The sequence below is a fragment of the Prinia subflava genome, chromosome 23 (genome assembly GCF_021018805.1).
Source record: "Prinia subflava isolate CZ2003 ecotype Zambia chromosome 23, Cam_Psub_1.2, whole genome shotgun sequence".
Lineage (NCBI taxonomy): Eukaryota > Metazoa > Chordata > Aves > Passeriformes > Cisticolidae > Prinia > Prinia subflava.
In genome coordinates, this window is record NC_086269.1 from 6384034 (window position 1) to 6455156 (window position 71123).

The window sequence follows — 71123 nt, forward strand, 5'->3', positions numbered from 1 at the left end:
TAAATGTGCATGGAACACCCAGCTGCTCCCAGGGCTCACTCCTCACTGTAGGTTTCACTGATACCATCTCCCTGTGCCAAGCCAGACCTGAGCACTCACCTTCCCAGAGTCTTTTAGGAGTTTTGTTTCCTGGTGTTGCTGGACAGAAATGAATAATTCCTCTTATCCCTTGATACTAGGATGAATTCATGCTATTCCTTGTTTGGGGAACAAGGTGTCTCCTTTTCACTGCCTGTTGTGGCTACTGGTACCAGTTCCCATTTCCAGGTCTCATTTCTGTGCTGGCTCAGAGTCCCATGAGAGGCAGGGCTGGACAATCTGGTGAAGCTTCCTTTGCTACCCAGCCTCTCTTTGCATTGCTGTGTCTGACTAGAGACAGGGAAAGCAGCCACAATTTGCCAAGGAAATGCAGTGAGAAGGATTTCCACAGAGTTGAGCACAATGAACATGAGTCAGAGCACTCAGGATTTACAGAGAAGTCTCTTAATCCTGGCCATAAAGGTGCATTACCCTGCAGCACAAGGGTGGTGCTGAGTGTGCCAAGCTTTTCTCTGAAGACTTCTGCTTGCACATAAAAGAAAGCAAATGTCCTGGGTAGGGTAATGACTGCAGGAGGAGGGAATTTCAGAGGAATGGGGATAGCAAGACAGGAGTTGGCAGCACTGCAGTGGTGGGAGCCCCTCAGGCACAGCAGAAGCTGCAAGAGCCCTGCAGAGCTGCTGTGGTTTCACCTCCTTTGTTGGGCTGGCACCAGCTTCACCTCCTGTCAGAGACACAAGGAATGGGTTGTTTGCCATTCATCCTGCCAGGACAGAGCTGGTCTGGTTTCCTGGAAAGAAGATTGTTCCTTTGCAGGGTGGTTTTAGAGTGGGAGTTCTGTGCCTGTGCTCTCCCAAAAGATAAAGAGTGAGGTTTGGGCCACTCTCCTGGGCATTGCTTGTCTCAATCAGCAGTTCCTCAACCAGCAGTGGGAATAGAACACTGTTCATTTGCCCCTCCACCCACCTCTGCCTGGCTGGGAGGTGAACCACGCTGGGCAGTTTATTTCCCTCCACTGGCTATGAAGAGAACCCAGAGCAACTATCTTGGACTGCAGTGTCTAATTTTAAGCTGTCCAGGTGCGGGTGGGGAAACCTTCCTAGATGTGGCTGTTGAGCTAGTTTATGGGCAGATACTGGTGGCACCTAAAAAACCCAACCAAGGAAGCTGCCAATACAGCAATTCCATCCACAGAGATGGGAAGGCAGGTGCTGTGGGCATCCTCTGCTCCCACACCTGGCACGGCTGCCCTGCCCTGCACCAGCACTGCTGGCACATTTGTCCTGAATAAATTATGCTTGGAGACACCCCCAGGCTCAAAAACACAGAATCAAAAAAACATAGAACTGTTTGGGTTGGAAAGGACCTCAGGGATCTTCAGTTCCAACCCCCCCGTACCACCTTCCACGAGACCAGTTTGCTCCAACCAGGTGTCTGGGGGTATCACAGAGCATCTGATGTTACGTGAGGAGTTTCTGCCAGGATTTTCAGGAAGGAGGAGGCACAGGGATGCCTGAGCTGCCTGTCCTGCAGGGAGTTGTGGAGCCAGCTCAGTACCAAAGAAGGTCCCCATGTTAATGGTCTGGGACCTTCCCAAACCCAGCAGAACAGATACCCAGGGGCCCAAACAGGCACCTGGAAAGGAGAGAAACCCACTCCTGGCTGGGAACATTGAAGGAAGAGGCTGTCATGGTGCCAGCCTCTCTGTCTACTGTGGTCCCAGGCGAGGGTGACAGGGTGTTGGCAACAGCCCAGGCATGGGAACCTCATGTTCCTGGTCCTGCTGGGAAGGAGGAGCAGCCCAGTGGCACATCCATAAACATGGACAGAAACAGCCACCGTGCTGTCACAAGGGGATTGTCCCTGCAGCACCTTCCCAAAGGAGAGCTGGGCACACCAATGGTTTTGACCTGGTTCCTCCTCAGGGCTTGGCCTCCGGCTGTGCCCCAGTGGTGCTCCCGTGCTGAGCACCTCAGCTCTGCTCTGGAGGGTGTGGAGGGACTGCCCTTGGACAACTCCTGGGCAGGCTGCATTTCCCTTTGGATAGTTCATGGAAGGTGCCTGTGGCTCTGCTGCTGCCAGATCACAGTCACCACCCTGTCCTTAGCATAGTGTGGGGCTGCAGGACACTGCAGGTGTCCCCTGCCACAATCTGCTCCTGTTCCCCAGCTCAGGTGGAGGGGAAAAGGGTCCCTCCCTCTGCCAAACCCCAGGAGATATGTGGGACAAACCCCTGTCCTGGTTTCTGGAGATTGCACAGCCCCACAAATGTGCTGGCACTTCCCCCTGCAGGGATGGTCCATGGCAGGAGGGTGGTGGCAGGGGACACTCATCAGGAAGATATTCCCACATCCTCTGCTCTTGGCTCTGTCAGCACGGGGCTCTGCTTGACCTGATCCAGGGCAAAGCTGAGCAATCTTGCCCATAAGTAAAGGTGTCTGCCCATCCCATCCCATCCCATCCCATCCCATCCCATCCCATCCCATCCCATCCCATCCCATCCCATCCCATCCCATCCCATCCCATCCCATCCCATCCCATCCCATCCCATCCCATCCCATCCCATCCCATCCCATCCCATCCCATCCCATCCCATCCCATCCCATCCCATCCCATCCCATCCCATCCCCTTCCTGGAGACCTGACAGTCACCATCAGCCTATTATTGCCTCACTAGCTGGAGAAAAAGCTCTTCTCCCTCCCTCCCTCCCTCCCTCCCTCCCTCCCTCCCTCCCTCCCTCCCTCCCTCCCTCCCTCCCTCCCTCCCTCCCTCCCTCCCTCCCTCCCTCCCTCCCTCCCTCCCTCCCTCCGCACACAGCTCCGTCCCTGCTGCAGCCGCAGTTCCCTGCAGTGGGGTTGGGAGCGGGGTCCCGTGGGTCTGACCCTCTCGTGCTCTGCCCTTTTTGGGAGCCTCTGCAGGCTCTGCCTCTGCTGTTCCCCGCGGGGCGGGCAGTGACTCAGCCCCAGTGGCCCCGCTCCTTTCCCACGCTGGCTGAGCCTGCGGAGGTGCTGCCGATGCTCTCAGGAGCTTGGGGCAGGCTCCAGGGCCAGCAGGGTGCTGGGTGTGGGATCTGCTCCGTGTACCAGGGAGCCATCACTGCAAATAACACAAACACTCCATGAGAAATCTCCTCCTGGCTCCTCTTCTGCTTTGGCACATCCTGAGGGAAATAATTTCTGTGTGACTTCTGGCTCACCCTTGGGAAAAAAAAAGGAAAAACATTTGGGATAGGCACAGCCAGTTTCTCATTGCACAGCCAAGAATGACAGAAGACACTTAAGAGACATGCTGCTGTCTGGGAAATCCAGGGTCTCACTGAAATCCTGCTCCAATCATCTTGCTCCAATGATCCTTTCCAGTGTTTTTCCCTCCTGGAAGGAAGCAGCAATCAATTTTCACCATGGGTAAAATGTGGTAAAGAAAAGCTGAGGGTGGAACTCAAAGGCTCCCAGATAATCTCCAATTTTTCCCTTTACATTTTTTGAGCATTTCTTTCAGCCCTGGGAAAATCAGTGGGACTGATTTTCCTGTTCTACCAGGAGAGATCCTCGTTGATTGAAGCAGGAGTTAGTTGTGCTGGGAGAGAAAGAGGCTTCCTGGAGAAGGAGTAGAAAACATTGGGAAGAAAGCACTGAGATGCACAAAGCAAATCTCTGCTGCCCTTCATTGGACAGCAAAGGCTGGGCCATCTACCACACCGAAACTTGGCCTGGGGACCCAAAAGCAGTGACAGGGACTGCCTGAGCTAAGCTCTTTCAGTAAGATCCTTACCTTGAGAGGCTCTTTGTGGAGAGATGTGCCAGGGAAAGGCAGGAGGAACTCTCCTTCTCTGGGAAAGTATTTGGGTTTTGCAGTGCCAGGAACCGCCAATAGATTTATAACCTTCAAAAATTTCCACCTGCTTTATTTTTTTCCATGGCATTTCCTTGGGAAGCCAGGCCCACCATGGACATGAGGTGATTCTTCCCTGCTGCCCAGCCTGGGGGGATTTGACTGCTTTGCTCCTCCTCTGCAGAAACGCAGCCAAGGCAGGGCCCCTGCAGGCTCTGCACCCACACAGTGCCAAGCTCTGGGACTGCTGCAGGAACTCTACTCAGCTCTGGCCACCTCCCACCTTTGGGATACTCAAGATCTCATCCAGGACCTGAAATGTTGGGCAAAATGTTGATCAAGACCAGATCTGCTTCCTAAAAATCCCTGTCAGCAGTTCCACCTTCCCGATGACATTCCCTGGTATCCTGCAAAGATTCCTGCAGTGCTCTTTTTGTGCTGAAACATTTTCTTGGTCTCCATCAGCTGGGATGAGGAGGCTGGGAGCATCAGGGATCTCATTTCTGCACCAGGGATCTCATTTCTGCCAACAGATCCAGGAGGGGGTAAGAGGGAGGTAATATCAAAACCTCTCATCAAAGCCTTTTCTGCATGAGACAATCAAGTTGCAGAGAGTTGTGATGGGAGTCTGAGAAGCATTCCTGGGGCTTGGGACTAGATGCCACATCCTGACAAACTGCTCTCAATTTTCTTTATCAGGAAAATGTTGCTCTGGATATCACTGCTGCCCCCACCCTGATGGAGATGGTGCTCTGAAGGCTCAGGCTCTGTTTTCTGCAACCCAGCAGTGCAAAGGAGACACTTCCTGGTGTTGGATGACAAGGACCTGATCCTGTGCTTGGGATGCCTCCTGGGGCCCCTCAAAAGGCTCTCCTGAGACAAAGACAAGCTTAGGAAGCACCAAAAGAGAACAATCTGGGATCTGTAACAACTTCTGTGCAAGATCCAGTCTGCGAGGCTGGGTAACTGTGGGAGAGGTGCAGCTGGGGTTGTACAGAGCAGCCCAAAGTCCTGCCTGTGCCAGGACAGGCAAGCAGGGGTGGAGTCCCTGTGGGACTGCTGCCCTCTCCCGAGCCAGCCCCCTCCCAGAGGAGCTGCTCTGGGTGTGGGTGCTGGGCGGCTCTGGGTGCCAGTGCCAAACCCTGGTGCACAGGCCCCCAGTGGGACCGGCTCATGCCATGGGCCACCCCGTGTGTCCCACAGCGTGCCCTGAGGGGCTGTGGCACTGCCACCCTGTCTGGCCGCAGGCCACGGCAGAGCCTCTGCCTGGAGGCTCCCAGCAGCTGGGAAAGTGAGGCAGAGGGATTTTGCTGAGCCAGTTTGTCCCCGGGGGAGCTTTGTGTGTCCCTGCAGGAGGTGCTGGTGCTATGGGGTCCTCAGGGCTGTTGAGGTTTCTGCCTTGGGCCTGGTGCCTCCCACAGGTGCCCTGCACAGGTCAGGATGGAAGCTGGGCCAGGCCATTCTCTTGCATTGGGAAGTGGTGTGGCCTGGGAAAGATGGGAAGTTCTGGTGCCTGGGACCCATGGGATGGAATCCCATGGACCTGAAAATGAAGAGTGGGCTCTGCCCTGAGGCATCACAGGCAGAGAAAAAGGATTCAGACATTGTGCTGTGGGATGGGAAGGGGCCGTGCCAGGGGTGCCTGGCGATGGGATGAGGCTTTGTTTGTAGAACCCCATGGATTACTGGGGACCCTGGGGCTGTAGGACTTGTATGGTTTCCAAGGATTTAGTGCCTGCTCTCTTTGGAATGAGTGCTCTGTGTGTGCTCTGCATCCTATAGCATCCATTTGCTCCCCTTGAATCCTGCTGCAAGTCCTGTCACACCTGAGCTAAGTCACTGCCTCTGTGACTGTTGGAGCTGGGCTCTGAAGGGACCCATTTCACAGCACAGCTGGATCCCACCTTGGTTGTCTTTTTCTTGCAACCTCCCTGTAGTCTTTGTGTGTATTCACAGACCTCCCTATCCAAAAATGGGCTTTTGTCATGTGTCCCTACACAGGATGCAGACCCCCAAAAGACCCAGTGGTTTTTAGGGATTCATTTCACCTGCAGCACATGGACAGAGCTCCAAGCCTGTGGTTGTGGGTTGCTCCACTGGTGAGCAAGAATTCATTTCCCAATGGGAGGTGTGTTCCAAACTGCAGTGTCGTGTCCTGTCCTTCTCCAGTGTCCACGGGGCTGCTCAGGAAGGCACAGTAGGACTCACCTGCATTCCTTGCAGACATTCCGGATTGGGTAGAAGGCAACTCGCTCTCCCAGCCTGTCGTTGATTGGACCTTTCTTGGATGTGACTTCTGGAGAGGTTCAGCCTGAGGAAGCTGCAGACTGGACATCTCCAGCTGGTGATGTTTGTGATGTTATATTTAATCCTCCCGAGGACTGCTGGATGTGCTGCTCCCTAATGGGCTTTTATAAAACAATTACTTATGTAATACATTTAAAGCCGGTTACAAGCTCTGCTGCTGTGTCAGGGCCCAGGAGCAGTCTGAGGAAGGAGTGATCACAGCTGAAATGCAATTAGGTTTTGATGGGCTGTTGGGTCCACCCAAAGCTGGTTTAGACGTTTGAATTTGGGTTTGCCTTTGTGCTTAATCCTTTAGTGCTCACCCACCCTTCAGCAGCCTGAGCAGAGCAGCAGAGGATGCTCCTGGAAAGCAGCTCTGAGCCACGTGCAGGGAGTGGCACTTGTCCCTTGTCCCTTGCACGGGCTCACTGAGTGTGCCCAGCCTGTCTGATGGGCTGCAAATCCTCTGTTCCTGAGATCCTGGCAGTGGTGGAGGATTATTCCTCAGCCTCGCCTTGAATAAATACCAAACACAGCTCAGGGCTGAGCTCATTCCCTTTTGCCAGGTGTTTGCTTTGAAGAATCTTCTGAAGGAGATCAAGAGGTGCTGCTTCCTCATTCCCTCTGTGAGGCTGCTGCAGTGCTTGCACAGCCCAGTGTCCCCAGCACTGGGAACAAAAGTCCTTTGTTCATCCTGCACTTCAGCTCTCCCTGTGTGCACTGGGCTCATGTTCCTGCAGGATCTGATGGAAAGACCAAATCCTTTGCTGTTGTCAACAGCAATTCCATGGAGCAGGCTGGGAGTCCCCAAAGGGTGCAGATGCAGCTTCCAATTTGGTCCTGATTAGCAGGAAAGGTCTGGGCTCAACAAAAGCCCTCATATCCACCACCACAGACTCATCCTCCAAAGCAGAAACTTAGAGGGAGATTCCAGGCAGTGTGGGCTGCATTCATCATCCTGAAGCTCAATCCCAGCACATCCCAGCAGTGAGGAATTCTCTGAGGAACAGCAAAAAGCAGCTGGCCTGGGTAAGCAGCAGGAGACTGGGCCTGGGTACCAGCAGGTGTTTTTCAAACAGCTGAAGACAAAAATAGGAAAGGCTTCACAACCTCTTCCAAGTTCAACATACACTACACTAAATCTGCCAAAAACAGTGGAAGGAACAACCGGCTGGAGTCAGAAGAATGAGCCAAAAAGTCAGAGCATCTCCCAGTAGAGGGGAATGACCTGCAAGGAAACCGGGGGGCAGTGGGTATGGGAAGAAGGAGCACTCAGGAGGGAGAGGAGCAGAGAAGAGCAAGTATTTACCTTTTCCAGTTTGTGATGCTTGTGAGAAATGGGGAAGATTCCTACAAGCTGCTATACCTGATAAATCAATGACATTCCTGAGGATGGAGGAATGTCTGTGGAATTTTGGGGAGCTAGAGACCAGGAAGGAAAGGGAGGTAAATGACAGGCAAACATCAGCACAGTGAAATGTTAAGCAATACACATGGGGTGAAATAATCTTTTGTTTTGTGAGATGGGCGTGCAGGTGACTCCATGGACCATTCATGGCCAGCCCATCCCAGTGATAGCTCAAAGACTCCAAGGAAATATCAGGTATGGGTAGGGATGGAGCAGAGATCAGGAAGGGCTGTGATGTCCCAACAGAAGCCTGGGGTCACTCACGCTCTGCCCTTGGTGCTGTGGGCTCCTCAGCTCAGGAAGGAAATCATTCCATTGGGAAGGGTCCACAGGAGGTCACTGAGTTGCCATGAGCTGCTGGGTCTGTGTGAGGAACTCCTCTGAGCTGGGCCTGCCCAGCCTGGCCCAGAGGGAAACTGGGGAGGATCCCCTTGCCCTCACCACACACTTTAAATATCAGAGCAAGGGAGCTTCAACCACAGCTCAGGTGGGACAGGTCCAGAAGAAACTGAGGGGTTTTCCCTGCCACAGCCTTTGGATCCTTCCAGCAGTGACACAAATGGTAATTAACTTTTTGATGGACTGAAGTGATGGCTGGGAAAGCTCTTGGGAGAGAAACCCACTGAGGATGAAATCATGGAAAAATTGAAGATCCTGGGCTGGGAGGGACCCACAAGGATCACTGAGTCCAGACCCTGGCCCTGCACAGACACCCAACAATCCCACCTTGTGCATCCCCGAGAGTGTTGTCCAAATGCTCCTGGAGCTCTGGCAGCCTTGGGGCCGTGCACATTCCCTGGGGAGCCTGGGCAGTGCCAGGCTGGAGGAAATGTGATTTACAGCTTCCTTACTCCTTTTGGGTAAAGCAGAACAGTCCAAGCTGATTCCTGCTGCAGGGTAACAGTGTTTTTTCAGACCTTTCAGACCTTTTTTCTTTCCTAACACTGGCAAAACAACCAAAATAAAACCATCCAAACCAGAAAGCTTGAAGAAATTCCAGCATTTTTTATTGATTTCAGCTTTTCCAATGAAGCAAATACATACAGTACAGCCAAAACAAAACTCCAAGACATTTTTCTCACATACCTGTATCGTACAGAATACACTGTAGAGCTATGGACTGGTAAGGCTGAGTTGGTCTCACACTGGTGTGTGTTCACAAAGGAATAAAACTGCCTTTGACTTGTCCATGAGGCTTCTGAAATGCTGGGGTGGGATTGTACACACACAAAATAAACAAAGTATTTATAAGAAAATAGACCAAAAAAGCTCTGCTGCGCCCAGGACAATGAGTATTTATTTACATGGCTGGGTGTCCAACTGCTCCTGTTCCTGCTGGCCACACTCCTTCTTCCTCCTCAGGAATCCTCCATCCCTGTGCCACAGACCTGCCCTGTCCCTGTCCTGGGGGTGAGCCCTATCCTGGCTCTTCAAGGAGCAAGGAACAGGAAACAGCCTCATCAGAGAATATGTCACAGTTAAAATCATAAAATGCCTCCCCAGAATGAAAAAAATTATACTGGAGGTGAAAATAGCATTAATTTATGTTGGAGGGAGCCTCACTGAGCTCCCAGGATAGCTGGTTATGAGCAACACCAGTTATTCCACCGTCTGATTTTCTCTCCATTTCTCACAGTTGGGCATCAAAGTCACTTCACTGACTTGGGTGCAGTCTGGTGTCCAGATTTTAAAGAGAGACTGAGAGGAAAAGGGAGGGTATCAGAAAATTTCCTGGGGAAGATCCAGCTGCAGAACAGCCCTGGAATGGCAGAATGGTTGTGATTCCTGCAGCCCATGGCTCTCCTGAGTGGGCTCTACCCTGAGGGTTGCAAGCAGTGACAAACAGCATCCTAAAACAGCTCAGTGGGAGGAATCTCTCTGGTGTGCCTAGCTCAGGGCAGGGACAACATCCCAGCTGGGTGAGATTGCTCAGGGCTGTGCCCAGTCATGTTGGAAGAGCTTTGAGCATGGAGACAGATTTTATTTTTATCATTTTGTTAGCTTGGAAAAAATTCTATAATAAAAACAACTGTAACAATGGTTTTTGTAATAAAATTTATGTGAATGATGAATGTCTCTTGGAGTCCAATAATCACTAATGGAATCTCCAGTAAATTTAATTTTAATTAAATACCTGTAAATTTGTGAGCTGATGATCATAAAGCTACAACTCTGTGCCTTGTACAGTGACTCAATAACTGCATTATGGGTGAAAGCAGCTGCACTGTTTTAAAATAAAGCCTAAATCACAGCAAATTAGAGTGAATTTTCTCAATATTTCATCATTCCATTTTGCTTCCCCACTTAGTTTTCCAGAGAAAAACATTCGCTCCCAGGACTTGTGTTGGACATGTCCTTACAGAACAAACCTGAATGCAAAATTGCACAGAGCACTTTACACCCAAACTGAACCAACCCTGTTGGGTGCTGCAGCCCTTGGGGATATCCACAGATGGGTCTTGCCCAAAGCATTTGGAACATTTTGCATCTGGGAATCCATATGCAGCAAGGGAACTGCTGGGGGGATGTGGAAGGGCTTTGCCACGGGCTGGGGCTTTTGCTCTGTTTAAACCCTTCTGGAACACTTCTGTCCTACTGGATTCTCCTGGTTCTGCCTCTCCACTTCAAAAGGGCTTTTTTCCCTTTCTCATTTGGCCACAGCTCAGCACAGAAAGCTCCTGACTGAACATGGGCAAGGAGTGGCTGCTCATTAAAGTGCAGGAGATGAAGCCACCCCTGTAGCCCAAGAGGAAAACCAGCTGGAAGTGGCCTTCTGTGGGCAGGAGCTCCCTGTGCTCCAAATAGAGATCAACGAGGCCACTGGAACTGCAGCAGAGCAAACCTGAGCTTCACAAGGCTCTTTAGTGGGCACAAATCACCCCATGGGTGTGACCTGAATATCCTGAGTCCCACCAATTTAGGAGCCTGACACTTAAAATGAGACAGCTTTCCCATTTCCAGGCTCATAATGCATCCTTCCCAAGCACCTCCTGAGCCCCTAATATTTGAAAAACAGGGTCCCATGCCCCTGCACCCTTTGAGGAATAACCAGCACAGGCAGCAAATATAGCCTCAACTCCTCCTTCCCTGTCAGTCTGAGCTGTTCCCTCCACAGGAAGGGTATTTTTCTTCTGGAGAGAGGAAGGTTGTGAGAATTGAGTTGCTCTGAAATGAGCTCAGCTGTCCCTCATCACAGCCTCAGCATCACAGGCACATTAATGCAATCCAAGATCCCGAGAAATAAAACATTTCCAAACCTGACATCACGCAAGTGCTCACATTCCTTTGCACATTAATGCCAGTTCTTTACACTGATCAATGAAAACAAAATATGATTAAAGAAGCCACATCCCTCCCTTCTTTCATTCCTGTGGCAGTCAATGATTCCAGGTAGAAAACACTTGGTCTGTCCTGCTCAGCTTCTCAAATGCCACCTTTGTCCAGGTAGAGTCAGGAACTGGAATTGTTCTGGTGCTCAGAATGGTTCAGGACCTCGCAATGTTCAAGCTCTGCAGCTGTGTCCCAATTGTTCTCTCACAAACAGCTTCAGGGAAGGTTGATTGAGGCTTGGGAGAGAGTCTGCAGGTGTCGATTTGCTTCTTGAGATAAAGAGTTCATGTGACAGGAAAGAAAATGCTAACAATTATCAGAGAAAAATCCTAAGCAGAGAAGAAGCCCTTGTTCATAACTGTTAGGAATAATCAGCCCTGGAAAGAAGAGCATCCTTGTGTGTATCTGTTAATAATGGACAGATGCAAGGGGGGAATTTGACCTAAAATCAATTTTTTTTGTGTTTGTGGACAAAAACACATTGTGACAAATTTTTAGCATGGCAGTATTTGGTGCATGGATTGGGTGGAGTTGGAATAAAACCCTGAAAGGGATTAAACTGCACAATCACCCTGACTTTGGGTGGAAAACAGGGAACTAAGCTGGAGGAAGATCCTGCTCCCCACCTGCACTCTGTATGTGCTGCCTGCACACACCTCAACATCATACCCAGAGTTACACAGACACACTCTTGGCAAAAAAATAATTATTGACATCAAGAAAGTATATAAAAGTCCCTTCTCCCCCCTAAAAAGAAGAAAATGCTTAAAAATATCTGTGTCATCCACATGAAATCCACATTTGGTTTGCTTTACAGTTGAGTTGAACTCAGAAACTCTCTACATCTTTAACATCCTAAGGAATCATGGAAGTATTGTTCTTCCAGGACATGAAACAACTCCAAATTCTGAAATAGAAAAAAAAATAAAACAAAGAAAAAGCAAAAGCCCAGATAATTAAGTCATTCAAGAGATCTTTTCATTACAGCAATCCCCAACTTTAATCTTTTCTCTAAGCCTGGCTGCAGTTTCTCAGCTCCCATAGCTTTTCATCCTGGACTTCCAGTCTCCTCAGAATCCCAGTGGAAACATCCCAACAGAGCAGGAAGTGAGATCCATTTGTGGGCAGAGGGAAGGAAGGGCCTCTGGTACTTTTTTTTTCTGGTTTGATCACAAGGACCATGCTGGGGGAGGGAGCAAATAATTCCCTCTGCATAATCTCAGACACTATCCAAGAGACCTCTGGTATTTTTAAAATGCTTAAAGCTTTTTCCTTCAGTGGGAATCAGAAGTGAAAAGTGCCTGATGCGTTAAATTCTCATTTCACACTGAATACAAACCCATAATTATGCCTTGAAAATTCTGCCCATGGTTTTTCTTCCCTGGATTCTCTATTGGGATTTTCAGTTGTCAGAATATGGTTCTCAATTCTGACCTGAGGTTGACAGGTAGATTAAGGGCTCAAACAATTGCTAAGGCTAACAGCTGAATGAATGTGCTGGAATTCACTGCACATTACTGGCACTGTCTGGATTACACTCCTCAAAGTTCAGGAATGAGGGCACTGCCAGGGAGAATTCTAGGAAGAATCTCACCTGTAAGGGGTTGGACAAATGCATGGAATCAGTGATTGCTTGGCAAAGGAAGGGAGAGGAACAAGCCCAGCAGCTTTGTCTTTCCTGTGACATTTGTGCTGAGCATCCCCAAAATGCACAGCTGGGCAGTGGGGGCAACATCTGCCCTGGGCCCAGGGACAGCACAGCCTCTGACCTCTCATAAAAAGAGACTGGGCTGGGAAGGTTTGGGATGAAAATCTCACAAACACACTTTTGGGGTGATCAAAAGTAACAACAATCTCAAAGGATTCCTGTGCCCCAAATCCACCACAAGGGCCATGTTCTCACCTGCAGCCTGAATTGTGCATGGAGAGGCTCTAAAATCTGGAGGAGAGGGTCCTGAAGGTCGTTCCAGCTAAAGAGCCCATCATATTCTTATCAAACCCTTGCTGAAAAAGCAGAAACATGAATTGCAGTGAGTGCATATCAGTTCCTACACTGAGAGCAGCTACTGAGCAAAGTATGCATCATTCTCAGCCAACCTCCTCTGTCAGCCCTCCGGGTACCTTTGTCATCCTTATTGATGAACTCCACAGAATCAGAGACCATGGAATTATTTGGGCTAAAGGGACCTTAAAGCTCATCTCATTCCACCCCCTCCCGTGGGCAGGGACACCTTCCTCTAGACCAGGTTGCTTTTCCTCGCATTGCCGTCCATCATCCAGGAGCTGGATGCCACTGGGTTTTCGGAGGCAACTTTTATTTAATCATTCACTGAGTATTGTTTCATTTAGTTCCTTATCCAGAAAACAGAGCAGAAGCCTTTGCATGATGCATGCACCCCTGCAGACTCCCATTCTTCTCCCCTGATGTTTACCTATGCAATGAACCTCTGTGTGAACACCAGAGTGACTCAGTCACACCAAAATGAGCTGGCACGGGCTGTGAGCAGAGCCTGGCACAAAACTACCCCAGCTCCTGTGCAGAAAGTCCCTCACTGTCAATGTGGGAACAGGGTTTGGATGCTCTGCTCCTGCCTCCAGGTGCTCCCCTTTCTAGGGATTCCTCTTTCTTTTTTATTTGGCCCTGTACTCTCTGCAGGTGCTGCTGCTCTTGAGTTGGAAAAACCCAGCTTGTACGAAGAAAGCCACTGGGAGCAGGAGCTGGGAATTGGGAGCTGGGAGCAGCTGGAGCTGGGAGCTGGGCTTGGGAGGTGGGACCTGGAGGAGGGGGCTGGAGCTGGCTCAGTGCCTGTTTGGCTCTGCACTTTCCCAGCTTCTGTTGCAGAAAGGAAAACAAATCCCAAATATTCCTCCTTTTGGCTTGAAAGCTTACCCTGACTGCAGGGGGATGTAACCACAGGGCAGGGTTATGGACACAGAAGAAAATGGGGGGAAAGAGAGGAGGGACCTTGCCAGGCACCCGCTGGGACCCAATGGGCTGTAGTGAGGGGAATCCCCTAAATGATGGTGAAACACCCATCGAGTCCCAGCCCAGAGGGAGGGGCTGTTCTGAGGAGCACTCCAGCACCATCCCCAGGGAGGAAGGTGTCTGACATGGGCACATCACCATCTGCTTTTGTCCCCAGAGGCAGTCCCAGCAGTGATCCCCTGCCGCCTGCTCAGATCCCAGGTGGGTGCCTAAGTACCCCAGGCTCCCCTGGGGCCCTGCCCTACTCGCTGATGGATCAGGACCTTTACCAGCTCCCCACTTCAGCAAGTGAACAACTCAGGGCTGTTCCTGACTCCAAGAAGCAGGAGTGTTGTCCTTACCTGCTTGAGCACACTCTGGAGCTCCCTGTTGGACCAAAGGTCTGTCAGGAGAAGTCGAGCAGCTTCAGCTGCTTTTGGACAGGAGCTGGGAAGATGAAAGCAACAGGAGGATTATGGCAGGCACAGAGCAGCACCCCACAGACACTGCTGACCACCTGAGACAGACCCAGCTCTAGCTGGGAGCCTGGCTAGCCACAATCAGGAGTGTCAGTAACACCCTCCTGCTCTCTCAGCAATATTGTGTGACAACTGTGACCAGAGAAGGGCAAATGAAAGAGAGGGAAGGATCTGAGTGGGAAAATGAGCATAAAACTGAGCTGAGTCTGAAATTTGAGAAAGGGAAAGAGAAAGGAAATGGTGCCAACCCTTTGCTGGAGTCTGCAGGGACAGCGTGGGTGGCTCCCCTGGGAGGGGGCAGAGCAGCAGGCTCGGAGCTGCCTGGAGAGGACAAGGGATGGGAGCCTTTGCAATAATGACATCTGCAAGCAGCCCAGAGCCCTTACTCAGCACAAAGGAACAGATACCTGCTCACGTAACAGCTCGAAACCATGAGTCATCGCAGGACCTTTTATAATTTTGGAACATTTCATACCCAGATATCCCCTCCCTGCTGGCTCCCATCACTGCTCCTGATCTCCTGGGCCTTGTCCTGGCTATGGGAGACTCCTGCTTTGGGTTCAGGGCAGCAGCCTCAGCCTGTCCCATCCAGGGTGATAGAGAGGAACAGGACCAAGCTCAGGACACTCCCTGTCTGATACAGCTCCAAAAAACCTTGTTTCCTCAAAAGCAGTCCTCACAACATTTCCTCAAAATAGTCTCCAAAAGCCTACAAGAAATGGGACCAATAGGTCATGAGGAACCTGGGACATCAACTCCACACTTAGAGTGTGGGAGGACAGGGATGGAACCACATCCAGTAAATTTTGGAGCATTTCCCTGACATACACAGCAGCTGTTACCAAAGAAATGACTGAGTTTAACTTGGTCATAAACTTCAAAGGTGTTGTGCAGCTCCTGGTGTTGTGTGGAGGGCTGGAGGACGGCCAGAGATTCCTGAGCAATGCTTTGGGACAGAAAAAACAGGTTTTATTGCCAAATCTCTTCTCTATTATAACTATCCTATGCTCTGTCACCAGAACGACAATGTTTTAAAACATTTTCTGGCTGAAAAGCCATTAAATCCCTTCAAACCCAAGGGTAGCTGTGATCCGATGGGCAGAGCACAAACTGAAGTCTCTCTTTCAAGGATTTGTAGTTTAAAGTTGTTCATGCTTATGCTAAGCATGTTCAATGCTAAATATGTACTTTTTGCCACTATGTCTCCAGAGAACTCCTCAGAAGTTTTTGATTTTCAATCCAAAATGACCAGTATCAGTACCTGAGTCATTTATGAATCCAGGCAGAAGAATTTCTGACTGTTTCTTACAACATTGACTGCTATAATTTAGGTATAAAAAGCTCAATATGAGCTGGTGGAACTGTGATGCCAACTTCAGTAGGTAAAGCAGCATATCCCAAACAAAATAGTGTGAATATAGTAGTAGATAACATGGAGCAGAATATCAAGGACAGCTGATTTCGGGGAAAAATTCCTTACTAACAAATTGCCTGAGAATCAAAGTTGCTTTTAAGTACAGTCTGTCTTTTACAAATAGAATTATTCATGAAAACTTGTGGAAAGGCGATGAGGGAGATGTCCCCTGGTGGCAGCAGGAGGAGTCATCCAAACAGCTACAGACTCAACAAAACATGAACAAGACACAATCAGAAGGAGATGGTGGGGAATGAGGAGAAACAGAATGGGGGCAAAAAAGACAAGAATCTTGTCCATAGATATCAAATAATGGACAGAAATAACCCTTCTTCAAAGGACAAAAGTACAAAAAACTTTATGTGTGTCACTGAGAATGCCAAGGAATTCCCACAACAAGGATTTCTTCAGGATGTGAAGAGATTATAAAATTGAGATCAAGGTGCAATCTTTGGAAGAAATGGGAAATTGGAAATGTGTGGATGAGAAGGACTCTCTGGCACAGGGAAGACCTGAGTTTCTCAAAAGATTAATTTTGGTGAAATGCTGTGGTGGAATTGAACTGCAAAATAAAACTGCAATAGCAATGGTGTGAAAAGTGAAGGAACAAAGAGAAACAGAAATAAATCCATGGTAAAGGGATGAACTGCAAATGTGATTCTCTAAAGCACAGGGAGAGATTTTGGGAAAAGCTTCAAGGACAGCCAGTAGAATTAATGAGGAGAATTTTAATTTAATTAGTGAAATAATGTTGCTCGAAAATAAGCAGGAAAATATTATTCAGACAGCTGGAGAAGAAAAATAAAAAGGAAATCAAACACCCAAATAAATCAGGTCCAGTGGCTTGATTTTCAGAAACACCACCAAAAATCAAAGGAAATATTCAATATTTTGGCAACTTGGATAAAAAAGAGTGAAGGAACCCCATTTGTCTGTGAACCCCATGTCATAGAAGACAGCATCTGCAGGAGACACAGACAATTACTTAATTAGGATGCTCCAGGAAGAGGAAGAAACCACATCCATCAGATAAAGTGCTGAACCCTTTCTGCCTTTCAGTCAAAATCCAGCTATGAGAAACATGAGGAGAAAGAAACATGGGAAAGGAGGAGAACATGGGAAAAGGCAAGATCCATAACTCTGGAGTCTGGAGTCTCTTTCTAAGCTACGACTCTGAAGTTGTTTGAGCAGATGGAGCTCCTGGTTTGCAGCTGGTAATGCAGTGAGAGCCCAGCTCAGAAACACAGGGCAGGATCAGTGGGTGGCACAGGAGACACAGGGAGGGAGCACCCAGACACCAACCCCAGCCTGGGGGCCAGGGAATGTCCACAGGGAACTGAGGCAGATTAACAGAGAAAACTGCAAAGTCCTGACAGGGTGCAGAGTGTCCCTGGGTCCTCCCTGGCACTGGGTCACCCTTAGGCCCCCCTGTCCCCTCGCTCTCTGCTGCCTGCGGTGCTGGGGAGGAGGAGGTTGATGACGTGGGACTCACCACATTCAGAACCACAGTGGAGATCTGGGGTTTTCAGCCAGCCCCCAGGAGAGGTGGGGACTTACTGATTTCCACTGGGGAGTGGGGAGGCTTTCTGAGATAGGACTGGACAAATCCCAACCAAATTTTTCTTGTTTATCTTCACAGGTGACACATGACACTGGGAAAATTTCACCTTGTGACCTAGCAAGAGTCCCAAGTCTCTCCAGCTTCTGCTCTACTAGAACAGCCTGAAATAATACAGCTTGAACAAGTAAGATTACTCCTGGGTGGAAATTGTTCTCTTTTTCTTTTTCTCTAAGAACTGAACAGCATAAAAATCTTTGGGGACAAAAACAAGTATTGGAGGAAAAGGAACAACTCAAGTTTTGGACACTATAAGAACTGGGGAGTTTCTTGGGAGGATTTTGTGATCCAGGCAGGAATGGAGACATCTACAGAGTTTGGTAACTCCTCACAGTTCAGTGAGTCACCTCCAAAAAAGCTCATCCCCAGCAGCCAAGGCAATTAAAGTGTTCCCAGCCCTGGTTGAGCAAGGCTGTGCTGGAGCAGCAAATTACTGAGCACTGATCTGAGGGAGCCACAGTGGGACTTCAGCACGAGCAAATACCATTCAAAATGAGGGCTTAGAAGAGGGCTGGGTTTCATGATAATTGGGCTCGTTGGAGAGTGGAAGCAAATAAAAGCAGCAAATAGAGTGATGCTCCTTGGCCCAAGCCCAAATTAAACAAGAAGGCCCCGTGTAATGACTGAGAGTGTCTCCGCCATGGAACAAGAGGTGGATTGGAAGAACTTTATCAAAGGATGATGAAGGCATGCAAATGGATTTTCACAACAGAAAACAATGGGTTACTTGTCTAAGGCATTTTAAAACAAAGACAGATGGCAGGAGAGATGAAAGCCTAGGATGGAGAGAACATGGTCAAAGATAATGGAAGTTCAACACCAGTTTGGCCAGTAATGAACACAGAACTTGGCAAGGCTTGACAGGCTTGTGCTGCAGGGAATATGGATAACAAACACGACAGAATTCCTACCACCAAACCCCAAACCAAGTCCTAAAATAGAAAGAGGTAAAATATGATGAGATTGCTCAGCTGGTGTAAAATACAGGAGTAGACCAAGGAGGTACTTAAAATAATTCCTGTCTCTGTTCCCCCAGAGCTGCATCTTGAGGATAATGATTCAACAAAAAGATGAACAGATTTGCACATAAAATGAAGCACAGCCCTGTGTACCTGCAGTGTTGAACCTCAGACCTGACCTTCATGACAAAGTTTGAGGGAAGCCCAGGAGCCAGGAAGTCACTGACATCCTCTGTTCTGAGGGCTGGAATTTTTCAGAGATCAGAGAACCCCAGAGTGGTTTGGGTTAGAAGGGACCTAAAAGCCCATCCAGTCCCACCCCCTGCCATGAGTAGGAATACCTTCCACTAGCCCAGGTTCCTCCAAGCTCCATCTAATCTGGCCTTGGACACTTCCAGAGATGGAGCAGCCACAGCTTCCCTGGACAACCTGTGCCAGGGCCTCCTCACTGTCATAGGGAAGAATTTATTTCTAATATCCAGTAGAAATGTCCCCTCTTCTAGTTTGAAACCATTCCCCCTTGTCCTGTCACCATCTGGTCGTGTAAAGCAGATACAAAACTTCTCCTCTTTTTTATAAGCTCTATAAGTACTATTTTTAAAAGATTTTAAGATGTTGGTGCTTCAGTTCTTTTTAGAATTTCCTAAAATTCAACCAGAAAACTTCCAGAGGCCTCTTTGCAAATTCCACCCTGGGTGGCTCCTGCTTATTTCCAACAAACCAGTGCTGAGAACTTCTGCCCACTAACATGCCCAATTCCTTTACTGAGAAGGAATAATGGTCTACTCTGGCTCTGAAGGGTGTTGGGAAGGCTTTGGGGTCAGTCTGGATCTGTCCCTGCCCCTGCTTTGTGCCCCACACTCACCCATTCCGGCACAGGCTCACTACATTATTTAGCAAGTTGCTGGACAGGTAAGACTTTCCCAGGTGGGGGTTGGACATGATGAGGTTCCTCAGAGTGTAACAAGCTGATGTCATGATCTCCCCGTAGCTGTTGGTGTTTCCAGACTGGAACGACAGGAGACGGGACACATCTGGGAGCACCTGGTGAGCTAAAGAGGTGGAGGAATGTTCCAATCAACAATTAAACACAATTTGTCACAAGTGAATGATGCTATTTGTGTTAACACCAAACAGTTATCTCTACAGGGAGGCACTGGAAGTGTTGGACAGCAAAGGCATAATCGTCATCTGTGGATTTTTCCAAGACAAAATGAGGGCTGCAGGCCTTTAGAAGGGCAGTGTTGTTGGCCATGGGTACTCAAGTCCAACTCAGTTCCCAAAACACTGTCACCCTCCTGGTCCTCAGGTTTGTCACTGTCTGTAAAGCATAGCACGTCACACAGCACTGGTGACTGTCCTTGGGGCCAGAGGAAATGACACTGCTCCAGTTCTGGAGCTTGGCTAGGTCTCCTTATGGGGTTTACAAAGTGAGCTGGGCAGATCCCATGGAGCTGAAAGTGGGGATCCAGCGTAGGGGAAGGACTTACCCATGGTTTTGTGGAGCACAGGATGCCTGGACATGTTGCTCAGCAGAGAGGCCCCAGAGCGGACGACCTCGGAGCTGTTGGACTGGAGCAGCCGAGCGATGCGGGGCAAGCCCTTCTCCTTCAGCCCAATCATCTGGCTCATGGCATTGGACATCTGAGGGACACAGAGATGCTCATGACTTACAGTGCCAGGGGGAAGCAGCTGGGATGACGGTCAGGGCTGGAGGAATGTGACTGTACCACAAAATGAGCACTGCACAATCCGTTCTCCTGCTGCCATAATCCCACTTTGTCAGTTTTACCTCTCTTCCCCACAGTTACAGGAGCCTGGAGAAAAGGAGGCTCTGGGAGGACCTTCTGGCTCTCCTCAGATCCCTGACAGGAGGGTGCAGCCAGCTCTGCTCCCAGAGAACAAGGGACAGGACAAGAGGAAATGAACTCAAGCTGCCCCAGTAGAGGTTTAGATTGTATATTGGGGAGAATTCTTCACCAAAGCAGTTGCCAAGCTGTGGTACAGCTGTCCAGGGCAGTGGTGGAGTCACCATCCCTGGGAATGTTCAAAAAATATGTGGCTGGGGCAACTGGGTACATGGGTTAATGGTGAACATGGGTGAACAGTTGGACTTAGTGTTATTAGAAGGCTTTTCCAAGCTTAATGATTTCATTATTCTGGGACATTTGAAAAGTCAGCCTCTCATCTGCTGTGATGCTGCTGGTTCTGCTGTTCTCTGGAGCCCCAGTGGAGCACTTGATCACTCAACTGACATTCCAAAAGCTGGATAAGTTTTACTTTCATGTCCATTTTGCCCTCGCCCTTCACAACGCCCTGGCAGCTCCCTGGCCTGGCCCTTCACAACTCCCTGCCATGCCACAGTGGGCTGTTGGTGAGCAGAAACATATAATGGATGGCTTTAAAAAACAATCTGAGGACTAAAAATATTCATCTTAGATGTGATCTTGTGCTTGTAAATGTAGAAGGCCTCAGGATGCAGCCAGGGCAGATGAGTTCAAGCACATCCCCTGAGTAAACTGCCCTTATTGACAGAGCTTAAACGGAACTTCTCAGGTACTGCCTCACCAGAAAGGCTGCTGGAGACATATGTCCATCAGCAGTGACATGGGAATGGAGAGAAGGGGCTGGAAAACATGTGCTCTGTTCCACATTCACACCAGCAAGACTGGGGTGTGTGAAGTGCTGTTGAAGGACATTCAGACCAATCCTCTGTGAGCTGAAAGATCACAGCAAGCTCCATAAGCAGATCATCCCCAGATTCCCTTTCCATCAAATGACAGCAAACTCAGCAAATCCAGCTCCAGCTCTGAGCTGGAATGAGACCCTTGAGGGAAGGAGCCACTTCTGCACATCCAGACAAATTTCAGCCATTCCATTCCAAGAGGCTGAATTAAGTTGCTGCAGCACTGTCAGAGATGGGTTTGGTTGCTTGTCCCTTGTGCAATCTTGTTGATTGCTGAAATTTTCCTTTCCCTGGAGCACAAAACTCCAGCCCTGTTTCTCTGACCAGCTCTACCCATACATGACAGCCTCTCTCCACATTCTGATTCGTGGCACTGCTTAGTTAAATTGCCAAAAGTCAAGGTTCCCAATTATTTAGCATGGAAATCGTTGTGACAAAAGGAGATCAGAGCTGGCAGGTTAATGCCATCCCAGCAGGGAAGGCTCCATGTGAGTCATCTGTGTCTCTGGGTGGGACACTCCCCACTGGTGACATGCCTCTCCTGCCTAGGGAATCATTATCTCTTTTATCTCCCCATCCATCTTATTTAAATTGAGATTGATGGAGTTGAGCACAAACAGACAAGTCAGGGGCTGTCCCAGGGGAGGCAGCTTGCAAGGACGTGCCCAGGGCAGTGACGTGGGCCCACAGAGCCACAGTTGTGATGTGTCCCTCTCAGTGCCACAGCATCATCCAGCCCCTGGCACCTCCACGCTGCCATGCCCACAGGTCAGGACATCTGTCACAGCTATTTTACAGGCAGCTCTGAGGTGTGGACAAGCCACAATCCACAGCACAACCCACCCTGTCATTACAGCCACCGCCCCTTGGAGCACACGCATAGACGGTGGCTCAGCCCTTCTCCTGCCTCTTATCACATCTGGCTACGGGTGCACATCTGGGCTTACCCTCACTGCTGCCCTGGGGGGGGTGCCAATACCAGCACCTACTGGAAGTGTGACCAATAGACTGGGGAACTTGGAAACCCAGTGTATGCGTCTGGGATAGATCCCTGGGATGCTGGTTGTAGCCCCCCACGAGACCCTGAGTTTGGAGTTAATAAACATCCCACTAGATCAAACACTATGGAAAGACTGTGGGGGTTGTGGTGCCCCGAGGTTTAAGGAGGACATTTGCCTTTTTCATGGCTGGGAAGTGACGATGATCAGTGACCTTAGAGGTCTTCCTAACCTTACTGACTTTCTGATTCCATGCAAGTGCTGACACATTTGGGTGCACACCTGTGGAGGGGAGGGAAACTCTTACCAGCCCTCGGCTCGCAGTGAGGTTCTGCAGAGCTCCAGCACAAGCTTCCAGGGTGGCATCCTTCTTGCTCTGATCCATCAGGGACAGGTAGGTGCGGATGGCATCTGAGTGGTAGAGCCAGCTGGGGCCTTTGGGTTTGAAATCCTCCTCGGGGGACCCCGTACTCATCATTCTGCAAAGACATGAGAAACAGGGAGCTCAGATCCTGCTCTTCCCTTGCAGCCCCTGCCTGGGGCTGAACACTGCATTCCCAGTCCCTCTGCAGCACATCCTACCTCCATTTTCCCACTCCTGCTGTTGAAGCAGCCTGTGAGAGTTTTGTCCATGTAAACGCTCCGGGCCATGTGGTTGAGCTGGGTGTATTTGTTGGGAACTTCAGCATCCAGGCGGTAGGAGAGGTTGTGCAGGATGCAGATGCAGTTCTCCACAGACTGCATCATCCCCAGAAGAAAAATGCAAACATCACATTAGGCAGAAAACTTTGGAGCAGCACCAAACAGGACATGGACTGGGCCATAATCAGCTTTTTAGCACCACGGATGCTCCTTAGCCTGGCTCAGGGAGTGAGGGATGGGAGGGAAGGAGCTGAAATCGGCATGAAGGAAGGATATCAGTGAGCTGCTGACCCAGAGAACCTTGGGAGGTCTCACTTGCCACAGACAAGTTGGCAAACAGGAAAAGAGAGCGTGAGAGTGGCTGGATCAAACTATGAAATTCCAAATCTTGAAATCCCCCTCTTGCCAGAGGTGATTTCCAGTGATACTCTCTGAGTCACAGCTACAGATCAGGTGACACTTTTTACCAAGAACAGGCTTTAAGCCTCCTTCCCCTGGATGCCAGAGTGCCCAATGGGAGGAGCAAGGAAGAATTTTGGCTGGATACCCACAACCAACACCAGAACCTGTGGTTACATTTCTAAAGAGCTGTGTTTTGTGTGTGCTGCTGGAAAGGGGCTTCCTGCAAAAGCCATGCCCAAAAGAGGGTTTGTTCAATCCAGAGAGAATTCAAAATAACTTTGGTAACTTTGAGGGTTACATCCGAAAGGTGCCTACAAATACTTTTTTGTCCAAGGCAAGTGGTGTTCACACACAGCCATCAGTCACAGCCAGGGGACTGGCAGAGAGATGCCAACTGTTGGCTCCCTGCTGAACATGGTACAGGGAAGGGAAGGGAAGGGAAGGGAAGGGAAGGGAAGGGAAGGGAAGGGAAGGGAAGGGAAGGGAAGGGAAGGGAAGGGAAGGGAAGGGAAGGGAAGGGAAGGGAAGGGAAGGGAAGGGAAGGGAAGGGAAGGGAAGGGAAGGGAAGGGAAGGGAAGGGAAGGGAAGGGAAGGGAAGGGAAGGGAAGGGAAGGGAAGGGAAGGGAAGGGAAGGGAAGGGAAGGGAAGGGAAGGGAAGGGAAGGGAAGGGAAGGGAAGGGAAGGGAAGGGAAGGGAAGGGAAGGGAAGGGAAGGGAAGGGAAGGGAAGGGAAGGGAAGGGAAGGGAAGGGAAGGGAAGGGAAGGGAAGGGAAGGGAAGGGAAGGGAAGGGAAGGGAAGGGAAGGGAAGGGAAGGGAAGGGAAGGGAAGGGAAGGGAAGGGATCCTGGGGACTCAGGAGTCAAAGTAATTTACTGGTCCTGTGTGTTTATTAAAGGAAAATTGTAAAGCCCAGCTCTACTTCAGGCCCAGAGCCCCAAGAACCCACAACCCTCCAACAGATCCCACTGGGGCTTGGAAGGACAAGAGTAGCCAGTGACTCCAGCCACCAGCTGTGTTTGTTAGAAAGGGATTTTGGGGCATTCCCAAGGTTGCAATTGTGAACTGTGGGGCTGGACAGCCCAGGGCAGCAGCTGGTACCTTGTCGTCGGGGCGGTTGGAGGCCACGCAGTTCTGGGCATAAGTCATGACAGAGTCAATGAGGCCAGGGTAATTCCTCATGGTCTGGCGCCCCATGTCCGCAGAGCTCAGGTTCCTGAGGAAGCCGTCGAGCACGCCAGGGGACAAGGAGGAGAGAAGGTGAGTTGGGCTCTGTTCTGGCTATGGTTGTCACTGAATTCAGGGATTTTCTAGCAGGTTTAGCAAGGCTGAGGAACTGCTCCTGTTCTGGAGGCCTTTAGTGAGACTGCACCAGTGCACAGTTCTCTTGTTGCTCTTTAGGACTGATTTCACCTGGAACATGTCCTGCAAGAATCTCTGCACAGAAGACACCCTCCTAGGGACAGTCACCAGCAGGAGGTTGTCTCAAAGGCTCTGCATGTGCCATTACACAGACACTGTCTCCTGAGAGGAGTTTCCAAAGCAAAGACTGGCTAAAGACCATCTGGGGTTGCTGTGATCATCAGGAAGGTGCACAGGACTGTAAGTACAGACCTACCCAGGGTCAGCAGCAATGTGTGTGTGGGAAATGGGGTGGAGATGCTGGAGAGCAGCAATGGCTCTATCCAGAGCAACTGACAGAGCAACCTCCCATCTGTGAGGTTGAAATGGGTTCCTGGACACCGGCAGCTGTCAGGGTAGCAGAGTTTTTCCAGTAACAGGATATGGGTTTTGTTGTTTTGGTTTTTTTTTTCTTCCCTATTTTATTGCCTTATAGCTTGCAAATGAAAAACAAAGAGAGGTTGGCAGTGGCTGTGAGATATTCACTGCAGGCACTCCAGAACTGGATCTGATGTTCACTGTGATTTGCAGCCTCCTCATTAACATGGATTCATCTACAATCCAGAAATGCTTGAGCAGCAATGGCTTGGGCCCAGGGCAAATCCAGGGCTGTTCTCATCCCTGTGTTCTGATGTGGCAGGGCAGTGACTCGAAGCAGTCCTGGCTCAGTCCTTGGAACAGGGGCTCTAGATCCAACTCACAGCTTCCCTCACTCTCCCTGCTCCCCAGTCTGGCTCCCTCAGGCCTCTGGAGCTCCCTTGCTGACCTGCAGCTGCTAGTCTTCTTTGGGGTGTTGGACACTGAGGCCATGGGTTGGGATCAGTCTCAGGAGGCAGAGCTTACCTTCAGTTAAACTCCACAGAGTTTTTACAAGCTGTTGCCACTGTCTTTCCTTCATTTCAATGGAATATTTTATAGTGTTGATAGGCTGGGATGGCCTTAAAGCAGTTAGAGCTTCGAGCAGTTCATACCCACTGTACCTCACACATCTGGAGCTGCAGCAGCTTGGGGGAGCTGCCTTCCAAGACAGCGAAGGAGGGAACAGCACTCCCTATCTCCCAGACACGGTTCCCAGCCACAGAGGCTGATGGTTTCAGGTCTCCAAAGGCCCTGCCATGATCAGCCTCTCGTTTCATAAGCAGCTCCAGCTCCTGCAAGCTGCATGTCTGGGAAGGGCGCGGCCGGCGCTGCCTCCCTCGGGGAGAGCTTCCCTTGATGAAAGCACCTCATTATACAGGGCAGGTTTTTTGCCCCACTTGTTCCCATTGAGACAAGGAGCTCACATCCAAGTGGAGGAGGAAGGTAGGAGAAACAGCAAGTCAGGGCGAAGATCCTCTACAAAAGGGCTCTGGCTTCCCGTGAACAAAATAAACTACTCTAGGCTCTGTCTGCACCTCCTGTAGCTGAGTCTCCTGATGAAATGAGCCAGGGAACGTCCAGGACAATGGGACTGTTCTGTCCTACAACAGTTATCAGAAGAAGTGGGAAAATGCTTGTTTTCCCCACATAGAGAATTCTGTATTTTTGTCACCAAAAGCCAAACCAGTTTGTTTTCTCTGGAAGTCTCAAGCCTCTAAAGGCAAAATCTGCCCAGTTTCCTGGTCTGAGCTAAACATTGATGGGTTTCAGCACTGCACAAAACAACTTACATATTTTTTTGAGAAGAGACTTAGCAAGAACAAAATTATTAAAAATAAAAAGCTACTAGAAAATATTTTACATGTATTTTTTTTTTGCACCTTCTCTTAGTCAGGAAAATTTTCTCAAGGAGAATTTTTCATTAACACAGTTGTAATGAGCATGAATTCAGCTCATTGTAAGAGGATTTAGATGGCTTCAGCTTTTGCCCACAGACACAAGTTGCAGTCAGTCCCTGCCTGGTGACTCACCTCAAACACCCTGTGGCATTGAAGAACACTTCTGGGTCGATAATTTCTCGTGTCCTGTTGCAGCTGCCATCAGACCAGCCCGAGAAAGGGATGATAACACAGTCTGTCAGCACAGGCAGAGCCTCCTGTATCAACTCTTCTTTTAGTTCATCAGTGGAGGAGAGATTCCAGAGCAGTCCTAGGAAGGAGGTGGGACACAAGCTCAAGCACAGGATAATGTGCATTAGGTACTTTGTTTAGGTTGGGGTGGTTTCAGCACCAAAATTCTTGTTCCCTTCACCTCTCAGAGCTGAGGGTGCAGAGGCTGCCCAAAACCTCGGTCCCTGTCCAGCCCTATGGGAGACAGGCAGGATGGGTCCATGTGGCAGTGGGAATTTAAGCATCCTCCCTCCTCCCAAAATTGCTGTTTATTAGGTTGCAGGGGACAGCATCTCTCCAGGGATCTTGGAAAGGCTTGCACATAAAAATTGGGACACAGCTGAGGGTGACCTGCACCAAAAAACTCCCACTGATTCCTCAACAGCCAACCCTACTTGGGTTGGTAGCTCCCTTGGCCATTCCTGGGAACAGCACAGGGGCCAGGGTGAGGGAGGCATGGGAATGGCAGGGTGACCATAACGGGGCAGGGGGACCTGGGGCAGGTGCTTCCCCAACAGGCACTAAGGAAGTGAGTAACCCTTATGGAACAGGGAAAGGCCAGAACTCCTCTGCCTTCTGATTTAGGTCACCCTTTGGTGCCAGTGGAGCAGAAAACCCCCTCTCTGTGCTAGGGTAGCACCAGGGCTACGGAACCCAGGCAAGGGGAGCCCAGACTCTGGCGGGGCAGAGCAGACTCTGGTTACCTGTGAGCTGTTTCTGAATTTCAGTGTTCCCTGTCCTGCGGAGGAGGCTCACACACTCCCTGATCCCGTTCTGCCGCCGGGTTTCGATCTTGTTGGTGGGGTTCTTGAACACCAGGTTCCGGAGGGCTCCAGCTGCTGCCCGCTGCACATTCTGGTTCTGGCTGCGGAGCAGCTCCACGAGCTTGGCAATGCCCCCCAGCCGATAGACCTGGCCAGGAGACAGGGACAGACATGGGACATGAGCATGGAGCACCAGGAGACACACGGGACAGACACGGGACAGACATGGGACATGAGCATGGAGCACCAGGACGGACACAGGCCATCAGCACAGAGCACAGGACAATGTTGGGACAGGGACACCCAGAACTTCCCCAGCAGTGCCAAGGGTCAGACATTCCATCCTGGGGGAGCTGGAGAAGCAGAGCTGCCAGGGAACGAGGGTCAGAGATGACAAGTCTACTTCAGGCCATAGGTCATGGGCACAAAGCTCCTGGCCTGGAGGTTGGAGCCAAAAGCTTAAACTGCAGGAGTGGTTGTCTGTGAGTAGTGGCCATGGACAGAGTCCTTTGCCGATGGAAATGTGCTCCTGCAAACTTTCACCCACCTCCACAGTTTGCACTGAGTGGAAATGCTGCCCTGCCTATATGCTGAGGCCATTTATAGCCATGTAATGACATGCTGTGGTCATTTATCTGCATCCTGAGATCACAGGCTGAGCTCAGAGGGATGGTCATGGCCAGTGTCACCACCCTCGAGGTCAGCCAGAGGCAGTGGAGGGAGCCCAGACCTGCAGGACACCACACAGAGCTTTGAAAGTGAATCCTTGCAGCTGAGCTCTCCAAATGCTGAGTGTTCCTGCTGTGGGATGTGCTCTGCACCAGCCGTGATCCCGCCCGGAGCCCATCCTGGCACAAACAGCCCCTCGGCTGAGGTTTGCTGACAATGGACAATGGATGAGCACCTTTCAGGAGGGAAGGAAAACAAGCGTGTGCTGGGATGAGTCACCGACCTGCTCTGGCACATCTTTCTGGGAAGGATGGGACGGCCCAGTGCTCAGAGAGGGTTTGAACGGTAACAAAGGGTGTGGCCACCCCACAATGGGCCACCCAAACGTGAGCTGGGCATCTGCACTCATCCAGGTGCAGCCAGGGCACAGGGGCACAGTCCCACACCAGGCCACCACTTCCAGGTCCACTGTTGTGTCAGGACAGGGAAAGCCACCTCTAAAGGGTTGGCATCTCAGTAAATCCAGGGTGGGGATAAACTTCAGTGACATTCTTGCTGCACCAGATCCATCCTTCAGTCTGCCTCCTTTGCCGCATGCTGGCAAAGGAACTGAGGAGTAAGAGCATCAGAAATATAACCTGTACTATAAGAAGGGCTTCTCTGTGGTCAAGTATCACAGAATCACAGAGGGGTTTGGGTGGGAAAGGACTTTAAAACTCATCTTGTCCCACCCCCTTCCATGGCCAGGGACACCTTTCACTGTTCCAGGGTGCTCCAAACCCTGCCTGGCCTGGCCTTGGACACTCCCAGGATGGGGCAGCCACCACTATGGATGTGCAAAATTATCTTTGTACATGATCACTAATTAACCCATTGGCTCAGGTGGCTGAAATAGTCTGGAAAAATGCTGTGAAAAGGGCTGGCAAAGGGCTGCAGGGTCACTGGCCAATGCTCAGCAAAGGTCACAGTGGGACTTAAAGCAGCTTTGTCTGGCTCTGACTCTGCAGCACTGAGACAGTGAAAGATTGATGTGGAACTGGGTGCAGTTGCCCCCAGAAGAGGACACTGCATGGCAGCTTCCACACTGTCAAACCCCTGTGCCACAGCAGCTCGTAGTGACAACAGGAACAGTCTCCTCTGCTACCCAGAAATTATTCCAGGCATTAAATCCTGACCAACTGCTGTTGTGAGAAAGTGGCCATTAATAGCTGAAAAATCTATTTAATTAATACCTGAGCCTGACTAATGAGGTATAAAGCACCCTCATGAAAACCAAGGGAACCTATGGATCCCTGGCACTAAGGAAAACCATTCCCATCCCTCTTTTGTGCCAACAGCCCCAGCGTGGCAGAAGAGTCTGGGAGAATCTGCTCACCTCTTGCTTGGCAGACTCATCCTGGAAGCAGGTGTGCTGCAGGTAGTAAGCCCCCATGGCCTGGTACTTGTCATCGGAGGAGCACAGGAGCTGGATGGCCTTCTGGATGGTCATGGTGCCAGCGTCAATCTCATCACCACAGATCCTGTGTCAAAGAGAAATATGGAACTGGGTGAGTGCTCAACCAAGACTGCTATGGCAGCACCAAGAGTTATTGGGAAGGAATCAATGATAAAATATTATCACATTGCCACATACAGCACACAGTGCACCTCTAGTGGATTTCTCTGTCTCAAAGAAAGAGATGGTAAAGGATGGAAAAGACACAGTGAACACTAAGGGTAATAAATTCCAGATCCAGTCTATCCACAAGCAAAGGAGACAGAAAATGAAAGCTGGGTTGAGGTGCTGAATGTCTGATCATGTCCAAAGTGTAAGTTTAATGAACAGAGACCCAGTTCACTGTTTCTCAAATAAAGGAGTGAGTGGACAGGAGTGAAACCTTCCACCAGGTCATGAGGACAAGGTAACAGAGGCAGGTGGTTTTCCCACAGTGTGGGATCCTTTGATGTGATAGGTGGTGGAAGCAGAAATGTGAGAGCAGTTGATGGTCTGGGGAAGCTCAAGCAGATCCCTCAGGAAAAGGCCTGTCTGGAGTGATGGGATGGACAAACAGGCATTTTATGAAATGCTAATAACAGCTCTGAGACATCCTGCTCCCAGGGGATGTTCACACTGGCTGTCTCCAAGCTCTTATAAAGGCTGACCACTGTCTTCGTCCCTGTTAGAGGTAAAGGATGTGCCTGCAACTCCAGAGGAAGGATATGAATTCCTCTGGCTTGGGGCAAGACTGGAACCTCAGGAAAAATACAAACATCTGAAGGTTCTTCCACTTGTTTAGAAACGTGAAGGTCCTGCTCTTTTTGACTCGTTCTTATTCAGTACCATCTGTGATGTTTTCACCACATAAAATTAGAAAAGGGCCCAAACTTTCAGGGGGGTCTGAACTGAAAAGCTTGTCTGTGCTTCCAGTTATAGAAATTAATGTAATTGAAAGTTCCTGTCTCCTCTTAGCACCCTTGCAGCTGAATCCTGCAAAGCCTGCATGGGGACCTCAGCTCATGGCAGCAGTGGCTGCATTAATTTGTAAAGTCCAGGACTAAGGAGAGTCAAACCCAAACTCCTGTTTGGTTTTACTGTCAGCAGTGATGGGATACAAATGGGAAAGGCTTCAGCAGCAGTGGATGGAATCCAAAAGTGTGAGGGCTTTCCCAGGCCAATGAAGTTGTGGCTGTGCCTGGCTGATGATGTTCCCTGGAACTGATGGGGAGTTTTTCCTGGAGATAAGGAAATCTGATGAAACCACATTTATTTAAACCCAGTTTTGCTACATGTCATACCAGGGAGTGACTCTGTAGAGAGGCTGCTCATCTTCAGACAATGCCACAGACCAACAGAACAGGGAGTTTTAGTAAGTTCTTTAAATGAATCCATTATATTTGAAGTGTTAAATTTCACCACAAGACAGTAGCACTTCCAGGGATGAGATGGACAGAATTGCTTTGACTGTGCCAAAGAAATGTAAAGAATAAAGGTCTGGAAAGGACATTTGGTCACCACCAGCAGCACTTATAGTGAGATAAAATATTTATGCTTATGAATCCAAAGGTTCCCCTCCACACAGCACAGAGCAGGGAATAATATGCACAATTCCAGAGGGAATTTCACACAAAAGGCAGCATGAAGAACTCTGGTCTCCACTGCTTTCACTGGCATGAAGTTACACCCTGCCTGCATCACTCATTCAAGCACCTGTGGAGTCAGTGGAAAGCAATTGGTGCTTCCAAAAACCTTCCACCAACTTTGCCTTTGTGTCTTGGACATTTTTCCTAGGAAAGGAAACCCTGCCCTCTGGAGACACCTCTGCCTCTCTTGGTATGCAGGAACGGGAGACAACAGTCTGGGGCTGGACCTTAAGCATTCCATGTCTAAGGTTGGGTGAACCTCGTTCCACTTTCATTTCTACAGTAAAACATCACATTCTCATAAGACTTTTCATCAGGTTTTTTTCATCAGTTTGAACCAAAACCTGGCACTAAGGAACGGCCATTAAACTTGCAACAAGGAGTCACAAAACTGGAAAGACAAAGTAAAATAGAAATTACAGAGCTCCAGAAATCCTTGGGTTGGATCCAGGATGTGATTTCCTCTCAGGTTTCTTTCACGCTCCTGGGATGACTGAGCTGAGAACTGATGGATCCTACACCAGTGAGGGGCTTCTCCTTTGGGAATTGGGACCTGGACTGGAGGTGTGGGAAGGGAGGCAGATAGGTAAAAATACCAGGCCAGTGGCCATGTAATCATAGTGATCTATTTTTCTTTATAATTATTGAATAGATGTACTTTTTTCTGAGACAGAAGGCTGTCCACTTGGTCCAGCTGCTCAAGGAGGGCAATTTTCTTCACATCCACTCCACAGAGGAACAAACCCTCCTCCAGCTGGGAAAAAACTGGAGATGCAGGTGTAGTTCTGTGGGATAAGATGGGGAAGGTTCCCTTTTCCCTGCTGTCTCCTTAGCAGAAGTTCACAGCAGGTCCGCAGCCAGGCCCAGTCACACTGTCCAGGAAGCAGCAGGGATTTCTCCTATCTGAGAATTAAACCACTCTGGCAAAGTCCAGAAAAGGGGAGATTTGTCCTCAGCCTATCAGGGTTATTCCCAATCAGATCCACACTGTGGGAACAACAACCTGCTTCAAGAGAAACTCTTGGATGAGCCATCTCCAGCCTGGGCAATGTGACTGGTAGGAAGAGCTCCAAAGGTTGTTCTCCCTCAAGAAAGAAGCAGACTGGGAAGAGACCTCAGCTGGAAATGATTCTATAGAGACAAAGAAGATCAGATTCTGGAATGGAAGGCAAACAAATACTGAAGAGGATCAGTATCAGAAAAGGGCAATTTTCCTCACGTTTCATGAGCAGATTGTTTTGTGCTAATTCCCATCTAAATTTCTGTCTGGCTTGTTAGGACTACGAGTCTAAAGAGAGGAGGAAGCCAGAAAACTCTTAACAAATTCCATTGTTCATGAATAAAATCAGAGTAGCCTCTCAAAACAGTGTTCAGCACATCCCAGCATTCTATCCCAAATAAAAACAAACCAAAATGAAGGTGCCTTTCATTGTACTCAGTTCTGCTTTCACTGCATGGCTTAGCCCTGAAGAATTAATGTTTTGATATTGATCTCCTTTAATTATCCTAGAAGATAAGAGATGGATCAGAAAACACCCTTGGTACCTTTTCTGATTATTTCAATAACTCCTGTCCTTCTCTCTGTTTGCAGGAGGGAACGGTTGTAGGGGACACACTGTCCCTGAGCTTCAGCCACAGCATAGAGACTGCAGCAGCTCAGCTGGGGCCAGGTCACTGTCACCCGAGCCAAATGTGACACTGAGAAATCCCAAAGGATTGCCCCATTCTTTACTGCCCCCTCCACAGATGCCAGCTGAGGCATCCACGACCTCTGACAGAGCAGCTCTGAGATGTTACAGATTCCCAGGTGCCTGGAGAGACACTCACTTCCCCATGGTCTCTAATGAGCTGTTTCAGTCTCTTCCTCCACTCACAGAGAACTCCAAAGGGAAGAGCATCCACATCTCCCAATGGGGCCAAAGGTAAGTGTGGGTTTGCAGGTGGCCATTAAAGGCTCCTGATCCAGATCAGCAAACCCTCAGCCAGGGACTGTCTGCAGACACCCAGCTCCCCATTCCATGCTCCCAAAGGAGAACACCCCCAATCCTTCTCCAGGGGTGGGATGAGTCTGGGCTCTCAGCCATGTCTCCAGCTCAGACATCTGGGGTTCCCTGAGATCAGCAAGAGGTGTTGGCTTTGTTAGGGTCTGTCTCAGGGATCTGTCTCCAAATTCAGCCCCATTGGCCACTGGGCACCTCAGCTCAGAGAGAGGAATCTCCTGAAGGGGTGTGACCAGTTCAGGCCACTGCAGGGACACAGACATCACAGCCACCACCTTGTCCAGCCCCGTCTGTCCCATCTGGCCCCTGAAGCACAATGTACAACAGCTCTAAGCAGAACTAATACAATGTCAGTCATTGGTGGACACAGCTTTCTTGTACCTCTTCAAGTTGGAGGGGCACAAAGACTCCAAATTTCCTAGAAGAATTAAACATCCCATTGTTTGTTACTGCTTCTTATCATTGCTCCCTGATGACCAAGCAGGATGTAGAAACTTTTATCCTGAGTGAGCATAAACAATATCAATAATATCAATAACATTGCAACATGTAATTTAGCCAAAAGCTGCCTGCTCAGGGTGCTACCCTGTCAACTGGGGCATGCTGCAAGTGCCACCCAGCAGAGGAAAATGGTTAAAAGTGGTCAGATAATGGATGGTCTCCACCAGCTGCTGAAATCACCACTGCTGCTTCCAAGGGTGAAATGCTGCAGCTCTGGGGCATGTCACAAGAGATCAAGAAGGAGAAGGGTTCTGTGGAGAAGAGGGAGTCCTGGACACCAAAAAAATACCTCCAGCTCTACTAGACTCCAGGGAGCTGCATTTTGGCAAAATGTGAGTGCTGCTCATTGAGAGCAGCCTTTGGGCAGGAGCCACTAGAATGATCCTGAATGTCTGAGCCCAGGCCAGAGGTGCTGAGCTTGGAAATGTTGATCTAGATATGACATAATGATTACCAAGGCTTAGGTGTCTGAGTGGTTATAGAGAAGTATGTCTGGAATACCAGAATCCCAGAATCACTGACATCGGAAAAGACCTCTGAGACTATCGGGTCCACCTGTTAATGTTTTTATATTGATCTCATCTTGTCACCCATCCCAGAGTGCTCAGTGCCACATGCAGGTGTTCCTTGAGCACCTCTAGGGATGAGGACTCCACCACTCCCTGGGCAGCCTCTTCCAATGTTTAACAACCCCTTCTGTGAAGAAATTCTTCATGGAAGAAATGGAATGGACATGAGAAGGTTCCTCTCTGCTCACTGGGCAGGATCATGACAACAGGGCTGGTGGAGGAGAGTAAACTGCATGGGTTTTCAATAGTGTTCAACCTCCTGATCTGGCAAACAGTGCAGAACTCAGATTTCATCACCAGAACCAATAACATGGAGTGAGTAACCCCCTGCGTCATGATTTAGTTTATCAGGGAATCATAGAATGTCTTTTCCTGAAAACCAGTTCAGTGTTACACTGCTCAGGCAACTGGAAGAAAGGGGCCTTGGATGGAGTTGCTGCTGTAAGAGGGAGGACTCTGAGGAATATCAGTTATCAGAGGCAGCTCTTCCCTGTCTCACACAGCCAAAGCCAGTTCAATAAATTGCATCAATCATATGATCAAGAAGAGCTGCAGAAATTAAATAACTTTGTCACCAAATGCAGAACTGCTCAGCACAGACAGTTTGGCAGTTCTTGTACACTCAGAATTTTGATACCTGCACACCACTTTCACCACCTGAGAATACTCAGTGACCCATTATCCTTTCACACCATCCAGGGAGACCAGATCCACAGCAGAGGATGCCTGAGAAGCATCGCTCTGGAACCAGTACTGACATCGTCCATGGGCATAACAGAGTTTTGTATCACAGACAGACCCAGTGGATCACAGGTTCCACTGCAATCCTTCTCACAGCAATGGAAATCACCCCATGGATCACTTCAGATCACTCCATGGATCACCTCAGAAAGTATGGAAAGCATCCAGCCCTCCCCTGGCTCTTGCAGGCTGTTTGCAAATCTACAGACAAGATATCCAACATATCCCAAAACAGGAGATCTGCGGCACAAAAACTGAACACAGACTTCTCCATGTCACAAAGGCATAAACTCCACTTGGAGAATGACCAGAATAGAAGGACAGAGCCCCAAACTGGGAACTGGCAGCAGCTGTGACCCAGCTGAGCCCTGTCCCTGCAGATGGAGGTTAATAATGGGGTACCTAAAAGCAAAACTCTCCTTACTCATCATCAGGGGAGCCAAGGGAAGACTGAAATCTCCAGGTGGAGAATTCTCCAGACACAATAGCCCTACACAGCAAGGAGAGTCCAGACACGTTCCTGATCCACCTCAGAAGCCCCTCTCCAACAAGAGCATACTGAGGGCAAGGCCAACAGTGCCCTGCAAGACACGTCTGAGGGCTAAGAGTCATCCAAAAGAGTCATTTTTCCAAAGAGGACAACTCCTTTGTATGTCTCCAAAGCTTTAAGTACAGCTGCTGCTCTCAACCTCCTCCCCTCTGAGCACAGCTCCTGTACCAGGTGCCCCCTGCACCAGTCCAGTTCTGCAGAGCTTCAGGCAGACCAGGGGATGTGCCACAGCCACATCAGATTCACCCCAGGGGACACAGCCCCAGATGAGCCCGCAACTCAAAGCCCAACTTGGAGCCCGACTTGGAGGTGAGGTTTCCACAGCAGAACCAGTTCTGCCAGATGAGCCGTGCCCCAAGCCAGGAGTGTGTAAATGGAGCCACTCCCTAACCAAGGGCAGCCAGAGCTGGAGAGGATCCCTCTCAAAACAGCAGTTCTCCTCTCAGAAAAAGCCATCATTCTCCAAGTGACCGCTCCAAAGCCATGACCAAGCCCTTGACCATGGCTTTGGCCAGAGCCTGCCAGGACTCATTGCTCCAAAGCTGTGTCCTCCCTAGGAGAAGGCAGCTGCAGCCCCAAGTTCAGGCATTCTACCATCCCTCCCACTACACTTTTCTGCTCTTCAGTGAGAAATTCCCTAGAACAAATCACTTCCAGTTTGTGTAACATCTCTGGTTCCTGTCCCAGAGGATTTACGGAGCTGCTGACAGCAGCAAGCCAAGGCCACCAGTGCTCTGGGCTGGCCAGGGCTAATTTGGCATGTGTCAAACATGGAGTAATTGGGCACATGGGCAGCCAAGAGTTCATGATAACATTCTAATGAGGCAGTGACGTTTCTTGGCATCCATGCTCTGGGACACACCCTCCTACTCAATCCCAAAGGAGGGAGGCTTAGCCAGAGTAACCTGGGACATTCAGATGTGGAAAAGGGCATGGTTTGGCTCATGCTGCTGACAGGGAAGGGGAATTTTTCAGTATCTCCATCATTCCTTAGGGCAACAGCTCAACAGTTTCAGGCCTTTGGTGGGAATCAAGACAAAGTGAGTCTCACACACATCCTGCAGTAGGAATTTTTTCCTTGGGACCAGGGACCACCAGGAATGAGTCTGGGAGCTTTTAGGGTTTGTGTGACAAAAATCCCCCTTTGTCAGGAAGTTGTGGGGGCTTCTGGGCTGGTGCAGAGCAAGTCCTGTATGATGGTTCAGCAGCCCTGGAGACTCTTGTGGAAGCTGCAGCTCCTTCTTCTCCAGCTTTCACTGCAATGTTTTGCAGTTCAAAACATGAAAACCACAGTCTTCCAAGGCTATGGTTTGTGCAGACCAAGTCTCTCCCAAGACTGCAACAGAACATGGTTGGTGCTCCAGAGCTGGGGGTAGCAAGGGCATTGGGACAGCGTTCAGTCATCACCCAAACCATGTGATTGTCAGTGGGAGCTCTACTGCATTCACAGGTAGATCCTTGGGAGGGTCTGAGCTTACTGCTGTGTTTTACATGCCCTGTGCTTGTAGGCAACATCTACAAGAAGGGGTCTGATGCTCAAAAATGATGGACCATCCTCCACTCTTATATATTTCCTATCCCAAATGGGACCAGATGCTCTGGAGAGGAAGGAATTGAACAGCTTCCACTGGGTCCTCTTTCCTGATTAGTCAGGTTACTCCAATTAGGATATTTATTTCAATTTATGACTCAGTTTTTTTTCTGGAACCCAAATCAGACCTTTTGGGCAAATGAAGCAGGGGCTGGGTGGAGAGAAGAGAGGGAAACACCACTGCTCTGCTCTGCTCTGAGTCAGACTGTCAGGAGCTGACTCCTTCCAAGACAGGGTATTTTGGGCACGTTTTCTGCTAGACTGAAACAGCTGGACAGCCAGGAGAGACACTCTGACTGCACACCAGGCCTTCTGCTCTTCACCTTCCCATCCTCATATCGTTGTGGGTTAATGCCACCACAGACACCGAGGAATTGGGTTGCCCAATATCACAGAGCTACAGCAGAGATACCTGCACTGAGCCAGTCCTATCAGTTCCCCTCCACAGCCCAGGAAACAAAATAAAGCCCTTAAGAGTGACTCATCTGACCCACTTTGCTGAAGGATGCACTCGTAAGGGCTCTCCAGCAGCTGCAGGGCAGCTCAGGTGCCTGGCTCTGGTGGGCAGAGCTCCCCAGCACTGCCCACACCCCCTCAGGGTCACAGCACTTACTTGGAGCTGGACTGGGCCTGTCCGTAGACCCCGTCCTGCTTGCAGCTCGTCACGGGCTGGGCATAGACCACGTCAGGCTTGTTGCTTGAGGGGCAGGACAGGGCCCGTGCCGGCATTTTTTTGCTGCTCCTGCTGTTTCCCTGCTGGGTGCTGCAGCTGCTGTAGATGCTGTGGCGGTTGAGGGTGGCCTTGTGCTCGGCGCGGCCGCCGCCGTGGGCCTTGCGCAGGGTGCCGCGGGGCGGCTCGCAGTACAGGTCGGGCTCGCTGCGGCTGCTCTTGATGTTCTGCACGAAGCAGTAGTCGCTGCCGGCCCGGGGGCTGCACAGGGGCTTGCCGTGTGCCCGGCTGGCCCAGCCCTCCATCTGGCTGTAGGAGCTGTAGCGCCGGCTCTCCGCGTCCCGCTTCAGCGTCCCGTTGTACAGCTACCAAACACCAAACACAGCGGGTTAGGGCTGAGCTGAGCTGCGCACCGCTGGGCCCCAGCTGCCTGTGACTGCTTTCCTGAGCCTCAAGCATTTTCGTGCCCAAAATTTATGGGAGGTTATCCAACCTGCAGCCCTTACAAAGGAGCCAAACCCCACCTGGATATCAAGGATGCTGGGGGATCAGGATGTGGGATCTGGGAGGTTAAAATAGAACTGAAAGCTGAAATGTGACCCTGGCAATAGAGAAAGTGTGTCATTCCCAACACACAGGGTCTAACCCACCCTGTAACTACAGGAGCTCACTGCACATCTCTCACCATCATGGAGCTTGATGCCCCATTCTGACCTTCCACCAGTGCCTGCATTTATTTTTCATTTCCTTATGCTCTTCTCTTCCCCTTCCATCTATTAGTTCCTTAGAAAGAAAATAAAGGGAGTGAAAAATTAGGAACAAGGGATTCTTGAATCAAACTGTGCCAAGAAACAAGTGGAGACAACGAATATCTGCTTATGAGTTACAAGGCGTGTAGTATCTGCTCAGATAATGGGATGCTCTGGGAACAATGGGGAATGTGCAATAAAAACTGAAATGACTAAGACAGGAAGTAAAAAAGAAAGGATAAAAGATGGTAAAATAAACCATCTACAATTAGCAAAACAAAAAATGGATATAGCTGCTGTGCTATCAGTACAAAATGCCTTCACCACTTCACCAGAAGTCCTCCAGATTTGCATCAAGTTTGCCACACCAGGATTGAATTCAATCTGCTTCTGCAATGTTAAACCTTTGGGATGTCAGTGCTGGCTTGTGAGAGCCTGCAGGATTATGTCCAAATGAGAGACAACTCATTCAGGTGTGCACTCCAGAAAGGAAAATAAATTAAACAGTTTTAGTGCTGTTTGGTGATGCTGAGTTTGTGCTTTGCATCCCCTCAGCAGTCTGGTAAGGACATATCCAAGACATACAGCAAATAGGGATAAAAAGAACTAAGGAATAAAACTGCTTGCCTCCATCCCCCTTTGATTATCCTGGGAAAGCTCATCCATGGACTCCTGGATCAAACTAGGTTTTTCATCCAACTCTAAGCAGTGACACTTTGGGTGCTGCTTTCTGCAAAGGCCACCCAAGGGTCCCTGTGGCTGGGACAGAAAAGTCAACACTGGCTCCTAATTATTTCCTTGGAACTGTTACAAGCCTGTGCCTGGTATAATAGTTCACATCACTGAAAAAAAAAAAAAATCCATATTTCCTAACCTAGAAACACTCAATGACAGAGAAATAGGAATCCTCTGCCAGCTCACCCCAAGTCCCTCAGCTCTGCCCTAACTCCATCCCAGCCCCAGCACATGCAGCATCATTCCTGCCTCCAACACTCTGCAGAATTGTCATTATGTTAATTAATTAAGCCAAATATTTCCATTAACAAACTGATCTTCAGGAATGCAGGGTATCCTCTTGGCTGTGTCCCAGACAGCTGCAGAGGTAATGGCTGAAACCTTTCCCAAGGGGCTCCCTGGCACCACCTGGGTGGAACCAAACCCTTTAGTCCAGCTGTGCTGATGCCCAGATCACTGTTATTTAAGTAGTTTTCAGACTTCAGGTGTGCATCTAAACAGGTGAATTGCTGCAAGGGGACAAAAGGGGAGCAGATACTCTCTGTGTGTTCTCCAGAGGATACAGAACAAACCTGGTGCTGAGTTCAGAGCCTCCTGCAGAGCTCCCAGGGTTTGGAAGGACAGATTGCAGGTCAAAAGAAGAGCCAGGGTGAGGCACATCAGAGTACAATGTGATGAGTCTTGGGGTCTCTCTGGCAGTGGGACAAGCCCTCTGCTGCCCAGGATAAAATCCAGAACAGCTACATACATAGTTCTCTCTATCCCAGGCTTGCTTGGGATGCAGCACAAATGCAGCAACAGCAAATCATGACTTCCATGAAGTCATGATCTACCATATATGTCCTTCTGAGGTGAAACCATCCTCATTTCAATTTCTGGGTTCAGAAACCTAGGGACAGTGAGGAATGGACAGGGCTGCAGTGGGAAGGTGCAGGGTGGGACTTTGTGCTCAGTAGAGCTGCTGGCAGCAGCTGCAGGACAGAGAGCAGCTTGTTAGCTGTGAGCCCTGCTGGCTCTCTTTATGAGTCAGTTTAAACTGGGATTATTCTTTAGAGCTGTCAGAAGCTTGGCAGAGCTGTGGAGCCCCTAGGCATCTGCTGAAACCAACTCAGGGAAGCCTGGAAGAGGAATTTGTTGTTTATCTAAAGCTGGGAATTGCTCTGCAGTGCACTCACTGAGGGGAGGGGGGAGTATGTTTCTGTTTACTGAGACAGAATCATGGGTTCTAGGTTTCCTGCTGGGTTTTAGAGTGGCTGTAGCATTGTCCTGCTCCTTGGCAGCCCCGAGATGGGCGAAGCTGTTTGCAAAGACACCTTTCTGCAACACAGGAGCCATGGGCTGCAAGTCCGAGCAGGTCCCAGCAGGGCGGGGGAGCCTTTTGCAAACTCATGGGAAAATCGTTCTCGTGTGATGTGAAGCTCATTACCAAAGGCAGTCCACGACTTTTATTGCTGATTCTACCAGATGCTTGGCTGAGCCCATTTTAATCTCTTTCAAGTGGCACGGACCTAATTGGTATCTCAGAATTCCTTTTTGCAGTAGGAGCCTGATCCAACGGCTCCAGATCGATGAGGATTCTCCTGCCAGCTCTGGTGGACCTCAGACCTTGCCAAAGAGTCTATGAATCCCTGCATGGCCAGGGCTGACCTGATCCCTTCCTGTTCCTGGCAAAGTGCCCCGTCTGTGCCTTACAGCAGCTTTCCCACACTGAAACATAAATCCCTGTGTTGGATGCTGACCCAGCTAAGTCAGGGACTGTCACTTCTAGTACTGGAGCAAATGTGGCCAAGAGAATGGAATTCCCTGCAGCCATCAGTGAGACAGGATGCACAGCAAGGAAGAAGGGAAGCATTCTGTGGCTGGAGAGATGCCATCTGTGAGGGGGAAGGTGATGCTGTCACACAGTCTGTGGTTTGAAGAGCCACCTCACAACATCTCCCAACTTCTGCTGATGCCACTCTGTGTGCAGGGAGCTCTGCCTGTGCAGAAGAGCAGCAGTGAAAGGAAAGAATCAGTCTCTGGCCTTCAGACCTCATCAGTGCCCAGATTTCCTAATGCCATGAGTGCATCTGCCCACTGCCCATGGGTCTGTGCATGGTTTGCCATCCACACCTCTGCCCTTTAGGAGTGTGGGGAAATGCTGGGAAAGACCAGGAAGTCCCTCAAAGTGGGGTGGAGACAAAAGGCAGGGATTCTCTCTGCACTGCAGACTGTGGGAAGCATTTTGAAGGGCTCAGGCTGTCACTGAGGCTTCTCCACACAGAAGATGAGAAGTTGTAGCAGCTTGGAAGGTGTTTCCTTCCAGCACATAACTCCTTGGCAATGTGCTCTGGCAGCCCAGAAAATCATCCATGTCCTGGGCTCATCCCCCAGCATGGGCTGCAGGGAGGGAGAGGATTCTTCCATCTACTCTGCTCTTGTGACACTCCCCCGGGAATACTCTGCACAGTTCTGCTGCTCAGAACACAAGGAGGACATGGAATTGTTGGAGCAAGTCCAGAGGAAGCCACCAAGCTGATAAGGGGACTGCAGCACCTCCTCAGTGGAGATAGGCTGGGACAACTGGGAATGTTCAGCCTGGAGAAAAGAAGGTTGTGTGGAGACCTCACAGCACCTTCCAGGCTCTGAAGGACTACAGGGAAGATAGAGAGGCACCCTTCATCAGGAACTGGAGTGCCAGGACAAGGGAATGGCTTCAAACTGCCAGAGGGCAGGGTTAGATGGGATTTGGGGGAGAAATTCTTCCCTGTGAGGATGGTGAGGCCCTGGCACAGGCTGTCCAGAGCAGCTGTGGCTGCCCCATGCCTGGAAGCGTCCCCGGCCAGGTTGGACGCAGCTTGGAGCACCGTGGGATAGTGGAAGGTGTCCTTGCCCATGGCAGGGTGTGGAATGATGTGATCTTTAGAGTCCCTTCCAACACAAACCCTTCTGCGATCCTATGATTCTGATTCCAGGCATTCTAGGTCCTGGCTGTCCCCTGTGGCTTTAGGATGCAGGAGGATGCTCAGATGCAGCCAGGCCACCTGACATTCTGAATTTTAGCCTGAACTTCTTCTCCCCACTTTGAAATGAGTCTATCTGTGGGAGGCCAGGCCTTGGGAGCTGTTCATTCATAGTCAGACAGGGAAGGCAGGGAGGGAGGAAAGGCACTGGAGATGAGCACTGGTGGTCCTGGTGCTTCTGTCAAGCCCAGGGAAGAATTGCTTCCCTCCCTGGCAGCAGCATAGACCTGCCTTTAAACTAATGAGCATTTGTGGATCTGCAGTTCTCAGCCTGCAGTATGTTCTAGGAACAAGTGGAATATCCAAGACACGAGACAGGTAAACAAATGTCTTTAACCTCTTATTTCAGCTGGAATAAAACTGGTTATGAAGAGAAAGTCAAAATGGCATTTTCCCAGCCATCAGCCATGAGTGCTTTTCTGTTTTTTTCTTCCATAAAACCCTTTTGCTTGGCAGGAAAAGTCCCTGTCTTTCCCCTACTTTCCAGAGAAGCAGCAGCACAGAGCAAGGTGCACCAGCCCAGGAATGGCATGTGGATCCAGCTCTGCCTTCCTACGTCAGAGCCCTCCCAGAGAACTGGGTGGTTCTGATTCTGCATCTAAGGACGCCATCAGTTCATTACCTGCCTGGATGTTTTTTCCCTTGCAATTTGTTTGTTTCTAGAGCAGCAGACAGAGAAGTGAGGGCTCCGTATAAACATGTCAGGAGCAGGTTTCTCCCAGGCTGGAGGGCAAAGCAGAGGAGATGCAACCTGAGCAGGTCCCACCCTGAGTACTGGGTGGGGAGAGCTCCTCACGCTCCTTGCGAAACCCTCCGAGTGCTGCTCCCTCCGTAGCAGGGAGAAAAAATTGCAAAACCAGCAAATACATTGTTTATCTATTTCTGAAATGCTCCTGCCCACCTCTCCCAGGAGTTGCTTTTCCCCATGATTTTTCATCTCTTTTTTTCTCATTCAACTGAGATTTAGGTCTTTGGTTCCGTTTGTTCTAGCCAAGGAAAGTAATGTCCAACTTGCTGTTCCAAAGCCTAAAGCTTCATGCAAACCTCCCAGGGACACCAGGCTCTGACCAAGCAATGGCATGCAGTGGCTTTAAACCTTTGCTTTCTCTGGCAAGTTTTCCAAACTACTCTCTTTTGGGCTTCTTTTAAGCTTGGATGTATCTTCACAACAAACAACAAATTTTGACCTGAAATCCTTATGGAACAAAGCTCCCACTGACACTGAGAGGTTTGTCCAAAGAGGCAAAGGCAGGCAGGGACAACAATGATTACCTTTTGTTCAGGTAATGCTCCTGGGAGAGAGAGTGCTGACACTTTCTTCCTCAGAGGATTTTTGGTTAAAAATTTTCCTGGAGTCTCTGGTGCAGAGGGATCACCGGTATGTGATTCTCATTAGTGCCACAATGGATATAATTACTACAGGTAACTGCTTTTATACAGCACCACCAACCCAGGCAAATATTCATTGGTCTGAGAGCATGGCTGCTGGCAGAGGCCTTGTTAAAGTAACACCTGGGCACCCCTGGAAGAGAGACACTGAGTGGCTGGAGCTTGTCCAGGGAAGGGAATGGAGCTGGAGAAGGATCTGGAGCACCAGGAGCAGCTGAGGAAGCTGAAGGGGCTCGGCCTGAAGAAAAGGAGGCTCAGGGGGAACCTTCTGGCTCTGCACAACTCCCTGACAGGGGAGGTCCTGAGCAGCTGGGTCAGGCTCTGCTCCCAGGGAACAGGGATGGGATAAGAGGAAATAGCCTCAAGGTGTGCCAGAGGAGGTTCAGGTTGGACATCAGGAGGAATTTCTTAATGGAAATGGTTGTTAAACATTGGAATAATCTGCCCATGGCAGCAGTGGAGTCACTGTCCCTGGAGGTGTTCAAGAAATGACTGGACCTGGCACTCAGTCGTGATGGGTCAAAGGTTGGACTCGATGATCTTAGAGGCCTTTTCCAGTCTCAATGATTCTGTGAAAGCCCCAGCTCAGCTCTGTGGGGATAAGGATCTGCTGGAGACAGGACACATCTGAGATTCCCTCCCCAGAATATCCAGGGTTTGTTTGTCCTTGCTGGAGGCAGTGCTGGGGGGACACTGTGGACACCTCCACATCATGTGAAGGATTTCTTGTGGAAGTAGCAGCATGGAGAGCCAGGTGGGTTCTGTACCTTGTCCTTGTCTTGCCTCATCTTGGTCATTCAGGGGGACCTGGGAATGCCCCGACTGCCTGCCTGCAGTGGACCTGCCAACCCAGGAGACCCAGGCAAGAGCAGGATGGGAACTGAAACTCAGAGGTCTTTGCTGGTGGCACCCCACATGCTGCCCTCCATGTGTCTGGGGTTTGGTTGTGCCTCTCCAAACCTGTGCCTGCAGCTGGGGTGAGTGCCCAGGTCCCTGCAACCCACAGACCACCCAGCTGTGGCTGTGGCTTAGCAACACTGCTGGAGAGACTCTACTTTTGGGTTGAACTGAGCTGTCAGAGACAAGGGTGTGGCTCGTGCTGAAGCTTCTGCCATGACTTCACTGCTCTAGGTGCCCATCCCAGCTTCCTTAACCCTCCTCTGGGCTTTTCTGTGTAAATCGTGGTCACCACTGACCTTCCTGCAGGATCTGAGGTGTTGTTCACACCAGGACACAGTTCCTGAGGCTGGAGGGCTTTGGGAACTGATGGCCACTTAGAGCTCACAGTGGCAGAAGGGTGACAAATATGTCTGAGGCTCCACAGCAGCTGGGTTAAGGTATCACCCTGACACAGAGGGGTTTGCAGTCCTCCCGTTACTGCATCCCAGTGTCTGAGCAAAGGAATTCCCAAAGGCTGAACATCCTTGAGGGCTGTGCCAGCCCCTGACACATTAAAGAAGGAAATGCTGCAGCCAAGAGCAAATCCAGTGCCCTCCAAGTGCCTCCAAGTGGAGTGGCCCCACTTGCTCAGTGTTCCTTGCACTGGCAGCGAGAAGGTGCTCACTGGGACAGTGATGCTGCAAACGAGGCACCCCACAAAGGTAATTAACAGAAAATAATCTGTAATAATGCATGAATCAAAGAGTTTAATCCAAAGGGTTAGAAACAAAGAATTATGGAATCATTAAATTAGAAAAGCCCTCTAAGATCAAAGAGTCCAATCATTAACCCAACACTGCCACATTCACCCTAAAAACCATGTCCTCAAGAGCCACATTCACAAGTTTTTGAACACTTCCAGGGCTGGAGACTCCACCACTGCCCTGGGCAGCCTGTTCCAAACTGACAGATCCAGAAAGAGCTCTTCCTCCAGATCCATAATTTCTCTTACTCTAATATTTGAACATCAGTGTCACAAGATTGTGAAGAAAACACAGAAGTGAAAAGTTTGACATTTCCAGGAAGACACAAAACAAGACAAAAGGAGGAAGTCAGTGACAGCAGCTTTTAAGAGCTGTGGGTAGGACGGTACACCTTTAGTTCACCATCTACCAGTGCCTTAGATCAGGGCACTCCAAGAGCAGTGTCTCAGATGCAGGTGCTGTGGGACAACACCCTGCACATGGACTCCTCACTGCACCTTTTTAACTCCAGGGGGACTGGGAGTCAGTCATTACCCTCAATATTACACTGGGTCATTTACCTGAAGTATCTGAGTTTGCCTGTGTGCCTCAAAGGGCTTTGCCACTTTTCAGACACATTCACAGCACTAGCCCCAGCTGGAAATAAGTTCAGCAATTTTGCCTTCAAAAATAGAATTTGTTTTATCTTTGGTTTCACGTCTTACAACCTAGGAATTACAAACAGGAAACATTTTTTAGGAAACCCAGAACCTGCTCAGACTTCAAACAGGTCAGTAGACAAAAGCTGAAGTTATCCCAAGCTGGAGGCTGGTGGTGGATGAGTGGAACCTTTAATACTGTCTGGAAGAAGCAGAATGGACACTGCTCAGTGTGGCTGGGGAGTCTAGTGTCTGTTGAGCTTGTTAAGCACATTTAAGCTTGAGGTTATGTGTTCCAAAGTGCAGGTGGCACCTGGGACTGCTTGCCCCTGAGTGCAGTCATCTCCCTGTGTACTCATCTCCCTGCTCCATGCAGCTCCAGTGGCAGGAGATAGGGATCCAAGGGGGCTGATTCATCCTGACCTGACAGATCTCCCAGAGAGAGGAGATGAATCATCGCCCCTACCTCTGTCTTTGTTGGCCTGGGAGGAGTCAGACAGCTTGTCAGGACTAAATGGCTGATTCTCAGATAGACTCAGTTAGGTAAGACAAATTTTACTGTGAATCCTTCACAAGTCCCAATCCTTTTTGCTAAAGTAACCCAGATCATGAAGAACTTTATCAAAAATATTTAGAATTAAAGACTTGCATGTCACTTAAATTTGAAGAAAGACACTCTGTGTAAGCACAGTGGAGTCTCTCAGAGAACAGACAGAGCTGCCTAAATCCCTGGTGAGCCTGGAGGGACTGAACTGTTGTGTCCATGGGACTCTGGTGTCTAATGAAGGTCCTGACCTTCATCACCACCTTCCAGCTGTTCCCCAAAACACCAACACTGTTGACTGAAATCCCCAGCAGCCAGTGACATTTCCACCTACCCAGCATTTGTCCATCTGCCACAATGATTGGGAACAAGATCAGGAATTAACAACAGCAAACAATAACCCTCACATCAGCAACAAGAGCTGCAGTAGCACCTTACCAGCATGAGCAGAGCTGGGCCTTGGCTTCCTCCCTCTTTAACAAAAAAACCCATTTACAAACCCTTGCAATGGCTGAAACAGAGCAATTTTGCTTGGACAAAGCACAACAAACTCCATTCAGGAATCATAATAGGCAAACAGCAACATATCATCAAAACAAAACATCCCAATTGTTTGATTTGTGAAGCTCATATTTTCCACCTCTGCCTCGGGAGCTGCCTCAGTTGCATTTTTCTGGTGGCCACAAAAACCCTGCCTTGTAACCAAGGCTGGACCCTCTGCAGGGCTCCACAACTTAGGGATGGAGGCAGGACACATGGATGGATGGATGGAAGGATGGATGGATGGAAGGATGGATGGATGGATGGATGGATGGATGGATGGATGGATGGAAGGATGGATGGATGGAAGGATGGATGGATGGATGGATGGATGGATGGATGGATGGATGGATGGATGGATGGATGGATGGATGGATGGATGGATGGATGGATGGATGGATGGATGGATGGATGGACGGATCTGTGCTCTGACCCATCACAGAATCCCAGAATGGTCTGGGTTGGAAGAGTCCTCCAAGCTCATCCAGTTGCAACCTCTGCCATAGGCAGGGACACCTTCCACTATCCCAGGTTGCTCCAAGCTGCGTCCAACCTGGCCGGGGACGCTTCCAGGCATGGGGCAGCCACAGCTGCTCTGGACAGCCTGTGCCAGGGCCTCACAGGGAAGAATTTCTCCCCCAAATCCCATCTAACCCTGCCCTCTGGCAGTTTGAAGCCATTCCCCCTTGTCCTGCCACTCCATCCCTTGAAAATAATGTCTCTTCATCTTTCCTGTAGCACCTTCAGGTACTACAAGGCCACAGCATGGTCACCCCAAAGCTTCTCTTTTTCAAGCTGAACAATCCCAACTCTCCCAGTCTTTCCTCACAGCAGAATTCTCCATCCCCCTGATCAACTTGGTGCTTCCTCTGGACACATTTTTCTCTTCTGGGAACAGAAGCCCCCTGGCTGGATTTAACCAACACTGAAATAGGCCAACAGACAGGTTGGAAATAAACATTTCAAAGACACTCCAGTGCTCCCACTTTTCCTACTGAACACCCAGTGATGCAAACTCAGCAAGTGACACCACTGCCTCGCAGCCATCATGCTACAACAAGGCCATTAGGAAAGACCCAGATAAATCCTTCTGAAGCTGAGGAATGCTGGTGCTCTGAACAGGCAGAGGATCAGGCAACCACCAGGAAAAGCTGCAGCCCTGTCTGTGTGCTTGGAGTCACCAAAACCTTTCCTGGTTCAAGCCTTTGATGGCTGACACAGAGCAGCTTTACAGTTCCAGGGTGGTTGAAAGGAGATCTTTGCTTTTCTCATATTCAAATCCCAGATCTGTGAATTGCTTCTTTCTGCTTTAGAGCTGATGAAAAGCAGGGAAGAGCAGAGTACAGGCCTGAAATGGAGGGGCAACATGAGCACAAGTTGTCCCAGTGGACTGTGAAATGGTTTGGAGCGATTCCCTGTGTACCAGGGGTTCTGTCACCAAGGACCAGGAGCTCTGTGGGATATCCAGACTCACACTGCACAAAGACAGGTATGTTCTCACCTGTGCTTTTTCTGGAAATCTGCAATAATTTTTTTGGAAATCATCTTGGAAGAACTGGACCCCCTTTTTTGCAAGCACAGAGAATGTCTGGGAAGGGTCTGCAGTAGCACTGAGGTTGGGAACAGCAGCACATATTTTTTCTAATGCAAATCCCCTGATTCCCCAGCCACATTCGTGTCATTCACAGCCATGTTTTGGTGCACAGGAACAAAGATGGGAACTCCTGGATGTGCTCCAGGCTTGAGCTGAGCTGTGATACTCTAAACTCAACCCTAATCCCTCAGGCAGCTTCCAAACTCTTGTGCCATTGGATATCAACCCACAAATCCAAACTAAATCTTGTCCACTCTAAAATGCCCACATAAAACAGCTGTGGGGCCCTCGATCCTCCTCCTCCACTGCACTGAATCCCTTCCTAAGAAAGCCAGGATCCCTCTCAGGCGAGCTTCTGAAGCACTGTGACCTCTCTACATGACTGTGAGAGGTTCTTCCAGTCCAGGTCACCTCAGACATTGCCACAATTCCCAGATCAAGGAGTGTCTTACCGGGTATCCCCAGCTGCTGTTCCCTGACTGGGTTTTGGTGTAGTAGCTGCTCCGGGATGTGCCGTAGCCATAACCATCAGCTAAACCATCATACATGGAACCTGCAAATGGAAAAGGCATGGTCAGCACAAGAAAACATTCCTAGGAGAAAGCATTCCCAGGAGAAGGCAATCCCAGGAGGAAGGATTTCCAGCAGGTCCCTTTCAGAGCACAGAGCTCTTTTTTAACAGCAAGTTTACTTATGGAAAAGTGACAGTTATAAATCTCAACAGGAACCTAGGGAATACAGGCAGCAACAGGAGCCCTTGTCAGTGCTGGGAACTCCAGCCCTCACACCACAGACCCCCTAAACCACCCCAAGGTTTGCAGCACAAAAGACCAAGGGCCATAAAACCCAAAGCAGAGGAGCAGAAAGGATCAGAGACGGGGCCAGTGTCTGATGTAATGAAATTTAGAACCACAGAATGATTTCGGTTAGGCCTTAAAGCTCAGCCTGTTCCATCCCCCTGCCACGCACAGACACACCTTGCACTATCGCAGGTTGCTCCAAGCCCTGTCCAACCTGGTCTTGGACACTTCCAGGCATGGGGCAGCCACAGCTTCTCCGGGCACCCTGTGCCAGGCCCTCACCACATTCACAGGGAGGAATTCTTTCCCAGTATCCCGTCTAACCCTGCCCTCTGGCAGTGGGAAACCATTCCCCCTTGTCCTGACTTTCCAGGCCCTTGTAAAGAATCTCCATGTTTCCTGTCAGCTCCTTCGGGTACTGGAAGGTACAATTAGGACACCCCAAAGCGTCTCTTCTCTAGGATTGAACAATCCCAGTTCTCTCAGCCTTTCCTCACACACAAGGAGTTCCTTTCCTCGGGTCAACTTGGTGGCCTCCTAGGTGTTGTATGAGAAGAACCTGATGATATTTTGTGCTACCTGTCCCAGAATGTCTGGCCATGGAAAATTGTAGTAAATTCCCCTCTCTGAAGGCAAAACCCACCCTTGACCCTTTCACCAGGCCACTCCATGTCCAAATCCCACCAATCCCATCAGCATGAGCAGCCTGAGCAAGGCTTGCTAAAATCAATCAATGCTCACTAATAAACACCATGGATAAAGGATGATCCAGTCTATTTAACACCTGGGGATCTAAACCGGTCAAACACTACAAAACCTCATTGCATGCTTTGAATTCCAATTTTGCCTCTAAAAGATCACTTGGTGTGTCTATACTTTCTTTCCTTGAAAATGTATAGAGCTCCATCATTATTTTTGGGATGCTGGATGAATAAGTGAGACTGGATCTCAGGTATGTTTTATAAATATGCAAATATCTTGGATCGGGAGGAACCCATCAGCCATTTTTCCTATTTCTCAGTGCTTTAACCAGAGTTTGGATTTACCTACCCCAGCCCTTCCAAGAGCTCTCCCAGCAGTCTCTGGCACTGAAACCTTTGGATCCTTCCTAAAAGCATTTTACTCAATGCCACATTCCTCACTACAAGCGAAATGAAGTGAATCTTTCTCTCTCCACAGTGGAATTCCCTTAACCCCCCTTTGGATGGTAAAATTAAGTTTAGGATGATTTCAGTTTCATTTTCAGAAGTGCTCAATAATTGTGGCATCCCAGGTCCCGTTATGAGGAAGTGCAAACCCTACACTCCAATTAACTTCCAGGGGAAGCTCTGAATGTCTAACAAAGTACAAAATCAGGACTTACCTGTCCTAACTTATGCACCTAAACTGGTGGGTAATGTCAGAAATATCCTAATCTCTGTGATTGTTTGATAAGACTCATCTCTGAGATAAACTGGATAAGCTTCACCACAAAGGCCCTGGAGCCACTCAGGTCTCTTCCAGCCACTGATCCTTGGAATAAACCTAATTTATTGCCCTGCCTGAGGCACCCAGAACCTGTTATGCTGATTTGGTTTGTGGCTAAAAATTCTTGCATTTTCTCAGGAAGATGATTCCTGTGGATGTGGTGTAAATAATGAGATTTGCTTTCTATTGTGAGCAGGACTGCACCTGGAGAACATTCCTGGATGGAGAACGGCAACAGCCAGGTCGGCTCCCAGCCCTGCACCTGTGCAGGAAACCACAGGAGCTGCTTTTCCATAGTCCAGAGACTCGGTGGGCACTGCACCTCATCCAGATCTCCCCAGCCCAGAGTGCCTCATGCACATAAACTTGCACAGAACTTGCCGGTAAGGCAAGGAAGTGGCCATGGAAATGCAACAGGAGATTCAGTGATGTTCTTCACCTTGTGTTCCCTCTCCACCCTGTGATTTCCCTTCAGCTCCACATCAGGACATCAGTATTGGGCCTCAGCAGCAGCAAGGCAGTGCTGGAAGTGGTGAGTTTGGGCCAGGTGATTCCCCAGGACACAGAATTATCTGATAACCATAAGTCTGAACACAAAGACAAAGCCATTCCATGATAATTTCCTGGGAATTCCTTCTTCAAATCAGCCTCTCATTCTCTGTAAACATCCTGTAACTGCAGGTGTGAGCAGCTGGAGCATTTTCCTGGGTGAGCAGCTGTAAAAAGGGGTTCTGTGCCTGACTAACAGGTCCCTCTGACCAGTCCTGCCTGGGGACCACAGTTTTCCTTTCAGGATCTGTTCCTGCCATGCACTCCAGACTTTGGGGTTAGAGCAAGGAGACACCCAAAATAAGCCAGTTTAGGCACATCTGTAACTGTCTTCAGTAAATTCACTGCTACATGGCCAAATTCAAGAGATCAGGCAGTTGGTTCAAGTTTATGTTCTCCAGCAGTGGAAGGGTTGCCTTCACCTCCCAGAACTTGTACATAAGAGCTTATAAACACATAATTACACAGAACCTCAAATGTTCAAGGCATTTTGAAGTCACCCTGCTGGTTGGAGAAGATACTTCTCCTGCCACCACTCAACTGGGATTTATTGCCTGGAGAACTCAGTCTTGAGGCAAGGAAGAACCTGGGCATTTTCTGGTGGAGGTGGCTGAAGAAAACCTGATCTTTCTTTGTGCAGGTTTGGACACTTTTCTGCTTGGTTCATCTTGACAGCCAGCTGGGAGCTGTCTCCCCTGCCCTTAGGGACAGGAAGGAGATCCCTCTCTTCAAACACCTTAAGAGTAAAGACTACACAACCTGGTCACAGGTCCTTGGAATTTGGAATAAACCCAGGCAATGACAAAAAACCCATTTGGGTCAGGGTGAAAATGCTCTTAGTGGGAGATCCCCCCTGTGTGCTTTTCTCTGGCTATGTCCATGTGTCTGTGTCCCAGTTCTTGTCACCCAAGCAGCTGTTTAGGTCCCTGAAGGGCCCATGTGGACTTGGGCAAACACAGAGCCAATTCAAACCACTGTACTCAGAGTAGATAACACAGAACCACAGCATCACAGAATCACTGAGGCTGAAAAAATCCTCTGAAATTGAAGGGTCCAACCATTTCCCCAGCACTGTCATGTTCACCACTAACCCATGTCCCAAGTGCCAAATCCATTGAACACTTCAGGGATGGTGACTCCACCTCTACCCTGGGCAGCTGTGCCAGGACCTGACCACCCTTTGCATTAAGAACTTTTCCCCATATACACCCTGAACCTCCTCTGGCACAGCTTGAGGCTGTTTCCTCTGGTCCTGTCCCCTGTTCCCTGAGTAGTAGGGCCTTCCTGGAGTACAGCCTGACCCCCCCCGGCTGCCCCCTCCTGTCAGAGAGTTCTGCAGACCCAGAAGGTGCCCGCTGAGCCTCCTTTTCTCCAGGCTGAGCTCCCCCAGCTCCCTCAGCTTTCCCTCATGACAGAGGACCCTCAACAGCTAGGACAGACTGGAAAGGTGTGGTAGAAACACACAGAGGAGGGGCAGCCTCTCAGTGACCATGTGGGCAGAAAACAACCCTGAAGGCTGCTCAGATTCCCCCCTCCCCAAATTATCATCCCCGCCATGACATCTCCTTTAAAACTTAGACATTTTAAAATCTCTTTTATCTTCAGTGGGACAATTCATGAGGGTAAAATCCAATTACATCAGATAAGAAGTGCAAAACCTTGCAGTGCATCTCTGTGAGTCCCCCTGCAGTGCTCCCGCTGGCCTCATCCCCTTCTCCATCCCTGTTATCCATTACTGCATGGCAAACTGAGGCTGCCATTGAACCCAGTGTAGCTGTTCTTGATGAGTTATTTCCTTTCCTCAAAGGCAACTCTCCTCTCTTGCAGCTGGCACTGATGGCAGGAGGAGAGCTGTGCTCGAAGTGCCATTTTCCCAAAGGCAGCCGGACACATAGAGCCAATGTGGAGATTGTGGAAAAGGATGTCTGTTAATAAATATTAATCTGTGGCAGGGAAAGGCAAGACAAGAACCAGTCACTGGCAGTGCAGGCTTGGCAAGTTAAATCATAAACTATGCACGGCTTTAAACAATAAGGATGATTAAACATAGGAAAAACACAGGGAGAGCAGAGGCCTGTGGGAGGCAGAAAGCAAAGCCTGGGTGCCTTCTAGGAGAGAAGTGTCAGTGAAATCCCAGACACTGAGATTCCTACAGGAATGACAAAACTCCAGTTCTGCCTTCTGGCCTCTGAGCTAATGGGCTTGGGATTTTTTTGTATCCCAATAATCTGAGGTTTGTGGAAGAGTGGAACCTTTCACTGAATCATCTCACACTGGGAGAAGTTACAGAAGTCTGCAAAAGACTTTTTATCCCCCAAATCTGCCCTTCACATCAGAGTCCTGATCCCCACCAAAGCCAGGTGGGGTCCCATCAGACCTTGGTGGAATTACTCAACTGTTAGCCATAGCCAGCACAGAAACTTTTCAACCCAGCTGAGCCATAGGACAGTTGGATCTGACACTCCTTGGATGTGTCTCCTCAGTGACAAATCACTGGCAGAACTTTCTTGTAGCCAGAAGACTTTGCAGAACAGAGCTCATGGCTACAAGGAGCTGGTTCAGCTTGGCCTGACCTTTTCCTCTACCATGCAACTGAAATTAATTTTCTCTGGAAATGTGCATTACTCACAAATTCAGGGGGAGCCATCTAGTTTGGTATTGCCATGGGGAGGAGGACAGATAAGCCCTAGAGCAGATCCCACGGACCCCACAGATCCCAGACTCCATGGTCACCCTTGGGAATAGCTGTAGCTGCTGTGCTGAGCCAAGGCCCCACTGGGTTCAGGAGTATTCTGCTGGCAGCAGGTTTCTGCCCACTGCCTCACCCCAGTGCACACCAGTTTGGGCCCAGATTGGCCACCTTGCCCTTGAGGGACACCAGATCTCCAAAGTGGCCACAGTGCCTTGACCTGCTGGACTCCAAATCACCAAGTCATTTATGGCTCCATCAATCACTGGGATAGTGAGGGAGTGTGTGCCGATCCCCTAAAGGAATTCCAGCAATGGGATACAACACCCCCACCCTGCTATGTGCATGAGGGTTCCATGTTCCCCATCCTACACACACCAGGACGTGGTTCTTGCCACTGGGGGAAGCTCTGGGCCCTGCTCCAGCTCCAACTCAAACCACAGCTCCAAACACAGTAACAAACCTGGACCTGCCCAGCACCTGCCCAGCCCCACGCTGGGACTGTCTGGGAGCAGAAGGAACAAAGCCCCACTTCTCAGGGGTTTTCGGAATTCCCCAGCTTGTGCTGCCTCTGAGGAGCATCTCTGACAAATCCCGAGGGATGCAGGGAGCTGAAGTTGGATGAGGGTTTGGGCAGGCAGAATCCACACTTAACAGACCCACATAGCCTCTCATGGGGGATGCCCACCTGATCTTTGGGTAAGAGCAGTAAAACCCAACAGCTGAAAGCTGAGCCTGACCTGCTCCAACACCAACCAGGAGACAATCCTGGGAACAAACAGCAGCTTCTCACCCTTCTGGGATTCCATCCAGGAATGCACTGGGATGAATCAGCCCCCAGGACCTTTGCTGGCCAACCACTCCTGGTAGGAATTAGATGGGGGGGGGCCTGGGCCCCGTGCTTGGAGGCAACTCCTGGGAGTGGGATGTGACTCAGCTTCCCTGGGATACAGAAACCAGAGCTGCACATCTCCACGCAATTCCCATTCCCAGACATTCCCCAAAGTGTCTGGAGGAGGGGTTTAGCTTGTTGAGCAGAAACAGGCAGTTTAGGAATGTGCTATTTTTTTTCCTTTCCCAGGGATTTCACCTGGGCTCCTCTCCAAGCAGGATAATCCCCCTCTGCCTCCCTTCCTTCCTGCCTATGGATCCCTCTGCCCCCTTCCCTCTCCAACCAGATCCCCTCAGCTCATCCTGCTGTGTATTTTATTTTGTCAGGTCTGTCACTGTAACACCTTAAGCAATAAACCATCTGGAGGTGGGAGGAGATTTCTATCTTCCACTTTGGTGGCAGAGAAGAGCTCTCCTTGGCCCTGCCCCCACTCATCTGCTGGAGTCTGAGTCCACAAAAACAGAGGAAGCAGGGGTTTGTTCCTGGCAGAGCCCACCTGCCCTCATTCTGGAGCTGCTCCATTCCCTCTGTTCCAGCAACTGCAATTCCCAGAGCAGGGATGGCTCCTGTGGAAGCACCACCTCCACACTTCCCCCAGCAGCGTACAGCCACCCACCTTCTCTTGCTAATCCAGCCCCAAACACGTCTCTGGACCATGGCACCTCACCAGCACAGGATTCAGCCTCACCATGCAGCTTGGACAAGGCAAGCTCCCAAAGGAGGGACCGGAGCCTGGCCCAGCTCACCCAGGACCCCCCTCCATGCTGCTCACTCTAGACTCAGCTGAATGCTCCGTCCCAGCTCCAGCACCCCAACGGCCCCTAAAGCCTGGGGATCTCCTCTCCTTGCTGGGCTCAGCCAGGCCAGAGCTCTTCGTGGCTGCTGGAAAAAGCTCCTCCAAGAGCCAGGAGGTTTTGCACAGAATTTGTCACTACTCTTTGGGTTTGCAGCTTCTAGCTGGGGAAAGCTGGGCTTTACCTCCAGATTGCCTTTCTCCAGGATGGCAGAGAGAACCATTTGTCAAGCCTTGATCCAAAGAGGAGGGGTTTCCAGCAGGACACCTGGCTGCTGGGCTCAGCTGATTACTTGTTTCTGTGGCACACAGTGCACAGAGGTGGAACAGCTGCCTGGACCCCAACACCGGCAAATGGAGGGGGCTGTGAAACACCCCCACCAACCAACACCAGGGACACTCCTCCAGCTCAGCTCCTTCCCATCACTCCCACCAGGGGTCCCAGAGACTCCACACTTCTCAGCCTGCAAATGGGAGATGTGTTGGGATTTCCAGAGGCAAATCCCGAGTAAAGGTTTGTGTTCTGTGTGTGGGCACAGTCTCCTGCTCTGCACCTGCCCAGCACTCACGAAGCAGCAAAGCCTCAGCCCCAGCCCATGGCAGGGTGGAGGAGGAGCACTGTCGGCTTTGCCCATCCACAGGAGGGGGTGGCGGGGAATTCCAGCCATGGGGGCACTTGTAGAGGAAGGATTTGCAAAACCAGACAGCTACTCCAGCTTCAGAGCCAGGGAAAAATTGGTTTTAGCACCACACTGAAATGTCCAAGTGCCTCTGGGATGTGGAGCAGAGCAGCATTCCCGGGATCAGCTCTAGCTGGGAAGGAGATGATGCATCCAGCTCTGTGTCCAGTTCTAAACCCTTCCATCCAGTCAGGAGATCTTGGCACAGCCTGCCTGAGGTGACCCGGGAGAGAAGCAAAGCGACGTGTTCCCCCTCCACAAACCCCATCAAAACACCCCAGAGCACCAGCCCTGCCCCAGAGGGCTCCCCTCGCTGCGGGACTTTACCTCGATTTGAGTGGCTCACACTTGATGACACCGACGACTTTTGCTTCTGCCTCTTGACCGTCATCATCACCTGCTCCTGGACCCGCTGCTTGCCTGTGCCCTTGGTTTTCAGCTTGTGGTCCGAGGGCAGGGCCAGCGTGGAGCTGGCCTGGTCCTGGAAGCACTCATAGGCCAGCGCTGTTTTCAGCGGGGAGTGGAGCATGGCTGGGGAGCGCGGGCACAGGGGCTGCACTTCACTCACACGGACAACACGAGGCCACCGAACACCGGCTGTGCTGGGCTCAGTCCCCCAAACCCCTCCTTGCCATACGTGCCCTGGCCCAGAGTGTCTCAGGGCTGCTGCTCGCAGCTCGGCTCCACGGCGTGTGAGCAGTCACACCCTCTGCCAGACTGGATATACAGCCCTGCCCGCACACACCCACGCGCTCCCCGCCAGCCCCAGCACCCCCGTGCCGCTGCGGGGCAGCTCCCAGCCCCAAACCTGCCCCCAGCCCAGCCCCAGCCCTGGGGGCCAGGGGCACGTGGGGGATGCCTGTGGGCAAGGTGGGCAGTGGGCTCAAGGGCTGGGCAGGGACATCATCACTGAGAAGGGTCGGGGTGAGGATCTATGGGTCTGGGTAGGAAATGGAGCTCCCTGGCTGCCAGGGGGCTGTAGCATCTCCCACACGGAGTTCCAGTATTTCCCTCTGTCCAAACTGCATCAACCCCGGGTCTCAGTGCCAAGAGATGGCCCTGCCTGTAAGAGCAACACTGCTCACAGCACCCATTCAGATCCCAGCTCTGCAAGCACAGGTTGCAAATCCACCCCTACTAGCCGAGGAATGCAGGATTCCTGCAGAACACTGGCTCCAGGGGTCAGGGAGGGTCCTGATGAGGTCCCCTGGACAGTCAGGGACCTCTCCCCAAAGGGTGTCCTGCTTAGCTGAGGGACAGGCCTATGGAGAAATCAGGGCACAGCTGAGGCAATCTTTGCACACAGTTTGGGGTAGCAGGGAGGAAAATAGGACATTTAGCAAGAATAGGAGATAAAATGGCTGTGCAAGAAATGACACGCCAGGCTGTGAATGGGAGCAGTGAGTTCTCCCTCTGCCAAGCCACACTGCTGCAACTTGTCTGCAGAGAACCGAGCACCTCACTGCTGGTGTGACCAGTTTCAGGTCACAGCAAGTGCTGACGAAGCTCCTGCCAAGCCACAGGAGGCTGATTCAGGAGAAGAGGAGCAGTCCCCATCAGGAGGGAGGCTGAGGAGAGGATGCCCAGAGTAGAGGCTTCCTGGGTGCTCCAGGACCAGGACCTGGGTGCTTGTGCCAGCACTCAGGAGCAGAGCCCTTTGTGCTGCTATATGGACCAGCTGTGGGAGAAAGGATGTGTGGAGTTTCTCTCCAGTGAGAATCAGCAGTGCCCAAGGTCTGGCCTGGTGCTTTCATTCCCATCCATCAGGTTTTGTGTTTCCCTGGTGGTTTGTGTCCACATTTTGTGTTTTATATGAACAAGAGCAGCATCAGAAAGCACAGAGCAGGTTCCTGGGAAAGATGAGATGTGTGGAGCTTTGTGCACCATCCTTTTCCATGCTCCAGGATGTTCCTCCCATGAAACCCAGGAGTAGAAAGCCAGGTTTTGTTAATAAGACAGGAGCAGAGCAACTGGAGGGTATTTATTTGCCTTTGGTCCCCTCTCCCCACCTTTCTTGACACCTCACCAAGGGATGCAGAGGCTTTATTCTGCTCCATCACCCAACAAGTTGGGACTTTTAGACCATGCCCAGGCAAGACCAGCCTGGAGGAGGGTGGGTGCTGCCCGGGGCCAGGTGGGTGATACCCAGTGGGATGGAGTGGATGGAGTGAGTGTGTGCCCTCCTTTCCTGCTGGTCCTGAGCACTTCATGGGTGGGGATCAGGCCGTGCTCTCCCGGTGCAGGCAGGAGCAGTGCAGCAATGCCCAGCTGTTGTTTTCCCCTGTCCCACTTGTTTCTCCTGAAAGCTCGATATCGATGCCAAGCGGTGTTTTCGCAAATCAATGACAGGCTGTCAGCGTCAGGTGGCTCCTGCACAACAAAGTGCCAGCTCTCGCAAACCTGTAATGTCACTTGGCCCGGGGCGAGGAACAGCCCTGTCCCCGTCCCCGCGGGAGAGCCGCGTGTTTATCGCACCCCGTCACTGCGCTCCGGCATCTCCCGGTTTCATAACTCGCCCAAATTGCTGAGCTGGGCTGCGGAGCTGCGGACAGGGAGCTTAGGGAGGCTTTCGGGAAACAATGGTTTCTTGGGGCGAGTTCGCACGGTTTAGCCCAAGGGAGGGAATCTCCCGGGATTCTGCAACAGATTCCGAACCGTATCTGGAAGAGCAAAAGGTGCTTAAACAAAGGCTTTTATTGCAGTTCTGTGCAAACTGCGGCGCTAGTATCGGGCTGGGGGTGTTCTTGAGCGGGGCACGGGGAGCATCATCGCAGTCAGCGCAGCGCAGCCCCGGCGCAGCAGCAGCAGCAGCAGCACCAGAGCTTTCATCCAGCAACGCCCCGAGCAAATTCCCTGTCTGCCTTTGTGTCTGGAACTCACGGGCAAGGCTGGAAGGGATGCAAACCCCGCGCCTAATTCGGGGTGCGATGGGCAGGTATCGGAGGGTTAATGAAATCTGTGTCACTAAGGACGCGGGCGGTGGTCCGGGGGCTCGGGGGTCCCGGCTCTGGCCGAGCGCGGCGAGCAGCGCATGGCGAGGCTGTGACTCACCTCCGCACCTACTCCGGGACACGCCCTGTGCATCTGGGCTCTTCAAAGCATTTTTGTGCGAGTTCCTGGGATTCCTGCCAGCTGCCTGATCGCAATCAAAGCGCTCGCTGGCCCAGTGCTGCTCCCAGAGAGGCGCAGGTTCCCTGTTCCAACTTGTCGGGCGCTCCTGAGCTGGAAGTGTCTGTGGTGTGCTCGGATTCTGCTGGGGGGAATAAGTGCCCCCAGCCCTGGTGTCAGGAAATCCAGCTTTAGCACCAGGGATTGATTCTTCCTCCGGGCAGGCGGTCACCTGGAGGGGCAAGGTGCAGATACTGGGAATTTCTTGTATTTCCCAGGATAATGTCATTTTCTGAGCAGTGACTCATCCTCACCCCAGCACAGCTGGCTTTCCAGAGCCTGGCAAAGTTTCTGCAGGAGGGAACCTGCTCTTCAGACGTGCACACCTTGGTTTCACTCTGCCTGCCTTGAAAGTGTCTCTTTTGTGGGACCAGAAAGCACTACAGGAAGGGGGCAGATGGAGAGCTCAGATCCAACAGAGCAACAGGATACAGGTGGAAGGGAAAATGGAGCTGCCACGGTGAGGAAAGCCAGGCAGAAGCTTGCTGAGACTTGTGGCAAGGCTGTTCTTGAGCAAAACCTCCCCTTCACTCCTTGCACACATGTGGCACTGAGAGGTTTTTGGGGTGGTGCTGCGGGAGGACAAGAAGGCAACAGTGCCCCGCAGGTCATGGTCTGGCCCTTGGCAAATCAGGGACACTCTCCAGCCCCAGAGATCTCCCAGTGTGCATGGGAGCTTGGAAAGTAAGGAAATCCCTGATTTCTCCCTAAAACAACAGGATGCCTCAGGCAGAGCAGCTGCATCCGGCCAGCTGAAAGACTGGGCTGCATAAGGGAGATAAAAGACCTGGGAACATCACTGAGGTGCTCCCTGATAGAAACATGAAATTAGTGAATTAGGAAGGGGCTGCCCCTCTGCTTTGGCAGGGCTAAACCAAGTTTGGACCCAGTTGCTCCAGACCTTGTCCAGTGGAGGTCTGATGGAGATTCCACTGCCTCTCAGGCCTCTCTCACAGTATTTGACTGTCCTCATGGTAAATTGTTTTTCAGGTATCTAAAAGGAATTTCCCATGTCCCAGCTTGTTCCAGTTGCCTCTCCTCTCCCCATGCACCTCAGAAGGTGTGACTCCATCTTCACAGAATCCCAGAATGGATTGATTGACTTGGAACTGATCTCAAAGCTCATCCTGTTCCACTTCCTGCCATGGGCAGGGACATCTTCCACTATCCCAGGTTGCTCCAGGCCATGGGACTGCCAGAGATGGGGCAGCCACAGCTTCTCTGGGCAACCTGTGCCAGGGGCCTCACCACCCTCAAAGGGAACAACTCCTTCCCACTGTCCCATCTAACCCTGCCCTCTGGCAGTGGGAAGCCATTCCCCTTGGGAAGGGTCCTGTTCCTCCAGGCCCTTGTCCCACATCCCTCTCCAGCTGTCTTGGAAACCCTTTAAGCTCTGGGGAAGGAGCTCTAAGGTGAAGCTTTCTCTTCTCCAGGTCGACATCCCCAGTTCTCCCAGCCTGGCTTGCAGTCCAGAGTAAATCCAGCTCTCCCAGGCTTTCCTTTGTCTCCTGTTCTCCAGTCCTGAGCACCTTGGGGCTGAAGGCCAGGCCAAGTCCTTGTCCTTGTCAGCTGGACCTCCATGAGCTCACATTCCAGGTTCCCTGCCTTTGCTGCCCTTGTTGGTGGCAAATGGCACATGCAGGGGTCGGGAAGCACCAGGCAGGACAGGGTGGCTCTGGGTTGGAGAGCACCCTTAGGGCTCAGTGCCTGACAGCACCTCCAGACTCAGCACCATCACGGCTGAGGACACAGATTGTCCCCTCTGCCCCTCCCTATGCTTGGACATCCCCTGACAAACAGGTCCCACCTCTGATGAGCAACAGCATCACAACTCTGAACTGCTCAAAGCTCCAAGGGCTGTGCAGGCCTGACAGCAGGGAAAAAGGGACATGGTCAGCAGGTCACTCTGGAAACAGGCACCAGGACTGGTCGTGCAGCTACCAGGGAAGGGCAGGCCCCAGGGAGGTGCCCTGGGAGGGAAGGATGGTGATGGAGCAGGAAGAATCTCTGCTTCCCCTCCAGGACAAGGCCAACCCACCCAGTTTTCATCTCCTCGTGTCTCCATCTCACTTGAGGAGCCTCTCCAGAACAGGCCAAGGAGCTGCTGCTCTCTCCCATCTCTTCCCAGTCCTCTCTGCCTGGGCTGTGACCTGGTCAGGGGAGCTCCCCCTGCTCTGTCTCCTGTCCCAGTTCTGGGAAGGAGCTGCACTGGGGGGAGATGCTGCACACCCAGACTCACCTGGGGACCCTGCTGGCAAAGGCCCTCCTTACTACAGACCTGGCCCAGCAGCCCAAGGGCAAAGCCTGAGGTGGAATTTGAGTCTGGGAACAAAGACCCAGATTGAGCCCCAGGACACTGCACAGGAGTCCCTGCTCAGGATCCCTGGAGCTGGCCCTGTCCCAGGGACTTCCCTGGTGCCAGTGACACCTCCATGGCAGGGTGTGACATCCTCAGAGAGGACATGTGGGAGGACATGGTGCAAGGAGGAACTCCTTGTGCTCGTGGCACGGTCAGGGGGTGCAGCCTGTTCTTGGGGCCTGATTACCTGGAATTGCTGCAATTCCCTTGAAAGTGGGCCCTGCTGGGAGGTCAGTGTGGGGCTGCTCTGAGTGTCTGGGTCAGTGGTCACAGTACCCTGTGCTGGGGTCATGTGGCTGCCCATGGGGACGTGCCAGCCCCTCAGCAGGATTGTGTCCCCATGACAAGCTGCCAAGTGACACTGCCATGTTTGTCCTGTCACAGGGAGGAGCAGAAGAATGGGATCACAGCTTTGCAGAGACACCATCTCCAGGCCTGCCCTCCCGAATTCCAGGAAGATTTTTCTGCCACTGCCAACACAGGTCAGTCCTTGCCAGATGAAAGCATTGGGCTGACCCCATGCCCACAGTGTCCTGGCCCAGCACTGCCCAGCTCTGCTGCCCACCAGGATGTGCCATGGCAGATGAGTATCATCGAATCCATGATCATCTCCTCCTCTGGAAAAGCAGCTGCTCCAGGACTTTGCCTCTCCACCCTCCTTGCTGTCTGCACTGGGAAGGCTCTGATTCCTGCACAGCCCCTGACTCCTCCCTGGGGTGGGATGCACCAGGCTATGCTGATGGGACCTTCCTCCCCCTATGTGCATCCTGTGGCATCCCACTGCAATCCCTGAGGAGCCTCTTCTGCTATGAGGAGCCCTGGAAAAATGAGAAGATGGTTGAGAAGAGAGCACAGACAAATTCCCAAATTACACCCTGGACCAACTGAGCAGAACCAGACTTCCACCAAGGAAGGCTCTGGGTGCCAAGGGCTGTAGCAGCACCACTCTGGGGTCGCTCACAAGGTGGGGCACACAGAGCAGGGCTGACCCATGGGTCTCATCCTCCATCCCACCTCACTCCAGAGGCCCAGGGGTCCTGTGGGGCTGAGGGCAAACCCAAAGAGAAGGGGGATGAATACAGCACTGGATGCCAAGTGTGGGACAGGGCTGCTTCTCCCAGGTTTTATTTACTCCCTTGGCACCCACTGAGGACTGTAAGGCAGGACTTTTGTGATAACAATTCTAGCAAGAAAGGATGAACAGGATAATCTGGAAGCTCGATCTGTTTTCTAAATAACCATTGAAACCCTGTTAAATAAAAACTACTCTGAACAACTCCATAGGTTTATGCAAATCATGTTACTGACATGATTACTGAGGGGTGTCTTTTATTTTAACACTGAAACCCAGCACTAGAGATTAGAGACCACATTTGAGGCCAATCACCATGGCCTGCAGATGTTCTCTGTTTCATTCCTGCTTTCCAGGAACAGTCCATCCTGGATTGGCTTTGCAAGGTGGACAAGTATCCACAGGTCCACCTTCAGACTGAGCAGGGGAACATAGATTTTTCAAGAGAATTTATGATCTGGCACCTGAACCATCATCAGGGAACAGTACTAGAGATGAACAAGGAGCTTCCCTGACATCCAAGGAGGGCATCTGGGCATCCAAGTCATTCCTGCACAGTTGGTGCTGATTTTCCAAATCCCTTTTGCCAGGTCTGTCCTTGCAAAATCCCCTGTGGATTGGAAATGTGCTGAAGCAGGCTGAACTTCTGCAGTGTTGTTTCTCTGTGTGAGGGGAGGTTGGGCTGCTCTGGGAAGCTGAGCACTGCCAGTGCAGCCCCCTGTGGCTCCACATTACAGGGAGTGAGCGCAGATACCCCAGGCTGGGACAGCCTGACAGGGCTCCAACCCCTGGCCGGAGGAGCTCGGGGCAGGGCAGGTGACCTCACCTCAGCCTTGCTTTAGGGATTTATTCCACCTTCCAGGCACTTGGCTGAGCTCCTGCTCCACATCCCAGCAGCCCCAGGCACCACAGAGGGAGCTGGTGACACTCGCTAGCAAATCCAAAGGGCAGTCAAAAGCAGAAAAGGCATTTGATCCTCAAGCAGGGTCTGATGTTTGACCATGGCACAAAGCCAAGAAGAAGAGGAGGCTTATGCTCCAGAGTCCATCCCTGCCCTCCTGCCACACACCTCTGTTAGAATGGAGAAGACTGATCAAGTCATCTGTGCAGGAATGTCCCACACAACCTCGTCCTGGGGCAGGGACAGGAGGTGGTGCTTGGGCCACACTCAGCTTCCAGGCTGCCAAAGCCAAGGAAGGATTGTCACTGTCAGGGGACATCTCCCTGTCTTTTGTCTCCTGCAGGATGCAACAAGCTCCATGTGTGGGAACTGTCAGTGCCCTCCAGGTCAGGGAAATCAGGAAAGGTTGGAAGGACTCTGGGAGGTCCTGAGCCCCAGGTCATGTTCAAAGCAGGGCTCAGTGCAAGGCCAGCTCAGGTGACTCCACTTCCTGCACTGGTGAGTTCTCAGAGAAGATCCCATCCCTAGGCTGCACAGCTCTCATGGGAAAAGCTTTTTCCTTATGGACAGTTGGAATTGTGCCTGTTGCAGCTGCTGCACAGTGTTATTTTTCCTTTTCCAGGGCACCCTGTAGGGCTCTGGGCATTCCCCCGAGGGACAAAGAAACCTCTGGGGAATCTCTGAGGAACTTTTGGGGAACCTCTGCTTCTCCAGGCTGGAGTCACCTCCTCACTCAGCCCTGGGTTTGGTTTCCTCAGGCACCAAAGGTCTTCCCTGAGAAGGGAAAAATGAGGGTTTAAGCAAATTAACCAAAAACTCCATGGACTTAGAGAGAGTTTCCATGCACAGACAAGGAGTGAACATTATGCAACCAAAACTGGCCAAGTAGAGATATTTTGAACTCCAAACTCACAACATCCAGGAGATTGCACACCCCCTTGTGACAGGGGGAGATTGAGGGTCTGAGAGCAAAACACAGCTGATTTGGGGGCTTATTTTGTTTTGTTTTGTGTTTGGGTTTTTTTGGTGGTTTTTGTGGGGTTTTTTGGTGTTTTTTTGGTTTTGTGGTTTTGTGTGGTTTGTTTGTTTGGTTGGGTTTTTTTTGTTTGTTTGTTTTGTTTTGTTTTTTGTTTTGTTTTGTCATTTCTGCAAACTCCAGGCTTCTGCTGGGTAGTGGAACCTGCCAAGGCTTCAGAGGATGTTCACCCCTTCTGTGGCACCGAGGAGCAATTTCTCTGTGCTTTGCAGACACTGTAGCTGCAGAGATTGGAATACACAGGTAATTCCATTAAAATTACCTCATTAGGGACTGCTCTGCTGCTTAGGGGTGGCTAAAAAGGAAATCTTACATTGCTTCTGTAGATCAAAGTTCCTCCTGCTCCTCCTGTAATCCTGTAAACACCAGGCTAACATTTGTCCAATGATTGCTCTGGAGAACCAGGGAGGTGGTTCCAGGAGTGATTGAGTAGCAGCTGTCCTGAATGGGTTTTAATGTCTGATTTAACTTGATTTGACAAAATACAATAAAATTTGGAGCCTTCTGGGGAGAAATGGGGTTTAACACAAGTTTTCCAGACACGTCTACTCCATATTCCACTTGAGGCCTCATGTCCTGGGAATTTCCTACCCTTCTGGGGAACTGAATAAGAGAGGAAAGAGCCCCTTGCTGCAGCCCAGCAGCAGTTTTGGGGGGAGGGAACCTCCTTGGGAGGAGAAACTTCTTGTTCTTGGCACAGCACATGGCATCCAAAGCATTTGCCCTGGCTGTGGGAAGGCGAAGAGGACAAATTTGCAACTAGGTCACTTTTTCAACATTGGCCAGGATGAGAAGTCCTGTCCCAGTGGCTGGGACAAGGAAACACTGGCCAAGGAGACCCCCACCCACCCATGGGTGTCCTGAGGGTCTCTGCCCTGCTCAGCAACATTGGAAGAGTCATCACAAAAAGAGGCAGAGAGACTGATCTGGGGTCCTTGGGTCATCCATCATCCGCCCATGGTTGGGTTCCCAGACATCCTGCTTTGGGACATCCCTCCTCAGAGCAGGTTTTGTCTACAGATCCTGCTCCCAGACCCTCATGGTGGCCTGTGACATAATTACTGCTCTCAGAGGGGTTTTTCCTGGGTCAGAAATAACTGGAGGGAAGATAAGGTGGGTTTTTATAGCACAAGCCCCAGGCTTTGTGCCAGAGAGAGCTGGGTGGAACAGCTCAGAAAAAGCTGGAGAGGGAGCTGGTGGTGGAGGAGCCTGGGCTAGAGCTGCTCCCTGAACCCTCCCTGCTGCACAAGGCCACCAGGACAGGGGTGTCACACACTCCAGGCACCCACAGGGGATCCAGTGTGGGACAGTTTGCTCCAAGGCCCACAGAAACCCAAAAAGCCCAAGACAGCTGCTGAAATGGCCTGGGCAGCACCACAGCTCCTTCCTTCAGTGCCTGGCCATTCCCACAGAGAACAGGAGTGTCCCAAAGGCTCCATGTGCTGCCAGAGTTTCACAGTCTGTGCTGCCAGAGTTTCACAGTCCATGCTGCCCTGTGGGCAGGAGGCTGCACTTGAACTCTCCCCTGTCCTGGCTGCTGGGGAGGGCTCATGGGGAGAACAGTTCCTGGACTCTTCCTATCCCTGAAAAGAGGGGTCTGAGGGGAAAAAAGAGCTGTTGATGATTTGAGGCAAGTGCCTTTTAACACCATGGAGCTGCTGCACTGGAGTCTTTAAGGAGAAGACAGACCCCTCCTTTTGAGGGGTCACAGTATCCTGCACTGGAGCAGAGAAAGGACCTGGAGACTTTTTGTGCTTCCCTCCCACCCTGGACCATTCAGATCTTGTCCTTCCTCAAGCACCATGAGATTCCTTCCAGCACAGAGGGACAGCAGCTAGGACAGTGGCACCTCACAGCACAGACAGGGGGTGACAGGGAAGCTCTGGACACTGCCCTGTGAGCAGTTTGGATGTGACCAGCCATGCCTGTGGTCCCCTGCTGGCTGCTCACACGTGCCCTGGGCTCAGCTCTCAGGTCAGGGAGGAATGGTCAGGTCAGGCACTGCCAGGCTGCCTGGGCAGCAGCAGGTCAGTGCTGCCCACAGTCCCTGCTGCCCACAGGTCCCAGGGCCATTGGCGTGGGACTGACCCACATTTGGGATTGTGCTAAAGGCAATGAGCTGCTCTCTGGGCACTTTTCTAGAAGATGGCACAGGGTGCAGCACTGCTGAGCCAGGTGCCCTCTCCTCAGCCCGGCTCCCTTTGGACAAGGCTCCAGCAGCTGTGAATTCCTCGCTGGACAAGTTCTAAAATCCAGCTCTCAGCTTCTTCTCCCAAACACGTGTCCCTGTAATACAGGAGTTTATCCTCTGCTGGAATGAAGCAACCCAACCCTCCCCTTGCATTGCTGAGCCTTTCAAGCATCCTTTGATAAGCAGTGTGAGTGCAGCTCCCTGGGCATTGCCACATCTCCTGGCGTGCTCTGCCCTGCCAAAGCTGAGTTCCAAGCTGGTTATAAATTAGGCACCAAGCTTGGCTTTCATCTGCTCCCCGAGCAGCGGGCGGGGGCAGAGGCCACGCCAGGGCAGAGGAGCAGGGTGTGGGCAGGGTGAGGCAGGACCAGGCTGGGGGAACAGAACCCCCTCAGCCTCTGCCAGCCCTGCAGTAGATGGGGGGGAAGTGGCTGCTGCAGCCAGTGAAGGGGCAGAGCAACGACAGCAGAGAAACCTGGGGTTCCCTGAGCAGTGACAGCAGCAGGAGCAGCACCTGCACCAGGCAGAGGGAGGAGAAGATGGGGAAGGGTCTGGAGGTGAAATCACATGAGGAATGACTGAGGGCACTTGCTTTGTTCAGCTGGAAAAAGCTGAGGTCAAATCTCCACAGCGACTGCAGCTCTGATCTCTGCTCTCTGTGCACAGGGACAGGACCCAGGGAAGGGCTGGAGCTGTGCCAGGGGAGGGTCAGGCTGGATATCAGGGAAAGGTTCTTCCCTCAGAGGGTGCTGGGCTCTGTCCAGGCTCCCCAGGGAATGGTCCCAGCTTCAAGGCTGCCAGAGCTCCTGGAGCGTTTGGACAACGCTCTCAGGGATGCACAGGGTGGGATTGTTGGGGTGTCTGTGCAGGGCCAGGAGTTGGACTGGATGGTCCTTGTGGATCATTTTCATCTCAGGAGATTTTGTGATTCTCTGAGGCAGCACCATCCCATCAAAAGGACTACACAGAGGGCAGGTGGCTGTGCATAGACAAAGAGGAGAAAAAGGCAGAGCTGTGGGCACAGAAAAAGAAAAATGCTGCACAAGCCACCATGTCTGTAACCTCCAACTACTCCAAGGCCATCCTGGAGGGAATGGAATTGCCCAGACTGGAGCCTTGGGCCAGGTCAGAGCAAGGCTTCCCTGCATAGGAGAGAGGAAATGAGAGCAAATGTCATGTGCAGAGTAACAGAACTTCCCAGGTCAGAGCCTCTGGGTCTGTCATGCAAATCTGCATCTGCTGCAGAGGCTGAGCCTGCCCAGGGTGAGGAGGAGCCCAAATCACTGGAAGGCTGAGGGAAACCAGTGTGAGCCACTGCAAGTAATGGCAGTTTGCTGCTCACTGTGGTTTTGTTCACATTTCATTTCACAGAATCCCAGAATGGTTTGGGTTGGAAGGGATCTTAAAGCTCATCCCATTCTACCCCCTGCCATGGGCAGAGACACCTTCCATTATGCCAGGTTGCTCCAGGCCTTGTCCAACCTGGTCTTGGACACTTCCAGAGATCCAGGGGCAGCCATAGCTTCTCTGAGCACCCTGTGCCAGGGCTTCACCACCCTGACAGCCAAAAATTCTTTCCCAATATCCCATCTAACCCTGCCTTCTGGCAGTGGGAAGCTGTTCCCCCTTGTCCTGTCCCTCTAAGCCATTGTCCCAAGGCTCTCTCCAGCTCTCCTGGAGCTAGGTGCTGGAAGAGGCTTTAAGGTTCCACAGAGCCTTCCCTTCTCCAGGCTGGATAGCTCCAATTTCAGCATGTTCCTTTCTCTCTGAGTTTTTGGATACCTCTGGCCCCTCCAGGCAGAGCCCCAGTCCTTTCAGGGTTGGGCACAGACCAAGGAGAAACCTCAGAAGTCCCTTTATACAGCAAAAATGGCAGCTGAGTTGCCCCGATAAGAAGATGGTTTCTTCATCAAACAGCTCCTTGTGGTGTAACAGGATCTTTTCCATGGATCAAGGTGCCTGCCAAGGCTGCTGTCAGAGCAGCACGCACAGCACCACCTTTCTCTGAACTGGTGCTGCTCTGCTGCATACTGGCTTCAAAGAGAACTCCTTGGACACCAGAAACTCCACCAGGAACAGCAGGGTTTGGTTTGATCCCACACTGTGGCCCCCAGGCTGTGTTCAGTGAGGATCCCCACATGGGAGATCCAGCCCCCACAGCATTCCCCAGATGTGCCCTCAGCAGGGCAGGACAGAGCTGACACCATCCTGCTGCATGGCACTGGTTTGCCTTTCATGTCACCAGCCCCAGAATTAAGATTAGGCAGGAAATCATGGTCTGGTGGACCATGCAGCTCTGCTCGTGGCTGACAGATCCACTTCAGGGCTGGACAAGCTCCTGCATCCAGACATACTCCCTGCAGGAAAAGTGCCTTGGGTGGGAAGTGCCCTGGGAGCTACAGCTTCACACCCACTGCCCAGATCTTGAGAGGTTCAGCTGAGCTGAGCTCTGCTGGGCTCCCACCACAGCTCAGCCACTGCTGGGACACTGCAGAGGGTTTGGGAACACCCCACACTTTTCTAGGTCTCCTTCCCCCCAGTGCCAATGGCAGCACTTCCAGCTGGAGCCTTTCAGGTAACTCAGCCAGGGAATGCGAGCTGTCAGTGTCCCCCTCCAGCCTCCACAGAACCCCTGTCCTGTGCAGGAAAGAGAGCCCAGCTCTGAGGGTTCACACCAGGATCCCCAGACAAGGGGGCACAGGGAAGGCACCCACAACCCCATGGCATCCAAACCCATAGGAACAGAGAATGAGGATTTGAAATCTGGTAACAGTAGAGCTTCCCCCCTTGGAAGCACAATCCCTGCACATGGAGGGCTCCAGGGAGGGAATGGCAGCCAGTGCAGATCCAGGGCCAAGGGTCAGAAAGCAGTTCCATCATGTCGCAATATTGTCACTTGCCCATCCTGTCCAGGTGTGCTGGAGAAGGAGACCCATTCCCTGTCACTTCCCATGAACAAACCAAGAAGGCCTGACCCTGCAGAAGAGGTGCTCCAAACTCTGCCCGCAGCAAGCCAGGGAGCAACCCAGGACCCCACTGGACTCCCATTCTTCCTCCCCAGGAGTCACATCCCAAACCAGCCTCCTCCAGCACAAAGCATTCATCCCTGGCCGGACATTTCCAGTGTGAATGTTACAGGACACAGGCTGGGATCACCTCCCTAAGGAACAGACAGTGCTGTACAATCAGTGCCAAATTAGTCCCTCTCATGTGGCTGAAGCAGTTGCCCCAGGACTGCTCAGGGGCCCTCCTGGGACCTGTGGTATTTAATGTCTTCACCAATGCCACAGGAAGGGATCCCTCAGCAGGTTTGCAGCTGCCAGGGCACCCTCAAGTTTACAGCTGCTCCTGCCCGAATCTCCTAAGCCAGGAAAGAAAAGTTCGAGGTGAGTGATGCCAATGGCAGCTCTTAAACAAGGCTCACCGGGGCTCTCGTGTCTCCAGGCTCTGAAGGAGCTGAATTGCAGAGCCTCCCGCTTAGAAAAACCCTCTCAGGAAGACCCAGGGAGCTCCACAGTCCTCCAGCACCACTCCCTGGAGAGGAAGGGATGGGACGGGCTGTGCAGCCAGGGAGGAACAAAGGCTGTGCTCCGTGCTGAGCTCTGTGAGATCCAGAGGCACCCCGATCCCCTCCTGCAGCACCTGGATCCAAGAAATGGGTGCAAAACTCGGTTGCCATTGCTCCAAATGCTGCCCAGGGTCAATCCAGACCCATCTTGCTCTGCCAGGAACATGGGCTGTGGACTTCTGCAGCCACAGAGGAGTTACCCTTCCCAAAGGGAAAAGGACCCAAATTCACCCTCAGGGGCTGCTTGGGGATTCACACCAACACAGCCACGCCCTGCCAGGGAAGGACTCCACACTGCGGGATGCACCGAAGCTCTCTGGGACAAAAGATTCCCTAAGACACGAGCACAATTCCCACCTCCACTCCTGCTCCCAGCAGAACCAGACCAGCATCCAAACTCCTCCTGGATGCAGCAGCAGCTCCTTCCAGAGGGGCTCCACCAAGAGCTGAGTCCCACAGCCCAGAGC

General features: G+C 51.0%; 1 protein-coding gene across 1 annotated transcript; it reads right to left on the reverse strand.

Moving 5' to 3' along the window:
- Positions 1-8560: 8560 nt before the first annotated feature.
- PKP1 (plakophilin 1) lies at positions 8561-57046 on the reverse strand. The gene is given in 15 exon segments (XM_063418349.1): positions 8561-11802; positions 12799-12899; positions 14223-14307; positions 19196-19382; positions 19821-19974; positions 22322-22475; positions 22477-22493; positions 22597-22752; positions 24156-24270; positions 26345-26522; positions 27187-27394; positions 29291-29435; positions 37601-38022; positions 48944-49044; positions 56689-57046. Coding segments are annotated over 14 exon segments (2196 nt in total). The 5' UTR covers positions 56891-57046; the 3' UTR covers positions 8561-11802; positions 12799-12827.
- Between the last annotated feature and the right edge of the window lie 14077 nt (positions 57047-71123).